Source organism: Prunus persica, chromosome G8, assembly GCF_000346465.2.
Source record: "Prunus persica cultivar Lovell chromosome G8, Prunus_persica_NCBIv2, whole genome shotgun sequence".
Taxonomy (NCBI): Eukaryota; Viridiplantae; Streptophyta; class Magnoliopsida; order Rosales; family Rosaceae; genus Prunus; species Prunus persica.
This window is the reverse complement of record NC_034016.1, coordinates 14,446,780-14,514,218: the sequence shown is the minus strand read 5'-3', so window position 1 is coordinate 14,514,218 and position 67,439 is coordinate 14,446,780. Positions and strand designations below refer to the sequence as shown.

The 67,439-nt window shown below is 37.3% G+C and overlaps 6 protein-coding genes and 2 long non-coding RNA genes across 11 annotated transcripts in view; 3 read left to right on the top strand and 5 right to left on the bottom strand.

The window, feature by feature from the left end:
* The window catches only part of LOC109950888, a 2,925-nt gene extending 2,097 nt beyond the window's left edge, over positions 1-828 (top strand). Inside the window, exon 3 of the mRNA XM_020571044.1 lies at positions 122-828. Within this exon, the coding sequence (XP_020426633.1) occupies positions 122-828 (707 nt within the window). The remainder of the gene's footprint in view (positions 1-121) is intronic.
* Positions 1,318-2,927, bottom strand: LOC109950887 (DNA repair protein XRCC3 homolog). Its single transcript, XM_020571043.1, has one exon. The coding sequence runs from the start codon at positions 2,197-2,199 to the stop codon at positions 1,318-1,320; it is 882 nt and encodes a 293-aa protein (XP_020426632.1). The 5' UTR covers positions 2,200-2,927.
* Positions 4,841-5,895, top strand: LOC109950886. The gene is made up of 2 exons (XM_020571042.1): positions 4,841-5,160; positions 5,260-5,895. The coding sequence occupies exon 2, from the start codon at positions 5,296-5,298 to the stop codon at positions 5,893-5,895; it is 600 nt and encodes a 199-aa protein (XP_020426631.1). The 5' UTR covers positions 4,841-5,160; positions 5,260-5,295.
* On the bottom strand, positions 35,488-49,264 carry LOC18766152 (putative disease resistance RPP13-like protein 1). Of its 3 annotated transcripts, none has more exons than XM_020570646.1 (5): positions 48,985-49,264; positions 37,856-43,396; positions 37,677-37,762; positions 36,014-37,410; positions 35,488-35,774 (listed from the first exon to the last, which is right to left on the bottom strand). In XM_020570646.1, exons 2-3 carry the CDS (start codon positions 41,995-41,997, stop codon positions 37,717-37,719), a joined length of 4,188 nt encoding a protein of 1,395 aa, XP_020426235.1. In that variant the 5' UTR covers positions 41,998-43,396; positions 48,985-49,264; the 3' UTR covers positions 35,488-35,774; positions 36,014-37,410; positions 37,677-37,716. The 3 variants fall into 3 exon arrangements, with proteins under 3 accessions (XP_020426235.1, XP_020426237.1, XP_020426236.1); XM_020570648.1 differs by having other exon boundaries at positions 37,677-37,759; XM_020570647.1 differs by lacking the exon at positions 48,985-49,264 and adding an exon at positions 45,781-46,082.
* On the bottom strand, positions 35,705-36,510 carry LOC18767928 (TMV resistance protein N). The gene is made up of 2 exons (XM_020571041.1): positions 36,014-36,510; positions 35,705-35,774 (listed from the first exon to the last, which is right to left on the bottom strand). Exons 1-2 carry the CDS (start codon positions 36,508-36,510, stop codon positions 35,705-35,707), a joined length of 567 nt encoding a protein of 188 aa, XP_020426630.1.
* Positions 51,605-53,277, top strand: LOC109950674. The gene is made up of 2 exons (XR_002272956.1): positions 51,605-51,852; positions 52,862-53,277. It is a non-coding gene; the product is annotated as an uncharacterized LOC109950674 (long non-coding RNA).
* Positions 61,191-63,092, bottom strand: LOC18768006 (TMV resistance protein N). Of its 2 annotated transcripts, XM_020570623.1 has the most exons (3): positions 63,075-63,092; positions 62,330-62,874; positions 61,191-62,181 (listed from the first exon to the last, which is right to left on the bottom strand). In XM_020570623.1, the coding sequence occupies exons 2-3, from the start codon at positions 62,818-62,820 to the stop codon at positions 61,476-61,478; spliced, it is 1,197 nt and encodes a 398-aa protein (XP_020426212.1). In that variant the 5' UTR covers positions 62,821-62,874; positions 63,075-63,092; the 3' UTR covers positions 61,191-61,475. The 2 variants fall into 2 exon arrangements, with proteins under 2 accessions (XP_020426212.1, XP_007199463.2); XM_007199401.2 differs by lacking the exon at positions 63,075-63,092 and having other exon boundaries at positions 62,330-62,877.
* LOC109950707 lies at positions 65,967-66,689 on the bottom strand. Its single transcript, XR_002273008.1, has 3 exons — positions 66,536-66,689; positions 66,360-66,434; positions 65,967-66,281 (listed from the first exon to the last, which is right to left on the bottom strand). It is a non-coding gene; the product is annotated as an uncharacterized LOC109950707 (long non-coding RNA).

The following is a 67,439-nucleotide window of genomic DNA, read 5'->3' as shown; positions in this document are numbered from 1 at the left end:
AAAAAGCGTGATCCACATACTTATGCACTTTGAGAAGGCTGCGAAATCTTATTCCATTGCTGAATTTGATTGTCATTTCGCAAGATAAAGCGAAAGGAACATGTTGCTCAATATCTTGAAGAGGCAGGGTTACATAAGTGGTCTAGAGCTCACATGGATGGACGCCGCTACAATGTAATGACAACAAATACTGCGGAGTCAATCAACTCAGTCCTTAGGTTTGCAAGAATGCTGCCAGTGGTTCATTTGCTAGGGGAAATTGTTAATCTCCTTGTGAAATGGTTCACCGAACGTCGTGAGTTGGCTTTGAATTGCACAACAACATTGTGCCCCAATTTTGGAGAGAAGAAGTTGAGGAACAGGTTGGAGGATGCTGCAAGGATGAATGTGGTTAAAGTTAATAATGCACAGTATAATGTTTTGGACGGTGATATGGACGGCCTCGTAGATTTGACGAACAACAGTTGTAGTTGTAGAAAGTTTCAGCTTGAGCAGCTACCTTGCAAGCATGTAGTTGCAGTTTGCCGCTTCTTGAAAGTAAGTGTATACACAAAGGCTTCTCGGTATTACACTCGGAAAACCTGGATGGATGCTTATTCGGATAGCATCTACCCGGTACAACCTCACGGAATGTGGGATACTCCTGAAGATATTCGAAGTCGAGTTGTGCTGCCTCCCATGGCAAGGGTCATGCCAGGCAGACGAAAGAAGTTAAGAATTCCCTCGCAAGGAGAGGGCACCATTAGAAGAAAGTGCTCAAGGTGCGGTTCTGCAGGCCACAATAAAAGCACCTGTAAAAGCAATATTCCATTGCGCAATGTAGCTTAGACAATATGATTTGTGTTGCTTTAGTAGGTCATGTCAACTCTACTTTTATTTGTGGTGGGTTTCGTGGTATGGTGAATGGGAATTCTTTTAAATTTGCATTATTTGGGTTGCATTGCTACAGCATGCTGTATTGCTGACAGATTGCTATTATATTGACCTTTTATTGTACCGGTATTGCTTTCAGATTGCTATTATAATTTCAGTGCGAAATTGATGGGACTGGAATGTTTAGTAGGTCATGTAAACTCTACTTTTATTTGTGGTGGGTTTCGTGTTATGGTGAATGGGAATTCTTTTAAATTTGCATTATTTGGGTTGCATTGCTACAGCATGCTGTATTGCTGACAGATTGCTATTATATTGACCTTTTATTGTACCGGTATTGCCTCCAGATTGCTATTATAATTTCAGTGCGAAATTAAAGGGACTGGAATGTAATTCCAAATGGATCCTAAACATTAAAGTTCTTAGAATTCCTATATTACACAGTTACTGTGATACTCCGACTATACCTTCTTTTTTTATTACAAATTCGGCCGATGCATAGGCCAGATGTGGGGCAAATACAAGGTGAAATGTCATGTGTGTTTGACTGCATATACTTGTTGAAGGAGCATTACGAATGTCAACCTCAATAGATTGCTCATGTCTTGCCAAGAACACTCTTGAATTTATGCAATGTGCCCAAGCCAATCCCAAAGCTGGACTCACCCGTCTGCCTGATGTGTCCAGGGACTCCAAGTTTCCCAACCTCACCCCATTCACTCCATCATGTGGCCCAATAAAATCCACCACTTGGTTGGTGACAACCAACGCCAACCCAAACTTATTTGCTAAACCCTTCAATGTCCCAGATATGTTGAAGAACATTTCAGACCGCCGTTTCAAATCTGCCGGTGTTGTCTGATACTGTGATCGGAACAATGCAGCAATGGAATCAATGACAATGAGTTTCACAGGTAGGCGGGTGTGATCAATGGCAATAAATGCTTCTATGTCTCCAAGGACATGGATGAGTTCTTGAGCATCATGAACACCATGAACATATATGTCTTCCAATGGCTCCAACCTTATTAAGTTGGGGTATGATGCATGATAAAGGTTGCCTAGTTGTTGCAATCGACGAAATGGGAAGCTGAATTCTGTGAATATGTAGACGGAGGAGCCCCCTAGTCCGCCATGTGAGGGTGGGAGCTGAGCTCGTACCGTAAGTTGGAGACAAAGCTGCGTCTTCCCAGAACCACTCTCCCCTACTAATTCTGTTATGGACTTGCAGGGTATCCCACCCCCCAAGCAGTGATCTAGTATTGGGCATCCAATGGATAATTTAGGGGTTGAAAGAGGAAGGAGCATGAGGTTTTGGGGTGTCATGTTTCTGTAATTTAGGGGGGGATGTGATGGTGCTACAAGGCATGCATTATATATATATAGAGTTCATTTTGAAGGTCTGTACTGTAGGCCATCTGTCTTTTAAGGGATGTATAATTCATCCTTTTTTCCAGGTTGTAATTACTTTTTTGTTTATTTATTAGTATTTTTTTGGACCATATAATTTAAAACTTATTCTGATGCAGTACGTCCTGTAATAGGATCATATTGTATCTCTATCACCACTCTATTGTACTGATATTGACATAATATTGCCACTATCCGCATATTTATTGCATATTTATTGCTGCTATATCGCCACAGAACTGGAGACCGATAAACTGTATACGCATAAATACAAATACAACAACAGGCTTCATCATTCCATAAAATCCTATTTCCAAACTTACATAATACAACAACAGGCCACCCCATCGTTACATAATACAAAAATACGCCACCTCATAGTTCCATTTCCCTACAAAATGAGGCTTCATCATTCCATAAAATCCTATTTCCAAACTTACATAATACAACAACAGGCCACCCCATCGTTACATAATACAAAAATACGCCACCTCATAGTTCCATTTCCCTGCTGCTGACAAATTCGAAGTTGCATACTCTTCAAGTGCGGTGACCGCGACCCATGAAATTCATGACCCCGGCCACAGTGATGTTGGCCCAGTTTCCTGCCGGATCCACAATTTTTGCAAATTTACGAAATAGTTCGAATCCCCTTTGCACTTGTTCTTGCTTCAACTTGGCCATTGCTTCTGATTCCTTGAATACCATAATTGCAGTGGCAGGGGCAATTTCAATTTTTTATTTCATTCTCTTTATATGTAGGAGATGCATGCGCGCATGATAACGAGAGCGAATTGTGCGGTTTTTTATGACACCCCATCTAGCTTGGCCCTCCACAATTTTTGAAACTATCTCTGCATGAAGATTTTTCCAAAACATGGTATTGCCTCGACATTGCTGTATGCCATGGACCAAGTCTGCAGGGAGTGAATTCGGTGACTTGGCTTCTGTTTCAGTCTCCCCTCCTTCAGTAATTGAAAGCGTTGGGTTTGGTGTGAGGTTATGGTCCATGGTCTTTGATATTTATTGTTGCCTGGTCTACAACTTCCTTGGAACAACAGGGGACTAAATGCGATGTGAGTGAAATCAGTGGGGAAGGTAATGACTGTAAGCAGCAGTTAATGTGATGGAAGTTTTCTGAGCCAAACAGCTGGGTTGATTAATATAGGCAGGTTTTAATGACCAAACCAGTAAGTCAGAGAGTTATTGGCGGGAGGGATTAGGGGGAGTAATTGGCGGGAGGGATTGGCGGGAGTGTTAGGCGGGATAGTATTGGGCGGGATAGTATGGGCGGGAGTTATTACCCAGGTTGACTTTATGCCTTTTTGTAATATATTTGTATGTTGGACGTTCCGAATTTGGTAATTTTCCCATTATGTATTTGAAATAAGGGAGTTGCCTATTTGCCTAATTCACCACCTCATTCGAATTGACCAATAATGGTTATTGTCTGATTTCTCATTTCAGCAATCTCAATTCGTTTCCATTTTGCCATTTTTCATATTTTCCTATTTTCCATGTGTCATCCAATTTTTCAATTTTTCATTATTTTTTCCTATTCCCTATTTTCCTATTGTGCAATTTCCTAAGTTTCCTTTTGTTCTATTTCCAGTTGTCCAATTTTTCAATGTTCCCATTTCCCCCCATTATGTACTTAAAAAAAGTTGCCTACTTTGCCTAATTCAGACAGTCATTAAAATTGTCCAATATGGTAATTGTCTTATTTCCCATTTCCACAATTTCAATTCGTTTCCAGTTTTCTGATTTTCCATGTGTCCCTGTTTCCTATTTCCATTTTTCAAAATTTAACATTTTGTCCAATTATCCAATGTTTTTATTTCCAATTCGACTATTTTCTAAGTTCCTTTTTTTCCAATTTCAAATTTTTCATTTTGGTAACTGTCCTTTTGTTCAATTTCCAATTTTGCTATTTTCCAAGTTGCCTTATTTCCTATTTTTCATTTATCCAGTTATCCAATATTCCATTTTTCCAATTTTCCAATTTTCAATGTCCCAATTTGCTTATTTGCCTATTTTCCAAGTGTCCTTTTTTCTTATTTACTATTTCGAATTTTCGACTTTTCATGTTTTCAGAGTTTCCTTTATTTCCTATTTCCTTTTTGCCTATTTTCCTATTTTCCTATTTTCCTATTTTCCAAGTTTCATTTTGTCCAATTTCAAATTTTCCAATTTTCCAAGTTGCTTTCTTTTCCAATTTACAATTTCCAAATTTCCTATTTTCCAAGTGTCCTTTTTTCCTTTTTCCAATTTTCCTACTTTTCAACTGTCATTTGATCATATTGCCTACTTTCCTGTTTCCAATTTTTCCTTATTTCCTTTTTCCAATTTTCGAATTTTCCAACTGTCATTTGATCCTATTGCCTAGTTTCCTGTTTCCAATTTTTCCTTATTTCCTTTTTCCAATTTTCCAACTTTCCATTTTTTCGTATTTCCAATTTTCTAATTTTCCATTTCTTCAATTTCCAATTTTCCAAGTTTCCTTATTTCCCATATCCAAGTTTTAAGTTTTCACTTTTCCAAATTTCCAATTTTCGTGTTTTGCTATTTTCCTATTTTCCAATTTTGTGTTCTGAAATTCGCAATAAATGCTTACTTACATAGTCCTATTTTGGGTTCCAATCCACAATTTCCTATCTCCCATTCAGGTTTGGTTTTTTGTCGTTTGGAAGCCAATTTTATTGTTGTTAATGTCATGTTGTACTGCTGTAACTTACAGCCAAGGAGTTAATGGTGTAGTTTTGAATCCCATCAATTTAATGCACCAACACAAAACCCAATTTACCTCATATAAGTTCGTACATATAACTGAACCTTCCTATATAGAACTGCAACAGAGGCACCTTCTTAACGGGAAAGGTAATTAGTCTTACTGAAAGGCAAATATTCTCCACTCAACCTAACCATATAGTCGTTTACAACTGGAGACTGAATGTACCTCTATTTGTTTGGTTGCAGGCAACAGCTGTGAATTGTCCCCAGTAATACTTCAACATGTCAGATGTACGCCCTCCTAACGAGCATGTGAGTTACCCGGGGGACCAGCCCTGGCATGTGCCATTCCCATCTCCACCTCGGACTCCCAATCATGATCCCACTTCATCTGGAAGTGAGGCTGACACTCATGATCCGCTTGACAAAATCTCTGCCGTCAAGCACCACCTCCAATATATGTCAAAGGCAACGGATTGGTGGGAGAGTAAGTGCGATATTCATGGCCAAGTTATGGGAAACTTGGCCAACAAGTTGAACAAAGCATACGCTGGAGAGGTGAAGCAAGCTCTTAAAGCAAAAAGTCGGAGCAAAGAGTTAGAGTCCTTGAAGTTGAAATTGGAAGACACAAAGAAAAATGCCCTCGAAACATTCACACAATCTGAAGAATATAACCATGAAATGGTTGAATGTTTCAACAACGGCTTCGAAATGTTCCGAGATTATGCTTCGGTCATCTCACCAGACCACAATTGGAGTGAAATTGATGTAGCTGGTGTCTGGCAGGTACTGAATATGGGTTCTGATGGAATGGCTCATCATAGCCTCGTGCATGCAGCGAGAAGAAAGGACAAAGACAAGGATCTTTTGATGGACCTGTAGTAACGGTGAATGCTGCTTCAGTTCATCTCACCCGAGTACATGGATCTTTTGTTGCCTTCATTTTCCCTTCGCGGGATAGATAGTATTGTTCAGTTTGGGAGGCGATTTCTTTCGCATGTGTGAAATGTTGTCTGTAATGTGTATGTATTGTATGTACATTGACTTAATATTGCATTTGTATTGTGTTTGTATTCCCTTAATACTGTAATGTGTATGTATTGTATGTATATTGCCCTAATATTGCCTTTATATTGTACTTATATTGCCCTACTATTGCCTTCGTATTGTATATTTATTGTGGCCATATTGCCCTACTATTGCCTTCGTATTGTATATTTATTGTGGTCATATTGCCTTCGTATTGCCTTCGTATTGCCTTTGTATTGTAGGCATATTGCCCTACTTTGGAATATGATGAGGATTGGAAAATAAATCCACAGGCTCAGAATCACCAATTTTGCCTCCTTCAAGAGGCGTCCCATGCTTGTATGCAACCCTCACAGCTTCATCCTCGTTCAGCCTCGCTTGTGAAGTCCCAGACTTCATGTCATCTTTGCTATTTGCCAATTTCAGTTGCATCAGCTGGCCGTGTCTAGGGTTTTTTATCTGCTTTCGTTTCATTTTTAAGCTCTGCTTTGAATCAATACGTGGCATATTGGCTGAATATGGGAGTGACAAGATCAATTCTTACTCTCCCTAAGTGGATAAAATAGATGCTCAATATGAATCCTTTCCTCCACAAGTTTGTGTACAGTGCCGTACGTTGTGTGTTTTAGGTGCCACACTGGCTTATTAAAATTGATGCTTGGCCATGAAAAACTTTTTGTTTTCTTACTTTTAGAAAAGTACATATTTGTGTCAATAACTAAGTTTGGACTGTTAACAATCATTCAGAAGAATGGTAGAAATAAGCTCCACTGTGCCAATCCACGAAGTTGAACAAAGAAATTGTGTTCGATACACAGATGACATGTGAAACTAACATTAGCATTCTCCAATAAGAAGACTTCTCTTCTTTCCAACCCCTCGTCGATTGAGAAAGAAAGAAGAGGGACAAAACACACACTACCAAGTTAAGGTGACATTACAAACCTATAAAATATCCTCATCAAACTTATAATGCTCCTTTTTTTCTTCTTTAAAGCAAAACTTCATTCAAACTGAGATAACCACGTGCTCTCCATAAGCACTCCGGAATTATTTGCTCATTATCTGCATCGCCTTCTGTCTCAACTTGAGGCTTGGAAGGAGCTTTGGCACCAGGAGGCTGCTTCTTCTTCATCCCACTCACAATGTCATCGATTCTGAGAAGTAGGCAAGCAGCTTCTATGGCCGTTTTAAAACTCTGGCCCTTCACGTTGTAGGCATCCCATATCTGACATCATAATTCCTCAAAATGAACAGCCTTACCAACAAAATAAATTTATTGGGAAATTTTTTAATAACCACGACAACAGCACTTCCCCTCACATGAGTGCTGTCGAAATATATTGGGAGAAGCTCTAAACTAGAACTACTACTGAAGCAAATCGACAATATAAACCAGAAGATTGACACTTATGCCATATCAATAAAGGGACATATAATGGATACATTTGAGAACAATACTACATTAAAAGTCCTATTTCAGAGCTTTCAGCAAATATAAATCACCCAACAAATGTGAATATTGAGATAGCGAAGGAAATAAAAGAGAGCAACAATAGTAAGCCAAAAAGATATCCACCTATCTTTTTCTCTTTCACATCAGTTATCACACCAGTGTTACCATCAATGCCAATCCATGATTTTTCACCATTTGCATGCTATGGAAAAAAAAATTGTGGTTAAGATCTAAATGATGCATCATATTCTGACCAAAATAATAATGATGCATCATATTCTGTGATAACCACATCTGGTTTAAACTTCAATATTTGCACACATAGCCTCTCGATGTATTCTTCTTCCAATTGTAGCAGGACTCCCCAATCTTCTTCTTTAAGCAACTCAGCATTTGTTTGGTTCTCGCCTTTCTTATATTCGAGCGGCCAATCAAGAAGAATGATTGGGTGATTTATAAGAAAATGAAAGAAAATGAAAGAAAATGAAAGAAATTGGCACCATCCCTTCAGTTTTTTCTTAACAAAAAATGAAAGATAAATTCATAAATAAACCATCAAAACGGTATAAAATGTTTGTAAGACATGTACAATTACAAAATTATAAGTTCTCCTCAGAAACAGACTTCTCTAAGTATCCATACACAAACAACAAAAGCAAAAGCTTAAACAGTTAGCTTATAGCAAAATCAATGTCCCCATTTCTCTAAACCACAGCTGCTGCTGGTAGGTTCCCATCTTCACTCATTTCCCGCTTTCTTTTAAGCACACAATGATCAAGCACAAAACAGCAAACTTTTAAACAACTCATATTACACCACATATGGTTCTAAACAAAACTCATCCATATCCAATATGCAAGCCCTAAACTTAGTAAACAAAGTTATACAAAAATATGTCGAATTAACAAGCATTATTCTCAAACAAAAAGTATGATATGGTTGGGAGTTTACAAGTTCAAATATTTATACAATACTTGATTTTGTCAAACTCTGTCTTGAGATATTTTATCAATCTAGAAGTTTCTTTCATATATGAAAAACTACGAACGATAACAAAGGAAATTCTTTCTATGTAAATTATTCTTCGATTCCATCAGACAACCATGCAAATCCTTTGCACAATTGAGTGTAATGTGAAGGGTCACTACCTCGTTGGAAGATAAAGAGAAAAAAATTAAGGAATTAGCAAGCCACCAACAGTTTGCTTAAGATATTTCAAAATGGTTGCTTCCATCATGGAGTTTTAGCCACAAATTCTTTTCATGGCCACATTTTCTACGTAAAATATAATCAGCGAGTATTTTTTGGTAATGATCCACAGAGAAGAAATCACCATACACAGGTTAATTGTCTTACACTTTAGATATCATCTTCAACAAACAAAATAGATACCAATTAGACTTCTAAGAAGGTTAAATGCAATGCTCATAAAGACTCATACTAAGCCACCAAATACCATTCAATAACTGCTACAAAAATCATAATAAAACCATACTAAAACTAAAAATACAACTGCACTAAAATGCCAACACAACATCACTACATTAGCAATACACTAGCAAAAAAACACAATACGACAGCAATAGCAACAGCAACAGCAACACAACAGCAGTGCAAGCATCAGTCCACAAAGAACAAACCCATTCACTGTTTGAAACAAGGAATCATCATACTCAGATCATTTCAGACAAACCCCTAAAACAATTTCGATGAAACCCCTAAACCAATTTCAGAGAAACCCCTAAACCTTCAACCAATTTCGAACAAACCCCTAAACTAATTTCAGCAAAACCCCTAAACCTTCAACCAATTTCGAACAAACCCCTCAGCCAATTTCAGAGAAATGCATAAACCCTAAAACAACTTGAGAGAAACCCTTAAACTGTAAGAAAATGCCGATGAACAGTACCTGTCGCTGGGAGAGGAAGAGAGAAGAGACAGTCGGAGCTGAGTGAGGAGAGACTGAGAGCTGAAGGACCACAGATTCGGAGCAAAGCCACCGGAGAGTGAAGAGAAACAGAGGGCAGCGAAGAGACAGAGGCGAGAGAGAACTTCAGCAAAACAGAGACAATAAAATTTCAGCAAAAGTGATATCTGTGCAATAAGGGGACAATAAAATTCTATTTATAGGTCATAATTCCAAAATTTTTAAAAAAGGGTGGTATTTTCAATTACAATTATAAAAATGGTGGCATTTTGGGCTATTTCCCTTTATTTTTTGTGGTGAGGGTCAAAAAAGACGATGGTTGTGCTTGTTTCACGTGATTGATTTTTTTGCATCATGGTGGGTCTCACTGTGTGGCCGCTTTTTTTTGTTTGTTTCTGGTCAAGTCTTTGTGGCCGCTTTCTTAGAAAAACTAAATTTATTCGCACATGTCACCTTTGAAGAGTCCAAGTCGACAGAATCACGAGCGTTTTTCTAAAATTGATGACGACAAGAGTGATGACAACAAGTTCACATATTCGTACGTGTGCATGCATGTGTAAGCTTCCAATCATTACATGATTGGGCCGCATAATTAAATTAACTAGTAAATAATATATGTTCTAATTAAAATATGTTTGATATTAGGCTCATTTTAAAGATCTCATTGAGAGCTTATTAATGCTACATTTCTGACACATTTTAACTTATATCACAATAAGTAATTATTCCATTCCTGTCTCGCTTGCTTTTTCAACAAAAAATCATTGAGGACGAAAACGAATATTTTCCAAATTATCTGAATACATTGACTTTCTATTGCAAAACTTCTGAACCCAACTGATCTCACGACAGCCAAAAAAACAAAAACAAAAACAAAGTTGGATGCATGAATTTTCAAACCCCTTTGCTAGGTATAGGAGGAGTATAGGAGGAGCAAGCTTTGGGGTGATCGGGAAGACTTTACAACCGAACATTTACCACTCCAGTAGAAATCAGGTCTTGTCTCCTAATCTAAAGGATTAGTGGGGATAAGACAGATCTCTAAGTTAGGAGACATTTCATATTAAATCTAGTAATTTCCAATTTAACCTAGTCTATTCCTGCACACGTGGCCTAGCCTACACATTTTTTCAATCAACTTGTGAACCCAACAGATGTCAAGAACATGTTGGCGTAGACCTTGCCTTTCCTCCTTTGTGTCAGGTAATTTATTGCTGTTCAGACAAAACTACAAAGCAGTTTACACGTTCTGATTTGTCCTCCGCCTACTCCTTTCATCCAACACTTTTATTGAGATATCATGGTTTGGATCTTAGGGGGCGTGAACACTACTAGCATGCCCTCTCTCTCTCTCTCTCTCTCTCTCTCTCTCTCTCTCTCTCTATATATATATATATATATATATATATATATGGATGTCTCTCAAAGACTTGGAGTCACCACGGAAATGCTGAATGAGCTGCCTCTTTACAATCGAGAGCATGATGTCGTATGCTTGAAATATGATGTCAGTGCTACATGAATAAATATAAAATGTTATATTGTGACTTGTTCTATAAATAGAAGCAAATAATGAGGCTTATAGAGCAGATTATCAATCCATGGAGATGGAGCATGACCGTGTTGAGAAAGTGTTGAAGGCCAGCGATGTTGAAAGACTTGGGGTGACCACCACCATGCTTGAAATGCTGCCTCCGGAGGATCCAGATCGTGATATCCCGATCAGAGTTTTCGACAACCAGAAGTGGAAGGTTTACGGGTTCAAATTATCCAGCAGACAACGGGGCAGATACAAAAACCCAGTTTTCCAGTCTAGAGGATGGAGAGTGTTTGTCAATGACAGAGGGATTGCAGCTGGGGACGTGCTCTATTTCTGGGAGGAGGAAGACCCATTTCATGGAACTCAATATCGCATTGCACTCTACAAGCCAAAACTTTTCCCTTGTCTTTAATAATTCCAATCAGGCGTTGTATCCCATAATAGGTATTTATCTTGTATTTAGTCTAGGGGTGGTTGCGGTTCGGTAACCGCAAATTTTTACTCAAACCGCAAACCGACCGACTATTTGCGGTTTGGTGATTTTTAAAACCGCAAACCGACCGCGTTTTGCGGTTTACCGCATTGCGGTAAACCGCAAAAATGCGGTCGGTTACCGCGAATTTGCGGTTTAAAACCGCAAATTCTCAAGCATTCACAAAAATATAAATTTACAACATAAATAAATAAATACACAACCTCAATTTCTCAAGCATATATAAATTCACAATCGATTCCAATTCTCAAGCATTCACAACCTAAGAAAATTAAAGTTACAATTCCAAACATTCCAATTAAAGTTAAACTTCTCAAGCATTCCAATTCCAAATCCTTTAAATTTACAAACCAAAAGCAAAATGAATTAAAGTTACAACCAAAAAGAAAAATCCAATTCACAGTTAATTAAAGTTACAAACTAAAAGGAAAAATGCAATACACCAATGTTACAAACTCAAGTGTTGGTGGTGAGTGGATTTGAAGAACCCCTTTGTGTTGTTTGAGCACCAATGCTATCTACAAATAAAATAACATAGTTTAGTACATTTTATTATAAGAAGAAGCATAAATAAACTAATTACTTACAAGTTGTCATATCTTCCATTTCCTTGTAGAATTCAACCTCATCATCTGTTGGTTCCTTGTAAAAGGAAAATTCGTCCGCTCTAAGCCAATCACTAGTACACACTAATGCCTCTACCATTTTAGGATGCAAAGAGCTTCTAAAAGGATCCACAATCCTCTTGCCTATGCTAAAAGCATTTTCACTAGCAACCGTAGAACTTGGAATTGCAAAGATATCTTTGGCAACTTGTGAAAGAATAGGATATCTTGTTTGGTTCCCTTTCCACCAATTCAAGAGAAGAGAAGGGTTTACAATTTTACTTAATTATTCATAGAGTATAGCCGTGCGGCTATACTTTGCGGTTTGCGGTAACCGTAAATTTTGAAAATCAAGTACCGCAACCGCAACCGTAAATGCGGTTCGGTTCTTAATACCGCGATTGCGGTTTTATTGCGGTAAAATATCGGTTGGTTTTTGCGGTTTTTCGGTTTTTCGGTTTAAAATGCCACCCCTAATTTAGTCTCTGCAAACCTTAATGAAATAGGTAACAGAAAGGAAAAAGGAAAAAGACTCTTAAAAGGAAAAGCAAAGAACTATTACAATAATTAAAATAACTAAGATAAGTGAATTAACTAAATGCTGTTGTGAAGCCTCTTAATGTCCTCTTCCAGCCCTACGTCATGTATGGTCCTCTTGGTATGGAAGGTTAAGCAAAGTTTATGGATTTGTAAGCTAAGCTCTCATTTCCTTAATAAACAAATGTTTTATATAACTAACTTTAAGTTTTTATATATTTATTTTCTTGTATTTATTTAATTTTTATTTTGAAATTATAACTGTAGAAGCTTAGCTTTGGTATATAAAATGTGAGGTTAATTGGGTAATTGAAATTCATCCAGCAAATATTAAACTGTCCCAAGAACCAAGTGCTCGAGCCAAAATGAAAAAGCAAACTATATTGAGGAGGAGAAAGAATTAAGCTTCTAAGGTTAATTCGGTCATCATGAACATTTGGTGAACTGTCTGCCTCTAATTTTCTGTGAGGAATTTCCAGATTACATTCTTATATCCATATTTTTTGTAACAAACTTATTCTAGGGATATCAAGAAGAAAGGGTTCAGATACATTGAATTTAGGCAACGTTGGGTCCCAAGAGATAGGTAAAATTGTAATTTAACAATCTAGGTGACAAGTTACTCTACGGAACTAGGCAATGCTAGTAGGGGTGGGCATCTAAAACCAAAATACCGAAACTGTACACTAACTATACCGATTTCATACCGTTTCATTTGGGATGTGGAGATAATCGGTACCGTACCGTACCAATAGAGTATGATATTATAGCGGTATTAAGTATTTGGTACCGATCAATACCGTACCGCACCGAAATATAAGCATATTCAAATAAAAACATATAGTTGTTGTGATGAACTGTGAAGGAAGGAAGGAGATTTTCCAAAGTCCCGTTTTGCAAATTTGTACAGATAAAAAAGTAGAATTTCTTGAGGCTACTAGGGATTTGGTTAGCTGTTCTTTACTTTCTTTGATCAATGTCTATGAATTGTAATTTTCTTTTTGCATCTTCCATCAAATTTTTTCGAATAATCATATCTGTAAGTTCATTTTCACGGCTTAATTAATGTAAATTTCATTTCCTCAATTTTTGTTTTCCCCATTTTTGCAATTGAGTTGGGTTTTTTTCCCCCATTACTAATGTCTTGCACATATAAGAAAATGTTGTAATTTAATATGGGTAGCAAACATTATTATGAAAAAAGTTGTGTTTTGTCTTCCAGCTTCAGTATGAAGCTTTGGATTCTCAAGGCATATCATATGAATCAATTATGAAATTTAGTAGCTATTTTTATTGTCTTATTCATTCCGCCCTACAAGTTGTGTCATTTTGGTACCGAAATGGTACCGATACTGTACCGATATTGATTTGGCATGGTACGGTACGGTACCAATTTTGGCAAACAATAATCTCATACCGTACCATACCGGTTTTAATTTCCGGTATCGGTAGTGATACGAGCTCAATACCATACCATGCCCATCCCTAAATGCAAGTATACAAACTATTATTATATTATTTATTTTTATCTTTTATATTTTACTATTATATTTTATAGAAAGTGAGTGAGAGAGTGCATATGATATTTTATTATAAAAAGCAAGTATGACCCAATATACCTATTCACTTTGAAGCAGGGACGGACCCACAGTGGGGTCAATGAGGTCAAACGACCCTATGGACTCCATGAAAACAAGTTAGAAGGTCCTCTTTACCTGATTGTGTGACCCCATGAATGGACTGAAGGAAAGGGTTGCGGGTGTAAGGAAGAAGAAGTTGCCCAGCGTGGTTTTTATTTTATTATTTATTTATTTATTTATAAACATGCTGGCCAAGCAGTTTGTATTTTATTTTAAATGAGTTGGCCAAAACGACGTAGTTTTGGCCCAGCAATTAAATTTTTTTTTTAAATGAGTTGGCCAAGACGACGTAGTTCTGGCCTAGCGAATTTTCTTTTTAAATGACCTGGCCAAAACGACGTCGTTTTGGTCCAAGTCTTTTATTTAAAAAAAAATTAAAACAGCTTTAACACCCCTCCACTCGACCCCAGAATCTCCAAAACCCCCATTCTTTTCTCCTCAACCCTAAATCCCCAATCTCCACCACCACCCCCCCACCCCCAAACCTTTAACCCCCTCCCCCCCACACCTTTAAAAAAAAAAATTGAACTTTTACACTATGACCCTATGAGGTAAGATTCCTGGTTTTGTTACTGCTTTGAAGTGGGCAATATTGCATTGTTGGGAAAAGTAGGTATATTTTGCCTATCCATTTGCCTATTTCCTTAGAGTATGAAAGTGCTGATGTGACAAGACAAGTGAGGTTTGCCTACTCTTTTGCATCTTCCCTTGGTCCTTCAAATTTTGACTTCTCCAAAATTACGATTGTTATACTGCACTTTTGTAGATCATAACTTGTTCGTTTCAAATCGGAATCGGGCTTGCCACCAGTCTATGAACTCGTATCAATGAGCTCCACGCATGGTGCCGCTCAATTCACCAAAATCATTCAAGAACGAAAAGTGACTAAAGTGTCCCTACCCCCAAGAGCAAAAATATAATTTCACAGTCTAAATAATTAAATAAACTACTTAATTGGGTCGTGTGGCTAAAGTCCAAAACCAACCAAAGAGCCAAAACTGAACCTGTTATATTCGGGTCAACCCAACTTCGAGTTTCAACATTAACCCGACTCGACCCAAAAGTGGTGAACTCACCCAATTTAACTCACAAATCAGCTGAAAAACAGCCTGACCCAAATCGTGCCGGCTTCTCATACCTCACAACCTCAGAAAAATCCCATGAGTATTGCTTTATTTTTTTTTGATAAAGAAAAAGAGGGAAAACCCCCAGACACCAACACAACGACTAAGTAGTACTAATCAAACGAGCCTTAACAGCTCCCAATGAATCATTAAGCAACAAATATCCAAGCCAGGCAGGACTCTCCTCAAGATAGCAACAGCCCAGATCCAAATTGTGACTCCAAGTAGCCAACCCATAAGCTAGCTTGATCCTTTGAAACAAATTCATAAGCCTTTTACAGCTACTGACTAGCCTAGCATTAGGATGACAAGTATTCAAAACTTTACTCTGAATAAGAAGCACAATTGTCACGACCCCGATTCGAGAATAAGGAATATTCCCTAATTAGGGTGTGAGTCATACCATAGCCATAAGAATAAAATCCTACAATCAAGATATGATAAGAAATAGAGCCACGAATAATACAAATTTACTTAACAACACAAAATCAGAGTCGTAGTAGCTTGTAGATCAATACACGCTAAGATCTTTATCAAGCGGTTGACAACTTACAAACATTAATTGCACCAATTAACAACAAAAGCCTAGCAGCTTAGTTGAAACCCACTTCCTCAAACTTCATCTTGAATCCTGCACAATCTATTAAGGTATGAGCATTCTAACGCCCAGTAGAGAAACACCAAAATCTTACCCTCCTTAAACGAAAAGTAACACCAAAATTTGACTTCATAGACTAACTCACCATATACAATATTTAGCCAATTCCAAGAAACTACAGATCTATGTCACTATAGTATTCTGACTTTAATTAAACATTGCTTCCAAATTGGGAGTATCCATTGAACCTCACTCCTTCGAAATCACATTTTCAAGAAACTTAATTAAAAATCTCCAAGAGACTCAAGAGGTATCAACCCTTCCAATTTCGACATTCTAACTCAGTTCTCACAATTATCATCATTCACTCTCGATGTAATAACTATCAATCATTTTACTTAATCACTTGTAACCGATTCTAATTACACCATTTTTTTCTTCAAGTCCTTATACTAGTACTTAGTGCTCTTCATAAGTACCATATACTGAGGACGGTGAACTTTATTCAATATCTATCTCTTGGAATCATCCAACAATGGTACATATAATCTTCCTTGATATCTCAAAACACCATATATTCCAACAATGCTACTATCCTTAATTTTCCATAAGTCTTTGTGTAAAATCAAGTTATTGCACAATGCTATTTCAATTATTAACATTATTCTCCGAAGTAATCACCACAAATATATATATATATATATTTCCAATAATCCTACAAAAATCTACTAGTACGTTCTTCCAAAATATCACAACCTTCATATTCAACACACCAAAACACATTTAATCTGATCAATTAACATTTCAACTCCTCAACTTATTCCTCGTATATCTAGCCACTCTCCAATCTTTAAGTAAAAGTCTAAACCAAATCAGATTTTATGAATGTTAATATTGATGAATTTAAATTCTTAAACTTGTATGTATGTATCCAATAACCACTTAAACTCATAAAAATAACAATGATTTACGTTACGCACACTACCATTCAAATCAAGCCTATGGCGACCACTCCCATGCAGACATGTAACAGAGGAAGGATCTAAATGCACCGAGATATGTCATGCCACCAACTAATCCATAAATTTTCAGGAAGACTACCACAACATTCCCCACCTCCTCAATTCATCTCTTTCCCTTGAGCGTTGTGAACAAGCTCCCAAATGAAAACTGAGGGTTACTTGGTGAGGAAGCCTGATCAAAAGCAAGTGACAAAATCTCTAGGCAGAGGCGGCTGATCACTAAAAAGGACCACTTTGTTGAAGATCAGTAATGAACGCAATTTTCTTCTGCATATTCCCTTTTAATTCTGTGCACTCTACTAATTCTGGTAGCAGAGCTTCTTCAGTTCATGGGCGCAAAAACAAAAACCCCACCACCGACCTCGCTGCCTCAAGTCAAGCCAAGAGCTGGACCCCATTACCCTTGATTATTTGGCTGGACAAATTCAAGATATATGATCAAGAATCCCACCAAAATCGTCATTAGCCCAACTGAAATTTCCTAGAATGGCCAACCAATATGATTCTTAATATTCAAACACCACAGTATGATTGAAATACTGTAACAATTCTGTAAGCATAATTCCAGAATACGCAGCAGCAATAAATTCAAACAAAAACACAAACAATCGCACAAGGGACACAACTGCGGGCACTATGCCAGAAAACAAATCACTATGAGCAAGAATACAAAAAGGTCTTACAAGTCTCAACTCACAAGACTAACACTCACAAGGCATACTTGCCTACTCGCCTTTGCTACTCAACCCAATCAGCAATCTTGTCTTCCTTCGTCGACAAGAGATGGCACAACGCAGGTCTCGGCTACTCACACCTTAAGGCACAATTGTTGATCACAAACATGCATAATGCTCATGAACTCACACATATATGAAAAGATGATAATTTAATCCAGGGTCGGAGGTAGAATTGTAAAATTGGGGGGCCGAAGTTGAAAATACAAGTATATAAAACACCTAAATATTCAATAATTACATATTTAGAGTTAAATATTTCTAATTGAGTCATGTCTAATTTGTTTTAGAGGAAATTTTAACTTAATTTATAAGTTGTTTATTACAAATTTTACATAGAGAATGGATAAAAATCCCCCCACGGGGGTGGGTTGGGGGGGTATGGTCTAGGAGTTTTCAAAACTCTCTACAAGAATATTTTCTCATTCTATTTTTTTGAAAGGTGCAGAGTAAAAAAACAGCACAAGTCCCTTCTTATTTTTCACGCTTAAAACTAGGCCAGAGACCAAAAAGGCTTTAGCAAAAATGGGCTTTTTAACAAATAAAGCCACTTAACTAAAAACCCAACTGAAAAAGACAAAAGAACTGTAGGTTACCCTCAAAGGCCTACTATATATTTTTGTAACAAGAAATTGCCAATATACCAAAAATTGGTCCTAACACCAACTCCAAAAAACCATTGATTCCAAGGCTCCCTAAAAGCAAAACCCTTATAGTTTTGTATCCAAGATTTTCAATCAGTAAAGGGAGTGAGAATGATGGGTTTGATACATCAAAAAACGAATATTTTGTGAAAGCGATGGAAATGGAAATGGAAAGACACAAATAGGTGACCTGCGTGGCTGATGGAGTAGGGGGAAGCCTTTGTGTTGGTAATCGAGATGGGCTTCAGTAATATTGTAGTGTTATAGGGCAATTCCCCTTTGGCAACAAAGTTTGTGTTTGGTAATCGAGATGGGTTTCAGTATTGTAGTGTTACAGGACAATTCTCCTTTGGCAACAAAAATACAAACCGCAATTCGCATAAAAGGACGTGTCACGCCAATGTGCACAATATTCTTGGCCTATATATGTAGGGCAGGTGATCAAAGTCGCTAGCTTTTTTGTCATCATTTTGTCAGAGAGAGAGAGAGAGAGAGAGAGAGAGAGTTCCATGGAGCTTGATCGTTTTTAGAAAGTGTTGAAGGCCTCAGATGTTAAAAGGCTTGTAGTGACCAGCACCATGTGCTTGCGACGCTACCTCGTGTCGATCCAGATCGGGATGTCCCAATCAGAGTTTTTGACAACCAAAGGCGTCGGGTTTACGAGTTCAAATTATCCGGCAGACGACGGGACAAATACAGAAAGCCAGTTTTCCAGTCTAGAGCATGGAGAGTGTTTGCCAAGGACAGAGGCATTGCAGCTGGGGATGTGCTCTTTTTCTTGGGGGAGGAAGACCCATTTCATCGAACTCAATATCGCGTTGCACTCTACAAGCCACATCTTTTCCCTTAACTTTAATTCTCAATGTAGTGTTGAAATCAGTTCTTGTAAGTTGTAACGATATTGACTTCCTCTCTTTTCATGTTTTCCTCTTTGGTCAACATATATGTAAGTTGATTTTTTGCCTTTTTGAGATATTTAGTCATATACCCACTTTTAGCACTAAAACTATAAATAAACTCTATATTATTTAATTTCTATAAACAAACTCAAAAAAAATATAAAAAATAACAGCTGGCCCTATTGAATTTAATTTTGATTATTAAATTACTTTGATACCCTATTGAGTGTTTGGGCTTTTTTATGAGGTTTTGGGGTTGGGTTTGTTTTAAGAAATCAATGACAGTTTTGTAATTCAAAAGAAGTTAAAAGTCTTTTTGTTATGTTGTAAATGAGCTTTGGGTGTGTTTCTAAAATCCATTTTATATAGGGTTTTTTTAATAATTTGGACTCCTATATTAGATATAATAGTGAATCTTTTTTTTTTTAAATCAATAATCTTTTTATAGGTGATGATGTTCCAGTGTGCTTAGGTCCATGTAATATTTGTCAATACCAATTCGTACGTGAGCATGCATGCATGTGTATACGTAGAAGCTTCCAATCATTACATGATTAAAATATGTTTAATATTAGGCTCATTTTAAAGATCTCATTGAGATTGATTTTGAGATTCAATCAAGTGTTGCAATCAGTTGTTGAGATTGATTTTGTGTCTTTGCGACCGTAAATATGTTGCATTGCATTATTGCATATGCATGAATGGAATGCGGCTATCAAAGTGCTTAAAGGCTAAACAGATAAAAATATGCCCCTGGACGCGACAATGCTTTTATTTTATTTTGTTTTCTTAATCTAAAATAGAATTATAGGGACAAGTAAGACGATGACAATATCCATGTTCTTTCTTAATCTAGTCATTTCCAAGATAATTTAGTCTAGTCCACTAGATGTGTATACATGACTTAACCTACACTTTTTCATTCAAGTTCTCAACGACCGTCGTTAAGACAAATGAGTTAGATTCAATTTTTGTTAGGAAAATCAATAAATATCTTATATTATAGGATCACTATATTAATGCACGATTATAAAATGTAGACAGTACCAAAATACAAAAATTGTATAAATGTGTAAGTATAAATTAAGTACAGTTATAGCAGTTAGCATAAATGTATAAATGTGTAAGTATAAATTATGGTTTAAGACTGCAAGAGATAGACTAAGAGTAGCGATTTAGCAAATATCTTTCAAGCTTTTTCTCCCATTAAACCCAATAGAAAGAAAAAATCTAAATTTCACAAACTAAAAAAAAACTTAGGTCCCTTCATGTATTCATATCCTACATGAAAAAATGTTTTACGTAAAAATATTGACTAAGTATGAAAAATGGTTTTTCGGAATAATAATTTTCTTAAGATAATTTTTTGCGGCTTTTATTCCTTACACATCAAATAAGAAAACTTAATTTTATGGGATTTTAGTATGAAGTATATATTGACTTAAGGAGCCATCATTTTTAGCCTAAATCGTATTTTGCACTAAAACCGATTTTTCATATTTTGATTTGGTGGGAATTTGATTTTTTTAGTATTTTTATTTGAATCCAAATAGGGGGTACTTTCTTATTTACATTGTAAACTTAAGTAAATGGAGTAAAATAAAAATAAATGAAAGTAAAAGGACAAAGACATTTACTTAAATGCTGAAAATAAAAATAAAGTAATCTTTACATCTGGAGTGCACAACCAACAGCTGAACAATGGGCAATTGCAAGCACCTCCTTGTGTCTTAATAAGACCACCACAACACATGTGGGTACATATCAAAACGTAAAGTATTTAAAATAATATATATAGAAATACATAACAGTATATTACTTTTAAAATATAAAAAATTGAGAGGGTGCCCGGGACCACATTGGTCCCAGTGTGGCTCCACCCCTGCACCACACCCCAACAGTCATAACACCCCCTACCGACCCCCACCCCAGGTCACTCACCTTCCCAGCCCCTACAACCCCATCCCAGCCACAATCGACACCAGCCTCTCTCTCTCTCTCTCTCTCTCTCTCTATATATATATATATATATATATGCCAACCCCTCCTACCACCATCAACACTGAAAAATTGTTGAGGAAGGCAATCAACATGATATGAGTTACCTGTATGCCTTCGCAAAAGTTCACAACAGGATGGAACCAAACCCCTATGAAACCCTGACCCCAAAAAAAAAAAAAAAAAAAAACCATCCTTTTGAAACAAGAAGGCAATCAATGTCTGGAACATATACGCATCACATTATATGTTTGAAACTTTTACATTTTGCCCTCGTATTAATTTCTAAAACCTTTTATTTTTTCATTTTACCTCAGTTTCAATCGAAGCTACCAAAAGATAGCAGAAATGATTCGCACTAATCAAATTTTACTGTTTGGAAAAAATAATTAACACCCACATCCCTCACTGTAGGGGTGAGTATCAATCCGAATAAATCGATTAAATCGGCCAATCCAAATTGTACTTATGGGTTTAGTTTAGTTTTAACCAAAAATAAATTATACGGTTTAAAAATCAAACCAAACCTTAAATGGTTTGATTTGGTTTTGAGCTTTCACAAAATTGCCTAAATTGAACCAGACCGTCTATTTATATTTTTATGTATTTTTATTTTAGGACAAACTACAGTAAACCCCCCAACCTATAGGGTCATTCACAAGTTCATACCCGATTTTTGGGACATTTATCAGTACGTGCTCAACGTTGCTGAAACCCTATAATTTGCCCATTCCGTTAGCTAAACTGTCAGCGAGTCTGTTAAATGCTGATGTGTCAAAAGTGGGACCCCTTCTTTTTTTTGATCATGTGGACTTCCATGTGGACAAAAATAAAATAAAAAATAATGTACATGTTAAAAATAAATTTTAAATCATATTAAAATCATTAAAAAAGAAAAAAAGAAAAAAGAAACTATTATCTCTTTTCTCCAACCTAGCCAAGCCTCTCTCCCTCCCCATCGTTATAGGCCTTCGCCCCTCTGAACTGGCCGAGATCCAGGTCGTCTCTCTTCAGCGACTTGACCGCTAGATTGTTGACGTCGACAGCGTTCCGGATCTGGATCCGGTGATGAAGCTTCACAATTTTGAATTTCACACGAAGCCTAGCACCTCAAGGACACTATTGTCCTTCAACCCAAAAAAATAAAAGGACACTATTCACTTTCTTCTCCTTAAATTCACCAAAATTTCCTCTCATTTCTCCAATTTCGTGCTCCTAACATCAAATCAACCCTCAAAAATTCCTTCCAGACCCTCTTCCAATGGCGACCATATCTGCCTTCGCACTGCCCTCGTGGCCTGACCCCAACTCCAACGCCAATTTCCTCTTTGAACCCCCCGGACCCTAACCCTTGTCACGGTCTTAAGGGAAGCCGTAGATGAGGGAGTGGGAGCCGATGTTGAGGCAGAGATGTTGTATGGCACGTCCTCATTACGCCTGTACCCCCAAGGGTAGTCCATCTCAGCCGAGACACCGACGAGAACAGTGGTTTTGGTGGGGAGGACTTAAGCGCTTGCTTGAGCCATTTGGTGGCAATTAAGTCAGAGCAGGTGAAGACGGATGGGATTCGTGGTTTGTCAGGATGCGATGGGATTCGTGGCTGGCTGGGTTGGAGAAGAGAGATGAGAATGTATTTATTTATTTTATTCATTTTATAATAATTTTAATATGATTCAAAAATTATTTTTAACATGTACATAATTTTTTATTAGTTTTTTGTCCACATGGAAGTCCACGTCATTAGAAAAAAAAAAAAAAAGGATCTCACTTTTGACACGCCAACATTTAACAAATTTACTAATAGTTTCGCTAACAAATGAGGCAAATTGTAGGGTTTCTATGACGTTGAGTATGTACTAGTAAATGTCCCCAAAATCGGATATGAACTCGTAAATGACCTTATAGGTTGGGGGTTTATTGTAGCATGTCCTTTATTTTATTATATACGTGTAGTCTTCTCATTGGATAATAACTAGATATGAATGTTGAATTTGAAGTTATTGATATATGAGTGGTAGATCTATTAGTTATTGAACTTTGAAATTTTAGGATGGTTTGATATGCTAGAAAATGAAAAGAAAAAAAAAATGTAGGAAGTTGTGGATTTTGGGGTTGTAATTGGGCTAACAATATTGTAAAAATGCAAAAGGAAAAAGAATTGGGCTTAGGCCCAAATTGGCTTAACTAAATCGTCTTAAATTGGTTTGGTATTGTTCGGTTTTCTCCATGATTTTTGTCAAAATCGAACCGAATCGAACGAAATGGTTATGTTGTAATTGGTTCGACTATTGTTTTGAGGTGAAATCGATCCAATCTGGAGGTGAAACCTAATTTCAATTTAGTGCACTAAACTCTCACCCGTAAGACATGTTTGTCTGCACGCACTTTCAATTTTCACAATAATGTTCCTTTTTTTCTTTTTCTTTTTGAAATTTGGTTTCGACGTTAATTAATTACCACGTGGCAGGCTTGGGTCCTACCTATTTGCTTCTATCGATGTCAATTGAAGAGTATTTTTAGGGAATTGAACCGGAAAGCCGAAGTCTTGTGTTTTCTCTCTCTCTCTCTCTCTCTCTCTCTCTCTCTCTCTCTCTCTCTCAAAAAAAAAAAAAACTGTAAATAATATGTTAAAATTAGGGCTACACAATTGTGTTGACGTGAGTTTTCTAATTAATCAAGGAGATTTATTTCCTTGATTAATTAAGGGTTTTACTTTCCTATTCTATATAGTTGACAAATTATTGTATAATTATGAGATACTATCCTAATATATTACTGTATCTATTTCCTTATAAAGCACTCATGTAAACTCCTATATATATCTCATTCTGGAGAAGAATAAAATCTAACCTAAAGTATTCAAACCATATTCATATTTTAACATGGTATCAGAGCCATGTTAATTGACTGGGCTTGAATTGGTCATTTACCCTTACCCAATATGTGGTGTTCACATGTTGGGCTTGAATGTTTACCCATATCCTTTACCCACTACGTGATGTTCACGTGTTGGGCTTAAATGTTTGACTTCGATGCGGACTTGGCTTCTCGTGTGGCCTACAACTGCTGAGGAAGTCATTCAGGTAACATCTTCTCTTGAAACTTATAACACTAATGAAATATCCCATGATGATTTGATTCAGAAGGCACAGAGCCCACATATAAGCTTTCGAACAGGAAGAACCGTGGCAAACCTCGAGTACAATATAAAGCAGATCTTAAAGCCAAAGGGAAATACCTCATCAATAATTATATATCTCTCAGCAGATTATCAAAGTCATGTGTGCACTATGTGAAGCAGTTGGCTGCCATATTTGTCCCTAACAGTGTAACTGAAGCATTAGAAGACCCAAAATGGAAAGAAGCTATGAATGAAGAAATGCGAGCTCTCCAAAAGAATGTCACATGGGAACTCGTGCCCTTACCTCATGGAAAGAAGATAGAAGGATGCATGTGGATTTATACTGTGAAACTCAAAGCAGATGGATCCATTGAAAGATATAAAGCTAGATTGGTGGCGAATGGGTACACACAGAGATATGTGATAGACTACGAGGAGACCTTTGCCCCAGTAACCAAGATTAACATTATTAGAGTCCTATTGTCTTTAGCAGCAAATCTCGATTGGCCACTATATCAGTTTGATGTCAAAAATGGGAATAAGTATATATGGACTTATCCGCAGGATGTAATTCAGCTCCTGACAAGAAAAATCAAGTTTTCATGCTCAAGAAGTCATTAAATGGGTTAAAGCAATCTCACAGGGCATGGTTTGACAGATTTACTAAATTTATGAAGATTTTGGATATACACAGAGTAATTTAGATCACACCATGTTCTTGAAGCATGATGAAGGAAAACTTACTGCATTGATTTTTTATGTAGATGACATAATCGTAACTAGAAACGACGCAGAAGAGCAACTGAAGTTGCAAAAGTATTTGTCTTAGGAATTTAAGATGAAGTATTTAGGTGATTTGAAGTACTTTTTCGGAATCGAAGTAGCAATGTCAAAAACTAATATATTTCTGTCTCAAAGGAAGTATGTAATGGATCTACTCACTGAAACGGGAATGCTTGGATGTAAGCTTGCTGACACACCCATTGAGATGAATAACAAGTTGTGTGAAAACATGGACCAAGAACCAACCAATAAGGAATAGTACCAACGCCTTGTTCAAATGTTGATATACATGGCACACACAAGACCAGATATTGCATATGCTATGAGTGTGGTTAGTCAGTTTATGCATTCGCCCAGTATTTCTCATAGAAATGCAGTTGATCGGATCTTAAGATATTTAAAGTCAGCCCCTGGGAAAGGATTAATGTTCTCAAGATAAAGATCTAGACATTGTTGGATATACAGATGTTGATTGGGGTGGTTCCATTATAGATAGACGCTCTACTTCTGATTACTTTATATTCGTGGGAGGTAACCTAGTCACTTGGCGGAGTAAAAAGCAAAATGTGATTTCTCGGTCTAGTGCAAGAGCATAGTATCGAGGAATGGCTCACGGAGTTTATGAATTATTGTGGATCAAAAGACTCTTGACAGAATTGGGCTTCAAGCCAGAAAAACCAGTGGAGTTGCATTGTGACAACAAGTCAGCTATTAATATTGCCCATAATCCAGTTCAACATGATCGAGCCAAACATCCTGAGGTTGATAGACATTTTATCAAAGAAAAAATTGAGAAGAAGATAATCCGCCTACCATTCGTAAAATCAGAAGATCAACTGGCAGATATTTTAACAAAAGCTGTTTGTGGTAGAGTATTTCATGACTCACTTACCAAGTTGGGCATTGGTGATGTATATGCACCAACTTGAAGAGGAGTGTTGACGTGAGTCTCCTAATTAATCAAAGAGATTTATTTCCTTGATTAATTAAGGGATTTACTTTCATATTCTATATAGTTGACAAATTATTGTATAATTAGGAGATACTATCCTAATAGATTATTGTATCTATTTCCTTATAAAACACTCATGTAAACTCTTATATATACCTCCTTATGGAGAAGAATAAAATCTAACGTAAAGTATTCAAACCATATTCATATTTTAACAAATTGAACCAGAAAGCTATCCAAATCGGATAAACCAATCTGATAAGTATTTTTCAGCCGGATTTCTATTTTTATTTTTTAAAATGTCTCGATAGAAAACCAAACTGGACCAATCAGCTGAATACGATTTCATGTTTGCAAGTATCTAAACTCCCGGTTCACTTGAACTGAATCAATGTTTTAAAAAAAAACCAAATATTAGCAAAAGTTGGATGCATGAAATTTCAAACCCCCGACCTGCAACCTGGAGTGCCAACACTGGACCACTACTGTAGTACGTTTGGTCCATACTAAACTTGTTTGGTTTAAGGTGACTATATAGTTTAATAATGTGAAAGATAACAATCAAATTTTACATATTTAACAAAAGGTCAATCACATAAATATACAATCCTATTGTCTAAACTCTAGATAAACTTTAAACTTTATGTTTCGTCCAAAAACAATTTGAAAAGTACTAATTTTTCAAAACTTGCAAATTTTATTAGATGGTATTTTTATCGCATCTACGAAAACCGATAACTTTCTCAAAATTAATTAATTAATTATTTTATAAAATGATTGATACAGTAGTATTTACAGATGATCTCCTAAAAGACTAAGACATGTTCATAACAATAATGACAACTGTACAAAATATGTTAAAACTTGTTATTTTAAGTACTATATAAGAAAATCTAACCAATGCCAGTCTGAGAGTTAGGTAATATAGGTTATGATGTTCCAGTGTGCTTAGGTCACTGTAATAATATCCCTCAATTCGAATTCGTACGTGAGCATGCATGCATGCATGTGTGTAGAAGCTTCCAATCATTACATGATTATATGTTCCGCATAATTAACTAGTAAATAATATATGTTCTAATTAAAAGATGTTTGATATTAGGCTCATTTTAAGGATCTCAATGATTTTGAGATTCAATCAAGTGTTGCAATCAGTTCTTGAGATTGATTATAGGGACAAGTAAGACGATGACAATATCCATGTTCTTCTTTGTTAGGTAATTTACGTCAGTTAACGAAATTTTTCTCAAATTTGACGGAATAGCTAACGTAAGATATTTATTAAAAGTGTAAGTGGTATATTGAGATATTTTAAAGAACATATTGTAATTTGAGCCTACTTTAAAAGTATATGGGACATATTCATAAATAAGTCTAAAAATAATAATAAACAAATTATAGAAGAAAATATAGTGTCCTTTAATTTAAATGTGGTGATGAGCTAAATTTATATTTTTGGGGGAAGATGGATGAGCTAAATTTTTCTGATGTGAAATTTTAGCCCACATGTTAGGACGTACACGTACCAGCGTGTTCTTTCCCAAGCACGCTCTGACTTTGCATTGGGAACATTCAAAACTACTTCCAGGGTCTCCGCTTGACCAAAACAAAGTAATAATTTCTAGGGTGTCCGGGTGCCGGCGCTAGCGACAAAGATATTCAACTTACCAACCACACAAATATTAAACAGTTCGGGATGTGATAGCGTATGGCCACTTAATGTTACTCATTAAATTATTAGCCGAAGCTTTGCCTCTTGTGATAGCGTATGGCCACTTAATGTGATTAGCCGAAGCTTTGCCACCTGTGATAGCTTATGGCCACTTAATGTTACGCATTAAATTAATATAAGATTTCACTCTCTCTCTCTCTCTCTCTCTCTCTCTCTCTCTCAGCATATAATGCCAATATTATCAACTCAGACTCTTTCTGTTGATACGACACTCTACAGTTCAACAATGTGGGTTCTGATGTCAAGAAGAAGAAAAAACAAAAAACAAAAAACTTTTTTGTTTTTTGGGAAATCAACCAACAAAATAAATAAGAGCGCTTTAATTGGCTTTTAATTCGTATATTCGTTTCTCCAGCATTACGGGATGTTATTATATTTTTGTGCGTTTCTAGGCACTGCGACTTCTATATTTGATAACAAACTATTAAATTTTTTATATCAATGAATCACCCTTCTATAAGAATAACAATTAAAAGCAAGATGTCTTTTTTTCTTTTCGACAGTGCAAGGGAAGTTCAAGTTGGATGAGTACAATAATGACACCTTCAATTCTGCTATCACCGTAAAGTTCACAAATAGTATTTGGCAGCTGTTGGACAAGTTTTCTCAAGTAACAATTGCTCATATTTACAGAGAAGCTAATAAGCTAGCTGATTAATTATAATAACTTGTATTAGGCAAATGGGTCATATTAACGAGTTTCGGATCGTGTTCGTATCAACTCGTTAATTTTGCGGGTTAACACAACACGACCCGTTACAATTCGTGAATATTCGACAGTACCCGTTAAGAATAAACCAACAAATAAAAATAAAATAAAATCTCTGTCTTCTCCCCCAAATATCCATCTCATAAACACCATAACCACCCCTCAAAACCCAACCCGCATTGACGGACAGTGAAGATACTTCTTCGCTGGTTCTCAACTTTTACATCTAAATAAAAGATGGATTCTAAAAAGAGAGAGAAGGAAATGTATACAGAAGAGAGACGGAAATAAAATAAATAAAAAAGATGAAAACCTAGGAAACAGGAATAAGAAGAAACCGTGCCAGGAAAGAAGAAGAAAACTAAGAGGAAAAAGATATTGAGAGAATGCCTAACTATGAAGAGAGAGAGAGAGATTCGAGAGATAGAGAAGAATAAAAAAATAAAGTGAAGAGAGAGAGAGAGAGAGAGAGATTCGGTGAGAGAGAAGAAGAATAAAAAAAATAAAAAAAAAGAGTTAGGTGAGTGTTTTGTTTTTTTTAATATGAATTGTGATACAAAATTATAAAATTACCCTCCTTAACGGGTGGATAGTGAATATTCGCAAATAGACCCGACACGACCTGTTAACTTAATAGGTTCACTAGTTTTCAATCCGACCCATTAAGCTCAACCCAAATGCTAATAATTTCGTACAAATTAGTATCATATTAACGGATCGTGTGTTATATTCCCAGATCTACTTGTATATGGTTCAATACTTTCCTATGATCGTAGTTTCTAGAATTTATTTTGATGTGTATGGTATTAAGATCCTAGGGGATCTAGTTTGTAAAGTACTTTTGTTTTCAGATTGAACTTCTCCATCATCTCTCTATGACTATGCACATATTGAAGTTCTTTATCATCTCTCGGAATCAGTATTAAAGTCCTGCCGCAAGCAGCAAAATTATTTTCCGAAGCTCCTTAACCCTAATTAGGCATTATGTAATAAATAACTACTGATTTGGTCTGTTGGGTAACACCTATGCAAAATCATGTGGACTATCTATTGTACACGTATATGTACAGTTGGATTCATAAATAACGACGGATCTGTTGGGTCCCCCCTCCCGACAAACGATGAGCGGTCTCTCTCTCTCTCTCTCTCTCTCTCTCTCTCTTTTTTACTTATATATATACATGCATCTCATGCCAATATTATCATGAACTCAGTCTTTCTGTTCAAGTTTCTCAACATAAGCAGCTAGCTACGTCCGTAAGGAGCTTGACAGTTTTAGTTTGGTGCTCAAACTTGGCCGGAGAGAAATGGAGCGTTGTGAAAAAGAGTTATCACCCTCTGATGTCAATCAAAGACTAGCAGTGACGAAGGGGATGCTTGAATTCTTGCCGCCTATAGATCCAGAGCATGATGTCCCAGTCAGAGTCTTAGACGAAATGGGTAAGGTCTATGTATTCTATTTATCTTGCAGACAAGGCAAGCACAGAAAACCAGTTTTCCAGTCAAAACAATGGAGAGTTTTTGTCAAGGAGAGAGGCATTGCTGCTGGGGATGTCATATACTTGTGGGCTGAGGAAAATGCATTTCATCAAACACAATACAGAATTGCGCTGCTGAAAATGCTCTTTTCCTAGCCACGTAACCAGATCTTCAAGAATATTATAGCTAACCTATTTTCAATGAATTATGGTTAGTACTAGTTATTCTTGCAATTTACTCTGGCTCTGTCCAGTTTGCTCATTAGAGAGTGCCTAACTATGTTAGATAAACTAATGGGTACTGCTCTGCCCTATCTTAGTTTTGTTGTTTGTATCCTTGTGTTTGCTTTGTTCCCTGTAAGGGACTTAACGTTGCGTTTTATATAGCTCTACCTCATTTTAAAAGTTGTACAATTGGTGTTACCTCAGTGGTTGAGGTCCTTCTCTTCTCCCCCAATGGCATCAGTTCGAAACCCGTGAAGTGTATAATTGTCTTATTGGAGTTGGAGTCAACATATTTCGCATTAGAATGTTCTCTTTGTCCCTTTAATATTTAATTGAAATAATCGCGAAAACAAATAGTCCGAAACAATCCCAGGGGAATAAATAGAGGATTCCAAAACTTGGTGGGATTGTGCTTAAAGTAAAGGCTAAACACATAAAAAAAATATAGGGCCTCGGATATTTCGAAAATTTATGTGTTTTTTTAATGAGTAATTCATCTAATTCTCTGAATTAAGAAGATAATATGGATGTTTTTCTTTGAGTCCACGTGAAGTCTAGTCATTTCCAAGCTCACATAGTCTGCACCTTTTAATTCAAGATCTCAACGACCGTCGTATAAGACAAATGATATAGATTCAATTTTTGCCGCCATGGTTCTAATGTTAAAAAGGGGTAGCAACCAATTGGATCTCACTCATTTTTCTTTCTTTTTTTTTAAAAAAAATCAAAAAGAAAAATAAATTAATAAAAGCCTCGATGAAGCAATTACGCAATCATATGTTTCAAACTCCAACATCATTTGGTTTTCATGATTAAATTAATAACACATTTTCATGCATATAAATAAATTATATATTTATCTCCACTTGAGAAACATATGTTTCCTTTTTCTTTCTTCTTTCTGATTGTTTCGTAGACTTAAAAACAGTGAGAAACAAATTATAGAAGAAATATATGGAATTTAGTGGATTATAATTTAAATGCGGTGATGAGCTAAATTTATATTTAAATGTGAAATTTAGTGCACGGACTACCATTCGTGCATCCTTTTTATTCCCACGAATGGGTAACTCACGAACTAAAGAATCCTTTGTAGATCCTAGAGGAATAAATGGAGGATTCCAAAACTTGATTAGGAGCTGGTAAATCGCCTCTATATCAGATAACGCTAAAAATGTTAAAGAATACTTGAGTCCCATATCGGAATCTTAACAATATAAAAAGTTTCATATAATAAACGATTCCACTCCTAATAACATTGAAACTTTTTGTATAAAACCTCACACCTGCTAAACATGTAGTTAAGTTGAGGATAATATCGGTGTTACTAGTTGTGAACCAAAAATCCGTCCATCTAAAATCTTAACAAAAAAAACCTTCTTCTTTTTTGTTTGACTTTGTAGAGCAGAGTGCCTAAAAGGCTAAACACATAAAAATATGCCTCTCGAAAACAGATAGTCCATGTGATCGCCATTCGTGCATTCTCACGTCATGGGTTAGAGTTTACATTGGAAGTATAAAACTTAGCAGTACAGTAGAAATCAGCCCTTGGATTATAGCTAAATGATTAAATTTTATGAGTTTAAGACATCAATTTTTTATGAATAATTCAGAACATAACATCCATGTTCTTTTGATTCCACGTGATATCTAGTCATCTCCTCTGCATACGCGGCCTAACCAACACTTTTCCATTCATTTCCCTATCTATATTTTATAATAAGTTAACCTCTCCACTTACTTGCTTTAGCTCAGCGTGTGCTGTCTTAGTTTTTATGTTCTGTTCATGGCTCTTGCCTCTTAATGAAGTTCCTTTTCGTTTGAAAAAAAAAAACAGACAAATGATATAGATTCAATTTTTGCCGCCACAGTTCCAATGTTAAAAAGGGGAAGCAACCATTGATCTCACTAATTTTTCTTTAAAAAAAAAATCAAATTCTAACATCATTTGGTTTTCATGATTAAATTAATGTCATTTTTTCTTGCATATAAATAAAGCATATATGTGGGAAGGAGAACCAAAGTTTATGGATTTGATATGTTTCCTTTTCCTTTCTTCTTTCTGATTGTTTCGTAGACCTAAAAAGTTAGTCTAATGATGAATTATTGATATAAAAGTGTCACAACATTACAAACCAAAAACGCCAAAACCGTTTACTTGGGGTCAAGCCTCCCATCATCTGAATACCATCTCAATCTAAAACCGTTTACAGACCAAAAACACATAGCATAATTGTTGCACAATCTAAAGTCTATTATCAATTTGAAATTCAGAACAGCAAATTGGCACACATAACTTTAAATATCCCTATGGCTACTCATTTTGCTCAATGGTCTCATCCATTCCATTCCAACTCAATCTTGAAGCAGCCAAGTGCAGACATGTAACAGAAGAAGGATCTAAATGCACCGAGATATGTCATGCCACCAACAAATCCATAAATTTTCAGGAAGACTGCCACAACATTCCCCACCTCCTCAATTCATCTCTTTCCCTTGAGCGTTGTGACCAAGCTCTCAAATGAAAACTGAGGGTTAATTGGTGAGGAAGCATGATCAAAAGCAAGTGACCAAATCTCTAGGCAAAGGCGGCTGATTAATAAAAAGGACCACTTTGTTGAAGATCAGTAATCAATGCAATTTTCTTCCGCATATTCCCTTTTAATTATGTGCACTCTACCAACTCTGGTATCAGGGCTTCTTCAGTTCATGGGCGCAAAAACAAAAACCCCACCACCGACCTCGCTGCCTCAAGTCAAGCCAAGAGCTGGACCCCATTACCCTTGATTATTTGGCTGGACAAATTCAAGATATATGATCAAGAATCCCACCAAAATCGTCATTAGCCCAACTAAAATTTCCTAGAATGGCCAACCGATATGTTTCTTAATACTCAAACACCACAATAGGATTGAAATACTGTAACAATTCTGTAATCAAAATTCCAAAATATGCAGTAGCAATAAATTCAAACAAAAACACAAACAATCGCACAAGTGACACAACTGCAGGCACTATGCCGGAAAACAAATCACTATGAGCAAGAATACAAAAAGATTTTATAAGTCTCAACTCACAAGGCAGACTTGCCTACTCGCCTTTGCTACTCAACCCAATCAACGATCTTGTCTTCCTTCGTTGACAAGAGATAACACAACGCAGGTCTCGGCTACTCACACCTTAAGGCACAATTGTTGATCACCAACATGCATAATGCTCATGAACTCACACATATATGAAAAAATGATGATTTAATCCAGGGTTGGAGGAAGAATTGTAAAATTAGGGGGCTGAAGTTGAAAATACAAGTATATAAAACACCTAAGTATTCAATAATTACATATTTATAGCTAAATATTTCTAATTGCGTCATGTCTAATTTGTTTTAGAGGAAATTTTAACTTAATTTATAAGTTGTTTATTCTATTTTTCTGAAAGCCGCAGAGTAAAAAAGCAGTACAAGTCCCTTCTTATTTTTCACGCTTAAAACTGGGCCAGAGACCAAAAAGGCTTTTAGCAAAAATGGGCTTTTTAACAAATAAAGCCACTTAACTAAAAACCCAACTAAAAAGACAAAACAACTGTAGGTTACCCTCAAAGGCCTACTCTATGTTTTTATAACAGGAAATTGCCAATATACCAAAAATTGGTCCTAACACCAACTCCAGAAAACCATTGATTCCAAGCCTCCCTAAAAGCAAAACCCTTATAGTTTTGTATCCAAGATTTTCAATCAGTAAAGGGAGTGAGGATGATGGGTTTGATACATCAAAAAACGAATATTTTGTGAAAGGGATGGAAATGGAAATGGAAAGACACAAATAGGTGAGCTGCGTGGCTGATGGAGTAGGGGGAAGCCTTTGTGTTGGTAATCGAGATGGGCTTCAGTATTGTAGTGTTACAGGGCAATTCCCCTTTGGCAACAAAGTTTGTGTTTGGTAATCGAGATGGGTTTCAGTATTGTGTTACAGGGCAATTCTCCTTTGGCAACAAAAATACAAACCGCAATTCGCATAAAAGGACGTGTCACGCCAAGGTGCACAATATTCTTGGCCTATATTATATTTGTGTATATACATATTAAACTTAAACCTAGCAGATAGAGAAGGCATATAGCGCAGGTGATCAAAGTCGCTAGCGTTTTGGTCATCATTTTGTCACAGAGAGAGAGAGAGACGGAGAGAGAGAGAGAGAGAGAGAGAGAGAGAGAGAGAGAGAGAGAGAGAGAGAGAGTTCCATGGAGCTTGATCCTTTTGAGAAAGTGTTGAAGGCCTCAGATGTTAAAAGACTTGTAGTGACCAGCACCATGCTTGCGATGCTACCTTGTGTCAATCCAGATCGGGATGTCCCGATCAGAGTTTTGGACAACCAAAGGCGGGTTTACAAGTTCAAATTATCCGGCAGACGACGGGGCAAATACAGAAAGCCAGTTTTCCAGTCTAGAGCATGGAGAGTGTTTGCCAAGGACAAAGGCATTGCAGCTGGGGATGTGCTCTTTTTCTTGGGGGAGGAAGACCCATTTCATCGAACTCAATATCGCGTTGCACTCTACAAGTCACATCTTTTCCCTTAACTTTAATTCTCAATGTAGTGTTGCAATCAGTTCTTGTAAGTTGTAACGAGATTGACTTCCTCTCTTTTTCTGTTTTCCTCTTTGGTCAACATATATGTAAGTTGGTTTTTTGAGTTTTTTTTTAATCAATAATATTTTTCTATTTTTTTCTCTCAAAACTGATGGCGTCAAAGACATGACTTTAACTATCTATAAATAAACCAAGGACTCGGATTAGTGGATATCATTAATTTCTTTGACTGAACCCAAGAGGCCAAGAGGCCCAAGAGGCCAAGAGGCCCAATAGCCATCTTTGACTAAAGTCAAACCCATAAATAATAGTGGCATATGCATGATGAACGGAATGCGGCTATCCAAAACTGAGTTTTGTTTTATTTTTCAAAGAAAATAAATACAAGGAAAAAAAATTCACAAAATTGTGGCTTAACCATTTCTTTATCACATTGACTCTCTCATCAACATTGCTCACCTCCAACTGCTACCTTCAAATTTATAGTCAATTGAATTATAAACAGCTTTAACAATTGTTGTCTTGCCTATTCCTTCAATCCCCCATATACCTATCATGCGAACAATTGTTGTTGGATTTATTGTCAACAACATGATATCGAGAAAATTAATTTATCAAAATGTGTCTCAAAACAAGAACAGAACATGAAGCGCAACTAAATGTAAGGAGATCAATACCTTCGCAAAAATGTGATGGGCTCAACTGTGGAAATGGAAGAAAACCCACTAGAGAATGAAATCAAACAACAGATTAGACCCATGTTCATTTTAATTGGATAATCCAGTTCAATTCAACCCACCAAATACGACAAAAAGCTCATTCATATCTCATACTATACACAAGACTCTATTCTTTGTTACAGTCAAATAGGTGCGTTTAATACTTGTGTTGAAACCTCTTCAACAATCTTATGAATGAAATTAGATTCGTGCCTGCCAGTAAAAAAAACATATGAAACATTAGTGATATGACATTTTGATATTACATATAGGTTTAAAAAAAAAGTCAACTAACTCATGGGCTGTAACTGAAACAAAGAACATGCTCTAGATGTACTCTTTTCAAGCAGAATTGAAGGAACTAGTTAAAATAAATTATCAAGTTTAAATAGAGAACGAGATTAAAAAAAACAACTTCAAAAGCTGGTAATAGCATGGTTAAAAAAATATACCCGTGCAAGAAATACCACCCAGACAACTTTGTTGCTTCTGTAAGAGCTGCCCTCCATCTCAACACCTTCTCTATGTTATCCTTGAATGTGCAAAAATGATTAGCAATTGCCTCACCAAAACTACCTTGCTGGTCACGTACATCCAAAGGATCCACCTTGTAATAAATTGGCCAAACAATTTGTTTTTTTGATTCTCTACATTGGAGGATCTTAACCAGTTCAATCAAGCACCACTCGGAGGATGCAAAATTTTCAGTGAATATGATGATTGAAACCCTTGATTCTTCAATAACTTTGAGAAGCATTGGCAATGGAACTTCTTCTCCTCTTCTATAAAGGTAGGTTTTTATTCCCTGTTGAAGCAACTTGCTATGCAGATTGTATGTAAAATTGTTGTGTGCATCGGCGCCTCTATAACCGAGAAAGACATCATATGCCAATGAATGGGTGAAAGAAGAAGAGGAAGAGGCTCGTAATTGAGTGGTCACAGAACCCATACGTACTAAAGATTGACTTAAGAGGATCGAAAAGGAAAAACAAAATCAATTAATTTAATAGAAGCAACTCCTCCTCTTTTCTTCTTCTTTTCAATTTTTGATGGGTCTTGCTAAGCAAATACTTCTTTTCATTTTTTCACATCAGCAGCCTTCGGGCTCAACTCAACCTCAGGCTCGTTTCACTCGCAGGCTGGCCCAGTTCAATGGGACCCACGCCTTGCCCGGACTCTTTTGGCCTGCTGAAACCTCCTGTCTGGGCTCGGGCCCTGTCCTGTCCGGGCTTGGGTTTGTTGCTGGAGGTGCTCTAAATAGAAGCAATAAGGGGCTGGGCGATTAGCCCAAGTAGTGAGAATGAGTGGGAAAATGGTTAGCATTAGAGTATTGCTAGTCAAAGCCCTGCACCGATGCCCAAACTAATATTTCTTCCATCATTGTCTTTTCAATCAGAGAAAATGATGTCATAAATCAGAAACCAAGAGTCAGGAATTGTGGAATCCAAATCACTTCAATCCTAGAGCAAAAACTGCATCCCAGTTCATGCTACAATTCAAATTCAAAACAAAACAGAACAACAAATTGACTTGCATATAACTTTGAATGCCCCTGCAGGCCAAAGAGGATAACATTTTCATCATGCCTAATGAAATCGAACATAGTCAACTATATCGAACAAATGCACTGAGAGATGCCATGCCACCAACTAATCCATAAATTTTAAGGAAGATTACCACAAAGCCACCACAACACTCCCCACCTCCTCAATTCATCTCTTTCCATTTTAGCCTAACAAGCTCCCAAATGCAAACTAAGGGTTACTTGGTGAGGAAGCCTGATCAAAAGCATGTGACAAAATCTCTGGACAAAGGCTGATGAGTAAAAGGGTCCATTGTTCAAGCATCCCTACAAAATAAATCAGTAATACGTTTAAATAAATTTTGATCCCAACTGACATTTGACTCAGAATTGAATTTAGTAATTTTTTTTTTTTATATGATAGGGTTATCTGAACCATGTCACAGGTAAGCATGGCAACAACAAGCATGGATTATGAAAAGGATAAATCAGTGACAATAAAACACTCTGGTTTTTTTTATGTGTTCGGATTACCAAAAGGTTTGGTCACTAATCTAGTAGGAATATAAAAATAAGATGATGATCTTCCTTACCGTAATTGATCTCCGATAAGATGGCTTTAAGGAAAGAAATTTATGTGTTCGTGATAGCTAGCTTGGTCCTCTGGTCCTCTGATCTGCTAGTGAAATATAATAAATTACATATCATAAAAGTTTATAATTAGTGAAAACAAATAATAATGGTTTTGATTGTTGTCTCATGTTGGAAGTACCTGGAAGGAGAGCACGAGAACGGGAGGCGCGGGCTATGATCTGGATTTGCTCTATGCACGTGGTCTTGAATCCGAATGTAAGGGATGTGCGCTATGGAGGGCCAATATCTTCCTTTACTTGGTTTGCATCTCTCTTCTAGCAGCGGACAGTGATAGATAGTAAGTTGTGTAAGTGATAGAGGAAGACTCTCCTCTGCCATTGATGCTAGCTTAGGACACCCCTCGATGTGAAAAGATTGAAGACAGTTGAGGAGTTGAAAGCCGTTGCTGAGTTTAACGAGATTCGGGAAGTCCTGAATTGTAAGTCGAATGAGAGATTTAGGAAGCACCATCTCTTTCTCAGGAGGGAAGAACAACACGTCTGGGTCTTTGCCACGAATTTCCAGTTCTCTAAGAGAGGTGAGCCTGTGCAACCCCAAGTCCAAGAGTGCCTTACAGCTCTTGAGATTATAAATTGTAAGCTGTATTAAGTTAGGGGGAAAACCATCTTCTAGAAACTGCGTGAAACCTTCGCAACAAGAAATGCTCAATATCTGAAGAGAGTTGAGGTCATGTATGCCTTTGGGTAGTGCCTCCAATTTGTTGCAGTAGCTGATGTCGATCTCTCTTAGGTAGGCAGCGCTTTGTGGCAACCCTCCTTCGGGGAAGGAAACAAGACTTGCACAGTCATAAATACCTAACTCTTGAAGATTGGTGAGGTAGCATAGGCCTTCCGGTAAACACTTGAGATTTTTACAACGCGAGATCTTAATTTCTTCAAGGCAAGTGTTATGCTTGAACCTATTGGTTATTGTCTCTAGCTGTTCACAATCGCTTATGCGAAGATGTTTAAGCGTCCCGGGAAGATGGTCTTCAAATGATAAGGACGTCAGCAATGGACAATCCTCTATACTCAAGTACTCAAGACAAGATTCCTCTTCTTTCACCAGGTAAGGAGAAGAGGATGACGAAGAACCCTTTACCTCCTCTTCCTCCAGCAGTGATTTCAAATTTTCGCATAACATAATATCCATTCTTCTTAGATTTGGAGGTATCCGGTATCTTGCAAAATACACAAGAGAACTGCACCGCTCAATTTTTATTTCCTTGACAAAAGGTGGCAAAAGAAACTCTTGAAAAGAAATCAGACTTGGGCAGTCATATATGTGAAGCTCTTGGAGTGAGACAAGATTTTGAACAAGATGGGGGTGAGGGTTGTCTCCAATAACCAAACAACGAAGAGAAATCAGGTTATGGAGCAATTTATCTTCATTCTGCCATAAAGATGTGAGCTCATCACAACCGCTAATAACCAGATCATTAAGCTTTGGTAATCCTCCCATGAAATCCTTTATTTGGAGTTTGAACTCTGCAATACTTGAAAGCTGCAAGGCCTCCAATAACTCAAGCTGAACTTTTATATGGACCACCCTTTTGCAATCATCAATATCTAATTTCTGAAGTTGTTTATAGTCAGAAATTGAAATCACCAACTGCTCACATCCACGAATCACAAGCTTTGACAGTGAATCAAGGTTCTCGGGTAACCTGCCCTCCAATTTGGGGCATTTGGATATGGAAAGCATTTTCAGGCAAGGGAAAACTCTAATTCCTTGATCTTGATCTTGTTCGTATGGAAACCACTCCCTCCAATGTTTCATATCCTCAAACTCAAGGATCTCTAACAGTGGAAAAGGCATTCTTAGCGTTCCATAGAACTCAAGACCCACTACTTCCACTGCACACAATCTTTTTATAGAAAGCTTTTTGAGAGATGGCAATTGTCCAAGTGATGGCAACAGACAGCAATGGTTGCAACCCTCTAAGCACACCGTTGTCAAGCTAGAGAGTAAAGGATGTCCAATCCATTTTGAAAATTCCAAACCACCATATCCCTTGATGCTGAGCACTTTGAGCTTCCTATGAGGTTGTAACATGTCGAGCACGTCGGATTCCTTTTCTCCTAAGCCATTCCATTCTAGTAGCAATACATCAAGCCCGGCCTTGCTAATTAAGTCCGCCCTCTTCACATCCTCAATGTCATTCACATTCTGCAATCTTGAGAGGCGCAATGTCCCCTGGAGATGCAATAGGGGCTCTACCTCTCTTATACTCGACTCCCTACCTTCGCTCACCACAAAATTACTCAATGTTTTCAAATTCGTCAGTTGACCTAGTTGTGCAGGCATTCCTTGCAATGAAGGTGTGTTTGAATTGTTGAGATGACGCAGATTAATTAGGTTCTTCATGTTTGCAGGTAGTGCCTTCAAACTATAACAATTCTCTAATATCAACGTTTGTAAGTTGCAAAGTGTGCTTATTGAACGAGGCAAACTCGTTATTTCCGTGTGAGAAAGATCTAGGTATCGGAGAAACTTCAACTCACCAATTGAATTCGGCAGCTTGATTAATCGATAACCATTCAAAGAGAGCACTCGTATGTATTGCAACTTTGGCAGTAACTCAAAAGTAACCCTACAAGTCAAATAATTACATGGATCCTGTGAAATTGAAAGTGGTAGAAAAGTCCGCAAAACTTTTGCTTTAGCAAACGCCTCAAATCTTTTGACTCCATCATATTTACCAGCAGTGTAAGACAAATGACGAGTCTTCGGAGACCATCTACCATCCAAGATATCCTCCAATCTTAAACAGGTTTCTCCGGAAACCTTTTGTGCCAAATCACTAATGAGGTGATGCATCACATATCTTGAATCTTGTTTGCTTGATTTTTGAAATAAGGACCTAGACACAAGCTCTTGAAAATACTCACGGCCTACGTCTTCCAATTGTTTATTTTCTTCTGGTTTCTGAATCAAATCTTCTGCCATCCATAGAAGGATCAACTGTGTCTCCCCAAATTCATAGTCATTTGGAAGTATTGAGCAATAGGCAAAACACCTTTTCAAAGTTGAAGGGAGATAATAGTAGCTAATTTTCAATACTGGGAGAATTCCACTCTTATCAGATAGAAACCACAATTTGTTGTTCAATATTTCCTCCCATTCATTTATTTCTTTACAACCTAAAAGACCACCAAGAGTCCTTGCCGCCAAAGGCAACCCACAACATTTTGCAACAATTTTCTCCTGAAGTAATTCATACTTCGTTGGTCTGGAGCTTTCTTCAATATTAAAAAATGCATGTTGCATAAATACTTTCCAGCAATCACCATTTGATATACCGCTCAAATTGTGAACTTCAGTGGATCTCATCATTCTTGGAACTTCTGCATCGCGTGTTGTCACGATTATCTTACTTCCCGATGCTCCAACACAAAAGGGGGATTGCAGCATTGTCCATAGATTATAGTCACATGTATTCCAGACATCATCTAAAACAATCAGAAACTTTTTTCCTGCCAATGCTTTGCTCAAATTGTTCTGAATGTTACTGAATTCCTCCAAATCACAGCGTCCGGACGTGACTGATTCAAGAATTGCCTTTGTTACACTTACAACGTCGAATTCATCGGACACGGATACCCATGCCTTAAGATCAAACTGTTTCAGCACATCATCCTCATTGAATACAAATTGAGCCAGTGTTGTTTTTCCAATTCCAGGCATGCCAACAATCGCAACTACTTGAAAATTGATAGCATTAGGCTCATAGTTTCTTGACAACAATTCAACAATCTTTGCTTTGTCACTATCTCTTCCAACAACAGGCACGCCATTCAGAACACATGAACTTGGTGGCCTTGGCCAAGGTTTAGTGGAGGAAGATCCAATACCATCTAAACTTAACCCAAGTTTATCTTTTCGTTCAGATATGGCTTGTAGCCGATTGGTAATCTCCTTTATTTCGAAGTTCATATTAAAGTGGACTTCAAATCTAGGAATTAGGCTTCGTACCTTACTTGTTGTAGCCCCACGTTGTTCGTCCAACTTGCGCCGTAACATCTCAGTATAAAACTTGTCGAGGATGTCTTCGATATCATAAGCCAAGTCTTTGAGATCATCCAGCCACAGCTCCACTGCACTGCTCGTTAGTTGCTTCTTCTCTGCATCACGAAGCACCAGTTCAATTGAAGACAACATTTCACTCCATGTCTTCAGTTTTTTGCCAACACCGTCCGCGAGGAAGTTGAGTGGAGTCAATAACCTGTCCAGCAGAAACCGAAGGAGTGCCCCAAGAAAGACCTCTGCCACTGCTACCATGTTTTCTTGTCCAAAAGGAAGCAATCAAGATTGTAATTTGTAAGAATGAAGAGTTTCAAACGATCAAAGAAGTAAGGAGTTCTTCTGTGAAAGCATGATATCAAGATTCAAGTCTCAAGATATTGAGTAATATGAACAAAAAGTCAATGAGGTAGATGGGATGCTTATGATCGATGGGGTCAATTGAGTGAGACTGTTACCGCGTTTTCATTTTATTTGATTTGATTTCTAGCTAGGTACCTTGTTTTTTCCAATGAACTCAAAACGTCTCTTGTCATATACAGTTTTCTGACCAAATAAAAAATTTAATCATATACAATTATTCATACTTTTTAAATACTTTTTGGAGGTGTTATTGTTTACTTTGCAAGTCAAATACACATATATAATGGGGAGCTTTTTTTTAAAAAAAACTCAATAAAAACTTTAATATTATGAAAGACACCACCTGTCCTCTAATCAATGTCCTTTTGTATATGATATAGTCAATATTACATATAATAATTTGTTCAAAGCCTTACGTATATAAAGATTTAAGTGGAGTTCCTTCTACATAGTTTCTCTTCTTTTAAATAAGGTCAAATTTCAATCTTTGTCCATATAATTTGCCTAGTTTTTGTTTTTGGTTCTTATATATTTGATTTTTTCAATTCTACCCTTCTAAATTGCGTATAGCAATTCAAAGATAAATACCAAATTATGGTAATTTGGTACACAAAGAGGCAAGTCACTTGCACATGTCAAGGCATTTCTGCCTTTTGCTTCCTGTTTTCCCCACATTCATGCGCCAAACCCTCAAAATTTTCCACCAATTTTTTGCCATCCAAACCAAAATATCACTCTAGTCTTTCCCCAATCTTTAATTCCGCTTCAAATTCACAAAAAGAAAAAGACAAAAAAAGACAAAAAAAGGACAAAAAAAAAAACAAGTAATTGGCAGAGGTTTTAAAACAAGAAAGACTATACAAGGACATCCCCCTAAACCCAAAAGCATCCTCAGCCTCAACATATACCAAGTGGCATTCAATTCAACAGTACATGAAGAAGTAGTTTTTTCTTTGTTCTTTTTTTAAAAAAATCTTCAAACATGGTTAATCTTGCCCCTACAATCTTCTTTTCTTTTCAATTCTCTCAGGAAGTAGGTTCATCTTCCTGTTCCTCATAAGAGAGAGAGAGAGACATACGTGTTGTTGAATTTTCTCCAACGCATTTACCAAAAAAACAGCTCCCTTCAAATTTATAGGCAATTAAATTATAAACAGCTTTAGCAATTGTTGTCTACCATGCATGCGACCTAAAAGCACATTCATATATTGTACTTTGCTACAGTGAAATAGGTACTTTTAATACTTGTGTCAAAATCTCTTCAACAATGTTATGAATGAAATCAGATTCGTGCCTGCGAGTAGAAAGCATATGAAATATTAGTGAATTACGTTAGTGAAATGAAATCAGATTATAATTCCAGTTAACAAACTATGAATTTTTCAAAATAAAAATAGTCGAACAGAATTGAAACAAAACATGCTCTTGTACTTTTTTCAAACAAAATTGAAGGAATTAGTTTGAAGTCGTATCTTTATGAGAACTATTTGGTTAATCTATATCTTATATATCTATATATATAAAGCAAAAGGCAGAGAATGGTGAAACATTTAAAATACCAGAAAATGCCCTTGGTTAATGCAAACATTAAGAATTCAAATTATTAATTAAATGAGGATAATATGGTAAGTTCACAATTTTTCGTATTAAAAAAATTAAAATTAAAAGAAAATTCAGATAATGGATCCTATTTTTATGGAACACAAATATCCATTATCTTTTTTAATTCTAAAATAAATTTAAATTTAAAAAAAAAAAAAAAACTCTCGCATGCGCGGAAGCGCGTGCAGAGAGGCTAGTATAAATAAAGCAAAAGGCAGAGAATGGTGAAACATTCATAATACCATAAAATAGCCTTAGTTAATCCAAACATTAAGAATTAAAATTATTAATTAAATGAGGATAATATGATAAATTCACACCTTTTTATATTAAAAAAATTAAAATTAAAAGAAAAATCAAATAATGAATCCTATTTTTATGGAACACAACTACCCATAATGAATCCTAGTAATTAATTATTTTAAATTATTTTGTGGACTATGATTTTTATTTTATTTTGTATACAAAATTAGTTTGGGTAAATCCAAGTTCCACTCCCCTAGGCCCACTTTAAGGACCCGCCCCGAATTTTCTCAAAATTCGAGACGAACCCTTTGGGGATTCCTGACATCACCCCGATGTCAGGCCCACTCACTGAAACCGAGACTTCCTGCCGAAATCCTGCCGAAATTTCGGCAGAATCTCCCCTGTAAATTGGACGTTTCCCAAAATTTATACCTGCATGAAAACGCATTTAATATCACCAACGGGCAGCATGCACAATATAATCTCATGCAAATTCTCATAAATGGCCTTCGGCCTTCCAAAATTCTCAAACAACTACCAAACAATTCAATTACAATTTATGACTAATATTTAGTCTGCGGCTGCACCTAATAACCTCAGGCTGCCTACGTACCCTCCTTGAGGGATCAAGCCACACGTAGTTCTTCCCTAAAACTCAATTCCCTACTTGAGCGATACCTTATTTCATTTCTTTGTATTTCATATAATCTCCCCATACGCCGGTACAACCAACGCCACATATGGGGTCTGTCTCAACGCCGAATAACCTACGCCACGTGAGACCTGAACATCATATTACATAGCTCCCCATACGCCGGTACAACCAACGCCACGTATGGGGTCTGTCGACACGCCGGATAACCTACGCCACGTGCGACCTCACTTTCTCTTGGTGGTACTTGTAGTGAATCCAACGTCCGAGGAGGTACCTACGGTAGTGCGTATAGCACTCCAAACTGACATTCTAGACTCTGTTGTACCCTTGTACAACCACATATAATTATATTTATATAAATTAATCCTAATATTGTGTCACCCTCCACAATCATCTAGCACCCGATAATCTCCCCTGGAGAGGTGAGATTACTCCGGGTGGCTCACAGTCAACCAAGGGTCAAACTACTCTAACCCTGGTCAAACGGACCTGCGGAACCCATGACCTCCAATTTCCGATCCGGAAGTCCCTATGGGTTCTACCAGGTATAGGACACTTGTCCTGCAAGTTTGGTTCAGATCGGACGGTCGGATTGCTCACGATCGCACGATCTGACGGTTAATATAAAATATAAACTTTAAATTATTATTCGGAACATCCGGGGCTCCGATTCACGATCCGTGAATTCCTACACGATCCAAGAAATACCTAGATTAACATATATTAAATTTGGGACCATCCGACGGTCCCAACCTATCGGACCCGGATAACGCATACTATGCAATTATCCGTTCGATAGTCAAACGATGTCCGAATTGAGATCCGCAAAATCCTACGCACTCGTGACAACCTAAGGATCTCATCGGAACACAGTGCTAATTTTCTACAGTGCCCACGCGCCGCCGCACGCGCCGGCAGCGCGTGGGTGCCCAAAGCGATAACGCTTCGCCGGAAAATCTCAACATCTCGGCTCCAAACTCCTACCCTAGGTATATCACCCTATTTGGAGCCACTTTTGTTCTTGGACCTACCCCAAAAAGTGACTGGAAGTGGCCGAAAACAAACTCTCAAAATCGGCAGAATTTCAAATTGAAGATCAGCTATCCTAGGCTCAAAATTAACGAAATCCTATCCAACCATCAGCTAGAGCATGAAAAATAGGTAGAAATCCATACCTTACTCGTCAAATTTGGAGAAGAAATGAGGGAGAACGAGCGGTTTGAAAATCTGTGAAAACCAGCTCGTTTTCCGGCAGATTCCGGCGACACCAGCGGCTGCCGAGGTCGGGGATGGAGCGGGATGGAAGGAGGAGGAGCTGGCGGTTCTTTTGGGACCGGTACCACCCCAATCGGTGGCTGGTGGCGGCTGTGGTGGCTCTTGGAGCCACCAGCTGTGCAGAAAAAAACGGGAGGGGAGGGGCTGCTCGCGGGAGAGAGAGAGAGAGAGAGAGAGAGAGAGAGAGAGAGAGAGAGAGAGAGAGAGAAACCAGGTTTTTTTTATAAAAAATCCCATTTCGAAATATTTACGATTGTGCCACTGGGTTTCTTTTGACCATATCTCTCTCGTTACAACTCCGATTCGAGCCCACTACGTGTCTATGAACTCTTCTCAGTACGACCTATCCAAAAATGTAAGTCGCGGTCCCAAACTCTCTCCGGTTAAAAATATGACTAAAATATCCTTAAATAATTAAATAATTAAATGAGGGTAAAATTTGGGGAAATTTGGGGTCGGGGTGTTACAGACTACCCCCCTTATAAAAATTTCGTCCCCGAAATTTCCTACCTTGTCATTCGAAGGGTTGTGAGCATGGGGCCCGCATCTACCACTCGGGTTCCCAAGTTCTTTCTCCACAACCGTGTTGGCAACCAAGCCAAAAGCTCTAGCTAAGCAAGCAGAGAAAGAAAAGTCTCCTTCTCTAACTATGGCGAGCTCACGTGAGAGAGCAAGGAAGAAGAAGAACCCTAATGTTCCACTCCTGTCAATCGCGGCATTCAAGCCCACGCAAATGAAGTACGGTTACACCCAACTCCACTACTTCTCCCTTTACTTTGCTAACACGATTCGTTGAGAGAAAAGTCAGAAATGATCATTTTTACCGAATTGTAATCATCATCGATCTCTCTCGACCATGATCCATTTCTGATTCCGATGAAAGATCTCTACTCAAACGTGCTCACGTGAGATGAGACCCCAAAGGACTCTCTCCATCCATCTGGGTCTCGTCCTTAGACTTGACCATAGTATTCTCACCACACACGAGCCTCTTTCTGTAAGAGACACTTGTGATTTCGATTATACCAACACCACCCTTCAGACCCTGGATCCCTTGATCCAATGTCGGGGAGTTGCTCGTCCCAGAGAGAGGTTATGCTCTTAGGATCTTCGACTCGGTGCTCTAGGCACACAATCGAAAATTAGCAACATGTTCAGGCAATGGAGGATCCCTAGAAGTAGGTGGATCCACTCCCTACCTCCCGCTTATGCGAACCCAACGGACAACTTTATCATAGGGACATCCAACTGTACCATACGTACAGGTGTTACCCTATGCAAACTTTCGGCTTCTACTCGCCATCTTCCGGAACTTCTGAAACAACCACTGTCTGTGGTAAAGCTCCAGCTCTACTTATGCTCCGGTGGCCTATGTACCTTTCCTTTGTGAAATAATTTGACTTTTGTGACGTCCTCAACGTCGCAAATGTGCCATTCCGAGATGGTACCCATTTTGATCCCCACAATTTAAGGATGCACATAAAGTGTAGGGTCCACAGGGAATTGAACCTAGAGCTCTGATACCAACGTTAAGGACCCGCCCCGAATTTTCTCAAAATTCGAGACGAACCCTTTGGGGATTCCTGACATCACCCCGATGTCAGGCCCACTCACTGAAACCGAGACTTCCTGCCGAAATCCTGCCAAAATTTCGGCAGAGTCTCCCCTGTAAATTGGACGTTTCCCAAAATTTATACCTGCATGAAAACGCATTTAATATCACCAACGGGCAGCATGCACAATATAATCTCATGCAAATTCTCATAAATGGCCTTCGGCCTTCCAAAATTCTCAAACAACTACCAAACAATTCAATTACAATTTATGACTAATATTTAGTCTGCGGCTGCACCTAATAACCTCAGGCTGCCTACGTACCCTCCTTGAGGGATCAAGCCACACGTAGTTCTTCCCTAAAACTCAATTCCCTACTTGAGCGATACCTTATTTCATTTCTTTGTATTTCATATAATCTCCCCATACGCCGGTACAACCAACGCCACGTATGGGGCCTGTCCCAACGCCGGATAACCTACGCCACGCGGGACCTCAATATCATATCACAAATCTCCCCATACGCCGGTACAACCAACGCCACGTATGGGGTCTGTCGACACGCCGGATAACCTACGCCACGTGCGACCTCAACACATTATTACATAGCTCCCCATACGCCGGTACAACCAACGCCACATATGGGGTCTGTCTCAACGCCGAATAACCTACGCCACGTGAGACCTGAACATCATATTACATAGCTCCGCATACGCCGGTACAACCAACGCCACGTATGGGGTCTGTCGACACGCCGGATAACCTACGCCACGTGCGACCTCACTTTCTCTTGGTGGTACTTGTAGTGAATCCAACGTCCGAGGAGGTACCTACGGTAGTGCGTATAGCACTCCAAACTGACATTCTAGACTCTGTTGTACCCTTGTACAACCACATATAATTATATTTATATAAATTAATCCTAATATTGTGTCACCCTCCACAATCATCTAGCACCCGATAATCTCCCCTGGAGAGGTGAGATTACTCCGGGTGGCTCACAGTCAACCAAGGGTCAAACTACTCTAACCCTGGTCAAACGGACCTGCGGATCCGTGAATTCCTACACGATCCTAGAAATACCTAGATTAACATATATTAAATTTGGGACCATCCGACGGTCCCAACCTATCGGACCCGGATAACGCATACTATGCGATTATCCGTTCGATAGTCAAACGATGTCCGAATTGAGATCCGTAAAATCCTACGCACTCGTGACAACCTAAGGATCTCATCGGAACACAGTGCTAATTTTCTACAGTGCCCACGCGCCGCCGCACGCGCCGGCAGCGCGTGGGTGCCCAAAGCGATAACGCTTCGCCGGAAAATCTCAACATCTCGGCTCCAAACTCCTACCCTAGGTATATCACCCTATTTGGAGCCACTTTTGTTCTTAGACCTACCCCAAAAAGTGACTGGAAGTGGCCGAAAACAAACTCTCAAAATCGGCAGAATTTCAAATTGAAGATCAGCTATCCTAGGCTAAAAATTAACGAAATCCTATCCAACCATCAGCTAGAGCATGAAAAATAGGTAGAAATCCATACCTTACTCGTCAAATTTGGAGAAGAAATGAGGGAGAACGAGCGGTTTGAAAATCTGTGAAAACCAGCTCGTTTTCCGGCAGATTCCGGCGACACCAGCGGCTGCCGAGGTCGGGGATGGAGCGGGATGGAAGGAGGAGGAGCTGGCGGTTCTTTTGGGACCGGTACCACCCCAATCGGTGGCTGGTGGCGGCTGTGGTGGCTCTTGGAGCCACCGGCTGTGCAGAAAAAAACGGGAGGGGAGGGGCTGCTCGCGGGAGAGAGAGAGAGAGAGAGAGAGAGAGAGAGAAACCAGGTTTTTTATAAAAAAATCCCATTTTGAAATATTTACGATTGTGCCACTGGGTTTCTTTTGACCATATCTCTCTCGTTACAACTCCGATTCGAGCCCACTACGTGTCTATGAACTCTTCTCAGTACGACCTATCCAAAAATGTAAGTCGCGGTCCCAAACTCTCTCCGGTTAAAAATATGACTAAAATATCCTTAAATAATTAAATAATTAAATGAGAGTAAAATTTGGGGAAATTTGGGGTCGGGGTGTTACACCCACCTTGCATATAGCACGTGTCGGAAGACTCCCACTTATAAAGAGTTGATACATTCTCTTCTTTTCCAATGTGGGTCTCAAGTTCATGTATTTCAATCAAACACCAACAAGTAGTTGATATTATCGAATCACGTTGTGAATTGGATTTAAGTTTCAACGCTAAATTCCATTTTTCGAATACTAAAATACTTGGGTACCAAAACTAATTCCAGGATTTTTATTAAAATATTTAATACTAATTATTTACTAAATAAATAATAATTAGTATTTAAATATTTTATTAAATTAAAGATACAAAACTAGTTTTTTTTTTCTTAATAAAAAAAAACCCTCCCTCGACAAAATTTTGTCGGCACAGTTCTATCTCGGCAAACATTTGCCTGATTATACCTCTCCCGACGACAGATTCGTTGGCAAAGGTCTGTTTCGTCAGGAGAAGTCTAATCAGGCAAATATTGCCGGCAAAGACCTGCGCCGACAAAATTTCGTCGGGAGAGATTTTCTTGCTTTTTTTAATTTATTTATAAATTTGAAACATATAAAATTAGTTTCTTTAATTTTATTTATAAAGTACAGCCATTCGGCTTTACTATACAAACAGAATATTTTAAAAGTATAGCTGCCCGTAGTTACTCTAGAAATAGAATAGAATATGTTAGACTTATAGCGGCGCGGCCTTACTCTGTATATATACTATTTTAAAAGTATAGCCGGACGGCTATACTCTTTAAATAGCATAATTTTGATTTCTCTTTTCTAATTATTTTATTTAGAAGTTATATTTTAATTATTATTTACTTAGTGAATAATTAGTATTTAAATATTTTAGTAAATTAAAGATACTAAACTGGTATTTTTTTAAAAAAAATTTATTTAAAAAAAAAATTACCCTACGAAAGTTCGCCGGCGCAGATATATCCCGGCGAAGTTTGCCCGTAGACCTCTCCCGATGACTTCATTGGCAAAGGTGAGTTTCGTCGGGAGAGTTCTAATCCGGAAAATATTGCCAGCATAGACATGTGCCGACAACATTTCGTCGGGAGAGATTTTTTTTTTTATTTTTTTTATTTTTTTTATTTTTTACTCCTTAACATTTGCAAGAAAACAAGTAGCTTCAAATTGACAAGACAGCCGGTGATAATATTTACCTATATATGGATAAAATACAATTTAATCAATGAAAAATAAAAACCCACATATTATACCAATTATTCAAACAAGCACCCACATGAAATTATGTGCCTAACATATAGGTAAATAGTGTTATTATTAGCAATGGAAAAACCTTAGTTATAAATCGTGTTACTTATAAGTTAGGAACATAAATTAAAAGACTACCTATAAGTTAGGAACATAAATTAGAACACTGCCTATAAGTTAGATACAAAAATAGATGTTGCTATGGTCCCCAAGAAAAGTTGCCAACAAGTATCTCCAGTATTAGTACCATTTGAGGAATATTCTGGCATAATTCTCTTCCTTGGAAGTATATTGTAGGCTTATTTTTTTCAAATTGTTTTTCGTCCTTTCACTAGTGGCAGTTTTTCCTAGAGGCTGTTGATGGGAAGACGAAGTGGGAGAACAGCTCTTGGGGTAGGAAACTGATTCAATGAGGAGAGAGAGGTTTTTATTTAAATGCTCTCCGGGATACGATATTTTCCTTTTCTATTCAATGACAGTCATAAATGGCTAATTATTATCAAATAAATTACTATTAACCGATTCAAGGTATAATGGGCAACATTGGAACAAAAAATGATTTTAAAAAATAAAAATAAAAAGATTACATCAGAAAATATTTAAAAATGAATGTAATCCTATGTGGCACAAGAGTCAAAGGACTTGTATTAAAGTCGCCAAATTCGAGATTAAGCCCAACTTCTCAATGAAAATATGGATCTATATCAACTTTTTTTTTCTTTTTTTTTCGATACCAATTTCAAGAATATAGTTTGATTGGAGGACAGTAATTGTTACCTATTAATTCCAGTCCTAAAGCCTAGTCGTGTAGCCACCTAAGCAAATAGTGTGGCCACAAAATTTAATTTATTTACAACTACTGCCATTATTAACAAACGGAAAGTAAAGAACGTTCATCAAAATCGCATATCTCAGATACCCAAAATCACGTATCTCAGATCCCCCAAATCGCAGAAATCCCAAAACTCATGCTCCGTCTTTGCCAATTTTCACTGATTTTTTGGTTCTTTAACAGGAATTTTTGTGGGTTTCTTCTAATAATTCACAATTACAGATGGAATAACCCCAAATTGTTGGATTATTAGAAACTGCGTTGTCAATTGACAGTTCCTGTATGCCAGGTAAAATCTCTCATTCAGCGTACGTTCATCCTTTTCTGTTTTGGATTGTTCCTGATGATTTCCGAGAGTGTTTGTTGTTGCTTTTCTCAATTATTGGTGAATGGTTTTGCTGCAAATCTGTTTTGGCAAATCCGACTTTGTTTGATGGTTTATGAATCTGTAATAGAGAAATATCATAACTGGGTTTAATCATCAACTAGAACCTGTTGTATAGGTAATTTATGATCTTTTAACTATGCTATAGGTACGTTGTGGTAAAATCCTCAACATCCTGTATTTTGGTTTGTCGCCGTCTGTCTTATTTGTCGTGTATTGTTTGTTTTGAATCATGATTAACAATTTAAGATTGTCAACGTTGTAGACTGTTGCATGTTGCCTTTGGATTGTGCTAAATTTGCTCTCTCTCATGTCTATTCATTACATAAAGCAACTTCAGTACTCTTTTAATCGATTTCTGGAATACTTGCCAATCTTGGGCTGAAACAGAGAGCACAACATCTTGTCCAAGCTTTGTGCAGTGTATTTAACATAAGAGTTTAGGGTCCCTCTCATGTCTATTCATTAGATAAGCACTCATCCATAAGAGCATATAATGAAGCGTTTGAAACTATTGGTCATAAAGGTTATGCAAGTACTGTAGTTTTTCTACCAAAATTTGTCAGTGGTAACAACTATCACTTTGTGATTTGTTAGGGCACTTCACGTAGAACCTAACCTACAGGTAACTCATTGAGTGTGTACCTATGGCACAGCTACTTTACACAGTGGGTAGGATTATGTTCTGAAGCATTTGGCATATACCTGTGGTACAGTGCATATGTCACCTATAAGTCATGGAGGACCTATTCACTTGCAGCTTTTGAACCCAACTTCTGTAATAATCATTTGTGTGCATAGTTTCATTGTGTCATGTATTATACTTCAAATTGTGAGTTAATTAATTGTATATATCTTCGGCACAGGTATTTGCTCTTGTTATTTTTAATTTTGTTTATTTGTATTTAAACAGGAATGGACGAGTTGATAGTTGGTAAATGCTGGTTCGGTTTGAAAATTTATTCAGTACTGATTTTCAAGGATACCAAGTACGTGGACTTATGCAGCCAAATTTGCTCTCGATTTAAAGAGTTGAATTCATGCGAAATGGAGATGACATACGCAATTGGAAACCACTAAGCATGTTTATCACAAGATGACATGGATGTTCGCGTTTTGTACATGTCTGTATTCAATGAAAACAAAAATTTGGTGGATATATATATGTTAGAGTTGGAGGTACATTGGATTTTAGTTGGTGGTGATCTTGATTAGAGAATCCCCTGTGATTTGGGTTTTCAGTGGAGTTCATTGTGGATTGTGGTTGTATACATAATATAAGGGTGTAGGCTTTTACATTTTACAGAATATGATTTTAGGTTTTGGACATTTTAGCGGGGTCCAACGGCTATGGGTGGTACATAAAAATCATATTTCTGTCATTTTAGCCATGCTAATTGCATCTCTATTAGCATAACTCCAACGCTACAGGTAACCTTTGACAGTGTACCTATGGCACAGGTACTTTACACGTCGACCTGATATGAAACCTAGTCTACAGGTAACCTCCCACCGTGTACCTACGACACAGGTACTTGACACATTGTTTGGGATTTTCTTCTCAGAAGTTTGGCATATACATGTGATAATGAAGGCACAAATGAAGATTTACATAACTGCTTGGACAAAACAAGAACATGACTGTAAAACTCACAAGTATAATCTCAAGTTATTAACATGAAGGAGGGAGAGAGGAAACATTAAATGCAATACATATGTACAGATCATGACATTTACACACACAAAATTTGGGCTGGTACAAATCATAACTCTAGCCAAAAACAGCAAATGAATTCACGCAATCACGATCGCCTCCTCAGTGAGATCCTTTTTAGGCATTCTCTTCACGATCTGATGTTGAACGCCACATAAAGTGTTGTATATGCATTGCAGGACCCAAGTGTACAAAGATCAGAAAAGCTTCTACATTTAGAAAGTTGTATGAATTTGATAAATAACCTATAAGATACAATGCATCCAACACTGTAGCACCAAATGACATAGCTAGGAGGGGACTTCTGCTGTTCCAGCTGGGTTTTTAGTTAAGATTAATATACAATACAAATAGCAAACTTCTCATTACACAAGTCATATGTAATGACTTATAGTGCATAGAAGTCATGTTTTCATGGTTTTAGTTTTAGTGCATAGAAGTCATGTTTCCATGGTTTTAGCTTTGCTAATTGCATCTCTAGCAGCATAACTCCAAAGCTACAGGTAACCTCTAACAGTACTATGGCACAGGTAACCTCTAATAGTGTACCCATCTTAGTATTTGGTGTGAATGAAATTATATCACACAAGGAACATAGTACCTATGAAAAAACATAGTTGGGGTCCTCAATTAGAAAATGAAAACAAAAAGAAATTGGTTCAGCACAGTAGTTACATATACAAATTGGTTCAACAAGCAGGTTTTGTTATCGTCAAAGATTTCCACCTACAAAAGAGGTAAATATACAACAGACTTGGAACACAGGCAATGCAATTGATGGAGAAGAAAGGTGAGAATCCCCAAACGACGGCAAATTCCACTGGCTGCAATTGAAGAAGACGAAAGGCAAATTCAACTCTAAAATGAAACCCTAAACCCTCGACAATTAAGAAGCGTGAAATCTGCAGAAATCAGCTTGACAGAACCATAATTGATTGTGGAAGATACGATTTTTGCGATTCTTTCTATTCTTGGCGTCTGAAGATTGTTCAACGCAATTTTTGATATTTTGCTGTCTTTTAGGTCCTGATTTCTATCTTAGAGCATGTACAGCGCCAGGGGTTGGCCCAGGCAAAAGGCAAAAATCAGCCCAAGTCCAGCTCCAGCGCGCGCAAAGCAGCCCGGGCAAGCTGCGGGTCCCACGAGCCCGGGCAGGCCCAAGGGCGAAAATTGACTGGGCTCGAGCCCGAGTTCAGGTGACGTCAGCGCTGACATCACGACGACGTCAGCGCAGTAAATTCAAATTTTTTTACCGTTGGCGCGTGTATTACACGCGCCAACGGTAAAAAAATTTGACTGAAGTGCGCTGACGTCACCACCAACGGTTACATGCCACGTGTCGGCACTGGGTGGCTCCGATTGGATTTTTTTCAGAAATCCTACGGTTCTCATTTTTTTGGCCAAAAAAATTTTAAAAAAAATCCGAAAAAATCCGAAAAAATTCTAAAAAATTCTGAAATTTTTTTTTAAAAAATACCAAAAATGTATGTATTTTTTCCCTATAAATACCTAACCATTTTATCTACTTTCAACACGAAATCTTCATACAATTTCTTCTCCATACAATATTTTCTACTCTCCACTCACATAATTCATTTTCCACACCAAATCTCCATACAAACTCATCTCCTTCCAATATTTTTTACTCTCTACTCATATTTTCCACTTTCCACACCAATTCCATACAAACTCTTCTCCTTCTAATATTTTTTACTACCCACTCACATTTTTGTACTACTTTCCATTTGTAGAAAATAAACAAATGGCATCTTCTGTTGAAATCGGAGGCTCGTGGTCAACCCAGGAAGATATTGCGTTGTGCGAGTCTTGGGTGAACGTTAGTCATGACCCTATCACGGGCAATGAGATGAAGTTCCATCATATGTGGAGCAAAATTCATGGAGAATTTTGTCAAAGATCGGGTTCCATTCGGACCGAAATGGCTTTGTCTAGTAGATGGAAAATTCTAAACAAAGAGTTAGGGAAATGGAGAAATGCCTTGACAAAAGCAAAGGAGAACATTCGGAGCGGTGCGAATCTTTCCGATGAGGTAAAATATTTTTAATTGTCATTTTAATCAATTTAATGTAACTTTTTTTTAATTGCATATTCTATTTCTTTTTGTTGCACAATGTTTATTTTATTTTTGCATTTCCTAATTGGCTTTATTTATTTACATAATCAATTTTATTCTTGCATTTCAAATATGTTTATAATTTCATGCATAATCTTTATTTTTTGTTTTTGCATTTTCAATTTGTCTATATTTATTTACATAATCAATTTTATTCTTGCATTTCAAAATAGTTTATAATTTCTTGCATTGTATATTTTTTTAATGCACTTCCAATTATTTATTTTGAATAGATCATACAAGCACAAATGTGGTTCGGTGCCATGGGACAAGGGAAAAAAGGTTTTGTGCATTTCCAATGTTGGAAAATTGTCAAGGATTGTTCCAGATTCAAAATTATTCTTATCGCACCCCCGGTTGTGTTGCATGAGACGCCGCTCCACGAATCGCCATTAACCGATTCACCATTGGACTCCCCAATGGAAACGGAGTCACCACTCCCACGTCCGCCGAGACCTATTGGGAGAAAGGCGGCAAAGGCCAAGAGAGGGGGCACTTCGAACATTGATTGTGTTCAAATATTCGAGCAAATAGCTAAGAACAACTCTCTAAGATTGGAGAGAGACTTGAGGAGAGATGAAGCGGACAAGGCACGATTGGAAGCCTTTGCAATTGAAAAGCAACATGCAAAAGAAAAAGACGAGGATGAAAAAGAGATGAAAATCATGGCTATGGATACGAGCCATATGTCTCCTGAAACAAAGGCCTATTGGAAGCATAAACGAAGGGATGTGATGAGAAGAAAACTTTTCCATGACGACGGACCTAGCAATACGGATTGGCTAAATGATGAAAACCATTAGATTGTATTGTTGTATTTTTTTATAATTGTTGTATTTTTTTTAAATTGTTGTATTATCCTTTAATTTGTTGTATTGTTTCTTTTTTATTCAAATCAAAAAAGCATTCTATAATTGGACTACTTATTAAAAACATTTGAGCATTCCTCACAAAGATTAATTAAAAACAAACCTTCATTTATTGCAAACAACACACAAAACAAACCATACATAAAAGCATAATAATAAAAAAGACCTCGCAATAATTCCACAAAACACAACACACAAAAACAAAGCATAATTTAAAAAAAAGTATAAATCCAAACAAAGCACAAATCTAGCCTTCATCCATTGTGATTGCCTTTCATCTGCCACAAGTGCTCGATCAAGTCAACTTGACGTCTTTCGTGAACATATGAAGATTGCATTTCTTGATAACGATCAATCATGGGGTTGTTGAATCGACCATCCTGAAGTAACGGTTCGGGCTCCAATGGTAGTCCATTTGGTCCTATCGGCCTTTCATATATTCTTGTCAACGCCGTGTTCATAGGATCGGGTTCAAACACCTCTGGAGCATCGTAGTCATACTCATCCTCCACAATCATGTTGTGGAGGATGATGCAAGTCATCATAATACTCCTCAGCACCTCCTCGTCTAGCATCCGAGCAGCACCCCTGATAATTGCCCAACGAGCTTGCAAGATACCGAAACACCTTTCCACGTCTTTCCTGTAACCTTCTTGAAAGGAAGCAAAGCTTCTTTCCTTCTCGGATTGGGGATTCGGAATTGTTTTCACGAATGTCGTCCACCTAGGATAAATTCCGTCGGCAAGGTAGTAGGCCCCAGAGTATACGGTATTGTTGATTTGGTATGTGACCTGAGGGGAATGACCTCGCAATACCTCATCGAACACCGGGGATTGACCAAGGACATTGAGGTCATTCTGAGATCCGGCAACCCCAAAAAAGGCATGCCAAACCCAAGTGTCGAATGAAGTTACGGCCTCCAAAATGATACTTTTTTGGCCCTTCCGATTCCCATACTCTCCTTGCCACGCAGTAGGACAATTCTTCCACTGCCAATGCATGCAATCAATGCTTCCGATCATTCCTGGGAAACCTCGAGCCTCGCCTTTTTGTAGAAGCCTTTGCAGGTCCCTCGGAGTGGGTTTGCGAAGGTACTCCCTCGTGTACAAATTTTCCACTGCATCACAGAATCTCACCAAGCACTCTAGGATAGTAGATTTTCCCATCCTTGCAATCTCATCCACCTGCTCTGCAGATGCCCCATAAGCAAGCATCCGCAAAGCAGCTGTAAGTTTTTGCTCCGGGATAAGACCCAAAACTCCAACAGCATCATGCTTTTGAATGAAGTATGTGTCGTAATTACAAATATCATGCATGATTTTTTGGAACAAATGTGGCTGTATTCTATATCTCTCTCGAAACTTATGAGCAGGATATAACGAATTTGGGATAAAGTAATCCTCCAAGAGATTCTTACCCCGAGACTCTCTGCGTTTGTCCACATTCGGGGCACGACGACGATGGTGTTGGCTTGATTGATTCATCATACACACCGCCGCTACTTCAAGCATTTCTTCCTCTTCTTCATCGGCGTCCCGATCTTCTTCCTCACGTCTACGCCGGATTTCTTCCCATTCTTTCTGTTGCCTCTCCAACACCCTCCTGAAGTTTGACATTGAGAGTATAATGGGAAATTGTAAAATATGAGAAATGAAGGAATATATCAGAGATTGTGTGAGAGGAGTGGTGTTGATGGTGTAGTTATATAGAGGGATTCAGAAGATAGAGATGACACGTGGCACAATTTTAGAGGGTGAAAATCTTATCTGAAATCTGAGATCACTATTTGTAAAAAAATATCTGAAAATCTTATCAGACATGGGACACGTGGCACAATTTTAGAGGGTGAAAATCTTATCTGAAATATGACATTATAATTTTTTAAAATTATCTGAAAATCTTATCTGACATGGGACACGCGGCACAATTTTAGAGGGTGAAAATTTTATCGGAAATATGAGATTATAATTTTTATTAATGAATATCCGAAAATTTTATCTGGAATAAGACACGTGGCAACCGAGATTCACATCCGAAAATCTTATCCGAAAATTTAATTACAAAAGATTATCAAAATTAATGATTTAAAGTATTAAAAAAATAGGAAATAAAGTACAATGAATAGTAATTGCCCTAGACTTGCCCTAAACTTTGCCCTTGTGGGTGGAACCACAAATGGCAAGGCTGACACTATTCACGTGAATAGTGTCAGCCCTTGCTTGCCCTTGCCTTAGACTTTGCCCTAAGGGGTGGAGTTGCTCTTAGGGGCAAAATTGAAAGCACAACATAAATTAAAAAAATTAAGAAAACAAAATATAAACCTTGAAAATTAAAAAAAGGTAAGTAATTCTACATGGGACAAAAGTCAAAGGACTTGAATTACTAACAACAAATATGTGGATTGCACCCAAATTCTGTCATAAGAATTGAACTTATGCCGAATTTTCTATATAAAAAAACCTGCAAAACCCTGCAAGTTGTCAAAAGGATGAAGCCTCGATGCACCTCAGTATGACGCTAGCTAGCTAATATATAACATTCAGTTCAGCAGAGATAAACATGTGAACAGGAAACTACGCAAGCCCTTCCTCCCAGAAATTTCATTGCTAGAACTGGAAGTAGTCAAATGAGTCAATTCTGATAACTCTTGATGGCTAGTTGCAGAGATAACGGGGTTTCCGGCCTCTCACATCCGGTTTACCAAAATGTAATTAAATAAATAATTCTTTGTAGATACAACTACCATTTAAAAAAACGAAAAAAAGAAAAACGAAAAAAAGTAACACGTTCCCTAATACAAAGAAACTTCCTATTGGAGGACTATATATATAGGAAAACAAGTTGAATAGAGCAGCTGGAGAAGAAAACGAACCCCAAAGGAGTTTCCACAGAAAAACCAAATAAATAATTTTATAAGACAAAGGTCCGAGTTGAGCAAATTAGTCAAAATATCCCTAAATATAAGTATAACCGTAAGACCACGTGTGACATATCAACTATGGAATTAATTAAACATATCAACTAGGAAATTATCATTTTAGGAAAATTACTTGAATCTTTAATTAATTAAACATATCAACTATAAATTAATTAAACAATATTGGACTTGATATCTAATCAGTACATATTACGTATACATTTCTCTTATAATCAAAGTAAGACATTTTTTCACATATAAAATAATAAGTTGTTTAAAGATGAAAAATTGAAGTGGACTTTGTGGAGTTAGACACTTTTTGCCCTCCGCCATTTCATATTGTTTGGATGTTTGGTTGATTAATATTTTCAAATAGTTCATCATTTCTTGCCTCTAATTATATTTTTAAAGTTTATAATTTGAATTATCTAGTGGAAAAAAAAAATCAAATGAAAAAAATTCAAATTAAATGGATTGGTTCTTAGGCCCAAATATGGCACGAGCACGGCACGAGCCTGGCCCGGCCCGTTTCGATATGGACATGGGCTTTGGGCCGGCCGGGATCAATGATTTTATTAAATGGGCCGGCACGGCACGGCTCAATAGATTAAATGGGCCGGCCCAACCTGACACAAAAACGTTAAAAGTACGAGTTTAAATGGGATCGGACGGCCCGGCACGGCCAATTTGACACCTCTAGATGTGAGGCTCCAAAATGTAAGGCTGAAATAGCCACGTGTAGTGATCCTAGAATGTAGCTAGATGTGTGGCTGAGATTCGATATGATGTGTGTGGATCCAACTAAGGCTAACGATTATGAAGTACATGTTTTGTGTGCTCATTCTGATATGAGAAACATATTCCTCTTTGCAATTTCAGCTAGAGAGTAAAAGAACATTCATCAGTCTGTTTTCTTCATTCTTTCATTCTTTTCTCTTCAATATTCCGTAACTCAGATAAAATACAAAACACTAACATGGCCTCAGAGCCAGGTTCGATCAATTAAGGCTGAGCGTTCTTAATACTGTGAAATCGGGCTACATCGGAGCTCAATCAAGGTTCGGTTAAGGTTGCTGGAGATTGATCATACCCTAAAACAACTTGGTTTTTGGCTTATCTGAGATTGGAGATGGCTGGATTTGGAAGTTCAAAAGTAAGAACTCTGATCTTCTCCGGTGAGAGTTACGAGTTATGGAGAATCAAGATGGTGACCATATTCTTTTTTAATTCTAAAAGAAAAATCAGATAATTGATCATATTTTTATGGAATATAACTACCCATTATCTTTTTTAATTCTAAAATAAATTTAAATTTAAATTTAAAAAAAAAACCTATCGCAGGCGAGGAAGTGCGTATGAAGAGGCTAGTTTCATTTAAATAAGTTGTGAATGTACTAATTTAACATTATGTAATAAAATATTTTCTGTTTTAATATTCTCATTAACCAAGGTTATTTTGGGGATTTTGAGGTTTCACTTTTAAGACCTTCTACTTTTATATATGGAAAATTATACTAAGAGCTTCAATATTGAATGACACTCTTATAGAACTTACTCTGCATTGCATTTTAATTATCTGAACCGTTTATCTTTTAGATATTGCTTCATAGATTGTCCCTACAAAAATTCGCTTGAATATAAAACCATTTAACCACTCAATTAAATAATTGTAATTTTAATATTTCTATGCACTCATATAATACTAAGCCACTTGCTTAACATCATATTTGCGAAGCAACTTCCTGCTTTGTGATAATTGATGGTAGTGGTGATATTATATGCCTGCAAGTGGTTATAGCGCGGTTAAGGCTGCAGGATGGAGGTGGTGTGAAGAGATATTAATTAATTTGTAAATGAGAGATGCATGTCAAATTGTGAACAAAGTGAGGAAGATTACAATTGGCCAGCAGAGTGGCTGGGTTGAGCTGGTTGGTCACTCGCCCACTGGGGTACGTAGAGTTCGGGTAAGGCTGCAGCTATATCTCTAACGGGAACACCAATCTTCAATGCCCATGAAATCAATCCGTTCTTATGACCGAACTTGTAAATCTTATCATGATGAACAGTTTTCTTATGTAGACTCCTATCTCTAGTTGTTATAATGATTCTACTTCCAGGGCCAAACTTAAGACGACCAGCACATGCTTGATATTCTCTCTGGCTTGAATCATTCACATCATCAAGAACAATGAGGACCTTTGTACGGCTGAGCCTTTCTTGAATAAACGGCGATACATTTTTAGTGTCGATACTTAGATCTTTTTCCTTTAATATATGACGAAGAAGTAGATTTCTCAAGTGCTTCTGTCCATGACTTTTTGACACCCCCTTAACATCTGCAAGGTAACAAGTAGCTTCAAATTGACAAGACAGCCGGTGAAACAAAACATCCCCAAGGGTGGTCAGCCAACTCTTGCCCCAAATGCCTACATAAATGCATACAGTGCAAACATCTGGTGAATTAAGGCATAATAACGATTCAATTTCCTCAATTTTCCTTAAATAAAATTGATCCAGGTCCTTTAAATCACTTGACGATGCACGATTCAGTTTGGTCAAAACATCTTCGGCAATTTTCTCAATCAAATCAGCCTCCGTCCTGAAAAAATATGATCATGATCGAACAAAGAATAATTTTTAGTAGCAGATATGAATTAAATCCAAAAATATTAATTAATAATAATATTTAGTAACTAGCCCTTAACGATTCTTGTATATATAATAATGAAATGGTCACAAAGAGTTACCCTGTTCTTTTTGAATTATCGAAGCCAGACATATCGGCTGCTTCCTTCAAGGCATTTCTCCACATGAGCACTTTGTCCATGTTGTCCTCGAAACGTTCTTCAAGTTGAGCAAATGCAACTGCATAACTATCCTGTTGTTTCCGTACCTGTGATGGATCTATGCCGTAAAAAATGGGTATGACAATTTGTCCGTATCTTTTTTTGCATTCCGATATGTGCGCAAGTTCATCCAAACACCACGTGGAAAAAGCATAGTTTTTCGAGAAAACGATTAACGAAACCTTTGATTTCTCGATCGCTTGCAAGAGGGCAGGTCCAATTTTGTCCCCCATCCCAAGTTTGTCATCCATGTAGGTCTCAATTTTCTTGCGACCTAAAGCAGCTTTGAGATGGCTGGTAAAAGTGTCCCGGGTATCTGCACCTCTGAAACTTATAAACACATCGTACTTTTGTGGAGGGGGATTAGAAGAAGAAGAAGAAGAAGAAGCCATATAAAAAACCTGCAAAACCCTGCAAGTATTCAGAAGGATGAAGCCTCGATGCACCTCTGAATAACTAGCTAGCTAATATATAACATTCAGTTAAGCAGAGGTAAACATGTGAAAAGGAAACTACGCAAGCCCTTCCCGCTAAGAAATTTCAAAGCTAGCACTGGAACTAGTCAAGACTCAAATGAGTCAATTCTGTCAACTCTTTATAGCTAGTTGCAGAGATAATGGGGCCCGGCCTCTCACACCAGAAAAACTTTGGGATGGCAAAAAAGTGATATCACCTTTGCATGAGAGTGTCTCTCCTCTTACACCCGTTTTACCAAAATGTAAATAAATAATTGCAACTACCATTTAGAAAACCAAAAAAAGAAGAAGGACAAAAGGTAACACGTTCCCTAATACAAAGAAACTTCCTATTGGAGGACTATAGGAAAACAAGTTGAAATGGAGCTGCTGGGGAAGAAAAAGAATCCAAAATGAATTTCCATAGAAAAACCAAATAAATAATAAGTAACCAGAAAACAGAAAAGGTCAAGGATCATTATAAAATGACAATTTAAGAAGACAAAGGTCCGAGTTGAACAGTTAGTCAAAAGAACCCTGAATATGTACAGTAAGAAATTAAAAGATACTTTTGCAATAGCAAGAAAAGAAAGTCAATAAGAATATTATGTATGTGGTACAAGACCAATGAAAATGATATGCATGCAATGCGGATAAAATCTGTTGCCGTTTTCAAATAGGTTTCTTACGTGCTATACCTACCTACGAAGTTCATGACTTAGTAGATTAATGGTATATTTAGGAGTGCTTTTAAAAGGGTTAAAAGTTCATTCTGATAACTAAAAGTGTTTCTAACTAAGAACAAAACTATGTAGAGACTAGACTGGACTTCAGCCCGTGCAAGATGTGATAAAACATTGGTTTTGGTGCAAATTTATAAGGTATTTCCTACTCCCACGAATATTAGCCCACCCTTTTTGCAAATTTTATAATCTAGGTAGTCCATCCCACTTTTTTTTTTTTTTTTTTTTCACTTACACACTTTTTAATTTTTTTAATAAACATACAATTTTCAACAAAGAGAGTGTAAATGGATAAAAGAGAAGTGAGAAAATTAGCTCTCTCTATATAATATATAAGTATTGACCAAAAAATATATATAATATATAAGTTGTTCTTTTATTACGTTTTGGTTTGGAGGCCACGTGAGTGCCTTTTGTATTTTCTGGATTGTCTGGTTGTTTTTTTATTTTTTATTACGATCACATATTCATATCAAAGAGAACAAACTTGCCTTGTAAAAGGAAGTGAGAAACCATGCCAAGTTTTGAATGAATGCCTGAAAAAACATCATCATATGAACCAGTTACACACAATATTTAATTTTTAGACCCGTATCTTTATTATATGCATACCAAGTTTATAAACTTGTCACTTCTCTGTTTTTTTGGTCAATCACTTCTTGACCCTTCTCTGTGTTCTCTCTCTCCTGGTCTTTTCTTCTCGAGTTCCTCTCTGTGTCCTTTCTGCTGATTTTTGTGTGTGTGTGTTTTTTTCGGTTTGGTTGTACTTATTTGTGTTAGTATTTGGGAAAAGAAGTTTGGGAAAAGAATGAACTTGTTTGGTTTCTAAATTTAACTAGACTATAGGCCTCGTTCTTGTTTAGTTCTGCTGTTTTCGGCTTAGCCCCCCTACCAACAAAAAAATAATTCTTGACAATTTGAAGCATGATATATTATTTGATAGAAGAAGCCAAGGAAAAAAATTTAGCCCGACCCTATATAAATTCATGGTTTCGTCATTGCTTATGACAATGTTTGGTTAAAAAAATTTAGAAATCCGGATCGTAGAACACTTTTTGGAGTACCCAATTGGTTAAAAAACAATTAAAACACATATTTAAAATATCAATTACCTTCTCCATTGCTTCAAGTAATTATGTTTCTATCCCAAAAGTGAAACTCAACAAACTGGCCCTTTTCATGGGTTACAAAAATGATATTGGGCCTAGAATATTCCAAGATCCACTTTATAAATATTGGATCCAGTGCGACAAACAAAATATGATATTGGGCCTAGAATCTTTTTTCTATGTGACTCGCGGGTCTTAGGATCCTGATTAAATTTTTTCTTCATTTTTATTTTTATTCAACACTAATAATATTGGCTAACAATTCGTACATACAATCTCGACTGCTTATAATTAACGTGTCCTTTTTGGCTGTCCTAGAGTTGCATAATGTAGTGTAAACAAAACATTTCCGAAGGTAAATGCTCTACCCCAAAAATTATGAATTCCAAATTTTCCGTAACTTTAGAGCAGAAATGGCTAAGGGAACAAAGATTAATTTCAACAAGAAAACGTAGGTATAAAATGCTCTGTATGCAAATTTTGTACAAAAGTTGAAGCATTTTTAAATCCCAAAGCAATAGCATTGAATTGCTAAGAAGAACATGAAGAAGCAGACACGCAAACAAGATCGCCAATCAGTTCGAAATATACTCATATACAATAAGGAATTTTTAGCAAATATAGTATTCAATAAGAACAAAGTCAAATCGAAGGAGATCAGGAAGCACCTTGAGAACCCTGAGCTTCTCACTTCCCACCCTTGCACGCAGCCTATGGGCATCATGCACGAAGCCTGCGCGCAACCTGCACACAGCATGCGCACAGAGTGCTGAAAATGTCGACAAAAATTTACAAACCTTGTCATGACTGCGCACATCATGCACACAGCATGCTGAAAATGTCGACAGATAATCAAAAGAACATAAGCATAGCATGCCATCCTCGAAAATAAAAACTAGGCTGGGCACAGTTCGGGTTGGGTCAATTTTTGGCCGACCTGCGGGCCAAACTGAAGGCAAGCTCGGTTCTCGGGTCGGGTCGGGTCGAGGGCAAAACTCGAAATTGGGCCGAACTGTAAATGGGCTTCGATTTTCGGGTTGATTCTGAGTGTGATCCGTTTGGGCTTGAGCCCAATTTTACCATTTTCAAAAGCCCAAATCATTTTTACTTTCAGCCAAAAAAAGCCCAAATTAGATTTAATTTCAGTAAAAAAAAAGCCCAAATCAGATTTACTTTCAGCCAAAATCCATTTTTTGTTGTCAAATGGCCAAAACCTAATAAGTTCTTATGAACAAGCCCAAATCACTTTTTACTTTTCTTTCAAAACCTGAAATTATGCAAATTCAACCTATAAAAATCCATCATTCCAATCTAAGTTTCTAAACAACTAAATGAATCTCACATTCACACATTCAACCAACCAAGCAAGGAAAGGAAATATAATTTCTTACAAAACATGACAAAAAAATAATACACAAATAAAGCAAGCAATCCAAATTAAACTTATGAAATTAAAGATTACAACCCATCACAAAAATACACATAAAGATAACATCCTTGCAAAAAATCTGCTTCATCCATTCTTCCAAAACCTTAACAAAGCAACCTACACAACACTTAAAAGAATTAACACAAAGTTTCACCATCAACAAATCATAATTAAAATAGGATGCAAGAAAAATACCTTCCAACATATCTTCATCACACTAAGAAGGGAGAGTCTTATTCAAATTTGTAGTGGATGTTTTACTCCCCATTTCTACAAAATATAATAAAATAAATCAAACCAATTTGAGTTAAAACACATAAAAATAAGAAAATAATCAAATTCAAATATACTTATAGAAATGAAAATATTACCCATTTCAATTGATTCATAGAACTCCATCTCTTCAATGCTTGGCACATATTGCAATGAAGATATATCTTCGGACCTTATCCAATTTTGAGAGCAAATCAAAGCCTCAACCATCCTAGGAGACAATGAGCTTCGAAACGAGTCAATCACTCTCCCACTTGTGCTAAAACAAGATTCCGAAGCTATTGTGGAAGTAGGGATTGCAAGCACATCCTTTGCAATTGATGCCAAAGTAGGATACTTGAGCCCATTTATTCTCCACCACCCTAATATATCAAACTCCTCATCAATGGATTCAAGTGGATCCAACAAGTACCTATCCACTTCATGTGTTATAACCACATTCTCACTTTCTTGCTGAATTTTTTTCCACTTTTCCATCATGGTTTTTCGTTTACGACCTCCAAAAACCAAAGAAGAGTCAGTTTCATTGTTAGTACTACCACCACTCTCATTGGTAGTACTAGTAGCACCCATATTGTTACTACTAGGCTTATACACTTCATACATATTCATAAGAAGTTATTTCACCTCATTTGTCTTTTGGGCCACCAATCTATCACAAGTAGGATCATTTTCAAATATTTCTTCAAAGACGTGCTTCAAATTGCGAAGCTTGAATCGGGGGTCAATCACAACTCCTATCATCAAGAATGGGTTCACTTTATGAAGTTCACCCTAATATTTATCATATTTCTTCTTCATTGATGCTGCCATATCATTTAAAAGAGTATCCATGGCTGTCCGTTCTTCAATAGGAATTGTAACATCATATCTATACAACTCTCGAATCTCCCCATTTATGGCAAGCAAGTCATGGAAGGTTGAGCGTGATGTTGGATGCAAAGAAGCTGAAATTTTAAAAGTAACATCATAGATGTCTTCAAAAACATCACAATGTCACGG

Coding starts and splice junctions, on each gene's coding strand:
- LOC109950886 (XM_020571042.1), top strand. CDS start 5,296: ATGTCAGATGTACGCCCTCCTAACGAGCATGTGAGTTACCCGGGGGAC.
- LOC18766152 (XM_020570646.1), bottom strand. CDS start 41,997: ATGGTAGCAGTGGCAGAGGTCTTTCTTGGGGCACTCCTTCGGTTTCTG. Junction 37,763..37,855: donor TTCTCGTGCTCTCCTTCCAG/GTACTTCCAACA, acceptor ATATTTCACTAG/CAGATCAGAGGACCAGAGGA.
- LOC18768006 (XM_020570623.1), bottom strand. CDS start 62,820: ATGGCTTCTTCTTCTTCTTCTTCTTCTAATCCCCCTCCACAAAAGTAC. Junction 62,182..62,329: donor GATAATTCAAAAAGAACAGG/GTAACTCTTTGT, acceptor ATATTTTTTCAG/GACGGAGGCTGATTTGATTG.
- LOC109950887 (XM_020571043.1), bottom strand. CDS start 2,199: ATGACACCCCAAAACCTCATGCTCCTTCCTCTTTCAACCCCTAAATTA.
- LOC18767928 (XM_020571041.1), bottom strand. CDS start 36,510: ATGGGTTCTGTGACCACTCAATTACGAGCCTCTTCCTCTTCTTCTTTC. Junction 35,775..36,013: donor GGGTGGTATTTCTTGCACGG/GTATATTTTTTT, acceptor TTTTACTGGCAG/GCACGAATCTAATTTCATTC.